Below are 72,089 nucleotides of genomic sequence, written 5' to 3' on the forward strand. Positions count from 1 at the left end.
ATCATTGGGGACATAGGCGCCGACTCCATGGATGCTCCGGGGCTGGAGCACCCACGGAAAAAAATTGGTGGGTGCTCAGCACCCACTAGCAGCTCCCTGCCCTGCCCCCCCGCTCCAGCTTACTTCCGCATCTGCCTCTTCTGTGAGTGCACCTCTGCGTCCTGCTTCTCCCCCCTCCCTCCCAGCACTTGCACCGTGAAACAGCTGATTTGTGGGGCAGGGAGGGAGAGGGGAAGAGGGGGAACGTGGCATACTGGGGGAAGAGGCGGGGCCGGGGCAGGGATTTGGGGAAGGGATCCAATAGGGGCAGGGAGGGGGTGGAGTTAGGTCGGGGACTTTGGGGATGGGGTTGGAATGGGAGCGGGGCCAAGGGTGGGGAAAGGGTGGAGTCGGGGCAGGGCCAGAGGTAGGGAAAGAGGTGGGGGGGCGCGGGCACCCATCAGCGCTGGAGAAAGTTGGCGCCTATGCTTGGGGCCACTGGATGAATGAAGTGCTAAAGGAGCACTCAAGGAAGACAACACTATTGGGGAGAAGCTAAATGAATTCTTTGCATCAGTCTTCACTGCAGAGGATATAAAGTCAATTCCCACACCTGAGCCATTCTTTTTAGGTGACAGATCTAAGGAGCTATCCCAGATTGAGATATCAATAGAGGAGGTTTTGGAACAAATTGATAAATTAAACAGTAATAAATCACTAGGACCAGATGGTATTCACCCAAGAGCTGAAGGAACTCAAATGTGAAATTGCAGAACTACTAACTATGATACGTAACCTATCGCTTAAATCAGCCTCAGTACCAGAGAACTGGCAGACAGCTAATGTAATGCCAGGGCTGTCCCTAAGGGGGTGGAGGGCCTGGGACAAATCAGCCTGTATGGGCCCCTCTTACCATTTTTTATACAGGTGAAATCTGGCATGGGGAGGGGACACCAGTGCTGGGGGGCAAGGGATGATGGAGAGTCACAGGGTGGCACCTGTGTTGGGGTGAGGGGGCCCCCCAGGCATCCCTAACCTCAGCCTCCCGGGTTGGCCTAGCACCCCCTGCATGACTGAAGTGTGGGGGCCCCCAAAGCATGGGTCCCAGAGCAGTCGCCCCAATTTGCCATGCCCAAGGGATGGCTCTGTGTAATGCCAATTTTTAAAAAAGGCTCCAGAGGTGATCCCAGCCATTATAGGCCATAAGCCTAACTTCAGTAACAGGCAAATAGGTTAAAACTGTAGTAAAGAACAGAATAATCAGTCATATAGAAGAACATGACATGACAAGTGTCAACACGGTTTTCGAAAAGGGAAATCATGCTTCACCAATCTTAGAATTAGAATACTTTGAGGCTGTCAACAGACATGTGGACAAGTGTGTGCCAGTAAATATAGTGTACTTGAAATTCTAGAAGCTTTGACAAGGTCCCTCACCAAATGCTCTTAAGCAAAGTAGGCAGTCATGGGATAAGAGAGAACATCTGCTCATGGATCAGTAACTGGTTAAATGATAGGAAACAAAGTGAAGGAATAAATGGTCTGTTGTCACAGTGGAGAGAGGTAAACAGCAGGGTCCCCCAAGGATCTGTACTGGGATGAGCACTGTTTAACATATTCATAAATGATCTGGAAAAAGTGGTAAACAGTGAGGTGAGAACATTTGCAGATGATACAAAATTACTCAAGATAGTTAAGTCTAAAGCTGACTGTGATGAGTTACAAAGGGGTCTCACAAAACGGCATGGCTGGGCAACAAAATGGCAGATGAAATTCAATGCTGATAAATGCAAAGTAAAACACATTGGAAAACATAATCCCAACTCTACATATAAAATGATGGGGTCTAAATTAGTTGTTATCACTCAAGAAAGACATCTTGAGTGATAACATTCTATCATTGTGGATAGTTCTATGAAAATATCTGTTCAATGTGCAGCAGCAGTCAAAGAAGCTAATAGAATGTTAGGAACCATTAGGAAAGGGATAAGTAATAAGACAGAAAATATCATAATGCCATTATATAAATCTATTCATGTACTTCTGGTGGCTCTGTCTCAAAAAAGATATATTAGAATTGGAAAAAGGACAGAGAAGGACAACAAAAATGTTTAGTGGTACGGGACAGCTTCCATATGAGAGGAGATTAAAAAAGACTGGCACTATTTAGCTTAGAAAAGAGGTGACAAAGGGGGATGGTATAGAGGTCTATAAAATCATGAATGGTGTGGAATGAGGAAGTATTATTTACTCCTTCTCATAACACAAGGACCGGGGGTCTCCCAGTGAAATTAATAAGCAGTAGGTTTAAAACAAACGTAAGGAAGTACTTCTTCACACAGCACACAGTCAACCTGTAGAACTCATTGCCAGGGTGTGTTGTGAAGGCCAAAAGTATAAATGGGTTAAAAAAAGAATGAGATAAGTTCAGGGAGGATAGGTCCATCAATGACTATTAGCTAAGATAGTCAGAGATGCTAACCCATGCTCTGGGTGTGTCTAAATCTCTGAGTGCCAGCAGCTGGGACTGGACAACAGGGGATGAGTTACTCGATAATTGCCCTGTTCTGTTCATTCTCTCTGATGCATCTGGCACTGGCCATTGTCAGAAGATACGATACTGGGCTGGATAGACCATTAGTCTGACCTAGTATGGCTGTTCTTATGGCTCTCTTACTCACATAATTATCAGGACTGTGCTTTACAGACCTTTATGTCTGAGCCTATAATCCCTCATTTTTTTCCTTTCTGGGTGTTACTTTGAGCATGTCATTGACATACACATTCCTCACATGGTCTTTCATCCTCATCCATTTCAACATTTGCATTTCTATGGAACTGATCATTTGCTCATGATTTTTCTTCATTGCCCAACAGTCAGCACCAGACAGTAAAATTGGATGGAGTTCTGTTTTATAGACTTCCCCTTTTAATCTTACTGGTAGCTTTCTGTCACATACTGCACCACTTATCTTTCACCATTTGAGCCAGACATTTATTATGCTAGCTCTAGTTTCAAAACTTGGGTACTTGAAACTTTGTGGTTTTGGTATTGTCTGCACATCTATTTTCAAGAACAATTCTTCAGTGTTCACATTATTGAAATTACGGTACATACCAGATAGTCTGTTTCTCTCTACTTATTTTGAGGCCATGACACTCCAATTTACTTGTCTATTTATCAAGATCCTCTTATAGACTACCTTTTCCCTCACTGCATAGAATATCATCTGCAAACAACATGCACCAAGGTGCCGCCTTCTGTATGTTCCTTGTGAGGGTATCCAGGATGAGGATAAACAAGAAGGGCCCAGTGCTGATCTCTGATGCACTCCCACCTTTACCTATAGTTCATCTGTTTCACCTATACAAGTTCTAATTATTGACATTGCACCTATATACATGGCTTGAAGAAGCCACACATGAAGTCCTGGTACCATTTTCTCCTTCATCCATCACAAGATGACTTTCCTTAAAGGTCTTTTCCAGAACAATGGACACTATGTGAATAATTTTCTTTTCTCTTTAAGTTTTTCCACTAGCTGCTGCAGTGCAAACATGTCATGCAGTGCACTAGCTGCTGCAGTGCAAACATTGTCAATCTCTGCAGTAGTATGACACACAAATGCATTTGAATATAATTATTTCATAGGCAATGACTTCCTGTATAAAATCCCAATATGTTTTTATGCTTGGAGGTGCCTGGCTTTTTCCAGTAACCATCTAACTAGAATTACTCTCATGTTTTTATAACATTCGATAATTTTGTTCTCATTGTACTGAAGGGGTGACACACTTAGGCCTGATCTACACTACAGCTACCGGTTGATCTAAGCTACGCAATTTGAGTTATGGATAGCATTGAGATAACTTAGATCTACTTACCTCAGGGTCCACGCTACACTATGTCAATGGGAGATACTCTCCCACCGACATTGCTTCTGCCTCTCATTGAGGTGGAGTACAGATATCAATGGGCTAGCACTCGCCCATCGATTGAGCGTGTCTTCACTAGAACAGGTAAATCAATGCTGCTGCATTGATTGCAGCAGCACAGATCTAGCTCCATAGTTAAGACAAGTCCACATAGGAGTGCTAGTAAGATACCTGTCATTACTGCATGGCCTTGGTCACATGACATGGGTCAGGATTACAAAATGTTATACTCCTGTCATATGGCAGGGTTCAACAGTAGCTGACTCCAATGACTGTTGTAACAGGTGTCCTCCTTAGGGAGATCAACAGATGGGGTCCCTGACTAGTGACGGCTATGCCCTAGCCAATTCAGAATAAACCAATTTAGAAAGAGGAAGGAAGGCATTCTAGCTAACTAGCAATCACATGCCCAAGCGACTTTCTTAAAAAGGCATTCCAAAAAATTCCTAAACTATTTTACTTGTTTTGTTTTGCAAGTGGCTTCACTTTCCACTATTACTCATAGGTCCATTATATGTAGGAGCGATTATGTCACTACTGCTAATATCGCTCACCCATTCAATTGAGTATCGCTGGTAACTATCAAAACATAAATGAATTTTTCTTCAATATTGATCAGGTCAGTACTGTTCCCTTTTATAACACATTCTGATTTTGTATTCTATAGTAGGAAACACAAGATAAAAGCACTGAGGACTATAGTGATCAGAAAAGAGAAGCCTTGGCTAACATTTTGATGATGTATTTATTTTGCAATTACATGAAGCCTTGTAGGTAAAATCCTCTCTTCCCTCCAGACCCTGTCAGTATCTCAATAGTTAAAAGCACACCCATTAGGAGGAGCAAACTTCTAATACAAACACAGCAGCAACTGTAACTTGCTCTGTCAAAGTTTTCTTCTACTCACTGGCTTTATCGAGGTGAGTACCAATATTGTTTACTCAGTTAATAATCATAAATGACAATGTTTTATCTTTTGTTTACAGTTCAATAGTTAGGAAAATATCTCTGCAATGTTTTCTCTTACAGCGTCTCACCTCTGGGTTAATTTTCTCTTTATTATCCAGCCAAATAGCTGTGTGATGCTTTCCACTTTGATGCATAATAAATACTTTGGTTTAGAATATTGATCTGGAACAGGCACCTCAGAGACATTTGGTTAGAAATAAAATTCACATCTGAGAAACAACAGCATTGCTTTGACTTCAAATATGTTTTAGAACAGGATTAATCGATACATTATTTAAAAACACAGAGCTGTGCATTCAACATCAGAGACATAGAAAATAGACAGTTGGGTGTTGATCATATATTTAAGATTCACTAAGACATATATGATGCCTCTTGGTTAGTATCATGAGAGCAGCGGTGAGGGTATGGTTTCAAAATGTGAATACAGCATGCCATTTGCTGACTTGAAAATAACTTCACCAATCCCTTCTTATCAGTCTTATCGTAAAAGAGCATTTAATGACCTAAAACCAGTGTCCTGTTTACGAACATCTTCCCCAAAATCATCTAGAAAGAATTCACTGGACTATTGACAATATTCTGAAATCTTCTTACTACTGCTGTGTTAACACATTGCATCATGCCTTTGCAGACATAGGGATATTTGTAACTCATTTGTTGAGGCAGGCTATGGCATGCCAGACAAGCGACATACAGTCCTGGAAATAAGATATAAAATGTAACGTCACCTTGGATACTTTATATGTATTATTTCTCATATTGCCGAGATATTGCCTATCCTCTGTTAAGCAAAGTAAGAATATTTTCTTTCCAAGTATCCAGAGGGTAAGAAACATTTATAGAATACAAAACAGATTTATCATTTTAAAGTGAACACGAGCAATTATTTTAAATTTAGACCAAGATGTTAAGAAATATTAGCTCACTATGGGCCAAATTTTACTCTCATTTACAGGATTGTAAAAGCTGAATAACTCAATTTGCCTCAATGGAGTATTTCCAGATTTACTCCTCTCAAATGATTTCACTAGAGTTTCTTTGAATTTACACCACTCTGAGAGCAGGATTTGGCATTCACTGAAGTTAGTTTAGCATGTAAGTCTAAGTCCTTACTTATTTCACTAAGTAGGGAAAAAAGGCCCTAACAACTGTGACAACCAATATCACTTCACATGGGAGGCAAAATAACTATGTCGGAGGCAGCTTCCTTTATTCTTTGCAAAATACTTCTCTGGACACAAAATGAAATCAAGTTAAGCTTTGGTCTGTAGGTAATATCATTTATACTTTTAATACATACACTGAAAAATAAAATAACCTTCAATATGTTTGTGTCCGGAGTCAGATGTATACAGGCAGGTGAAATTGAAAACAAATGCACATGAAACTTTTTCTAACACCAATACAGGCTCAGTTGGAGTTGTGGGTCAAAATTCAGCTTAGTGCTTATTTCTAATTCGTGTATTAGATAAAAAACAAAGTGACGAGATACTGTAGCTTTTTCTGTCTCCTCCACCCAAAAAACTTTCCATTGCTTCTGGCTGACAAAATGAAAGATGGGACATGGCATATATATACCTATACCTTTGTGTCAGTCAGAGGATTGATGTAATCCAATGTCATTTGTCCTGCCCTATTATTCAAACTGTCATTCATAATTCATGGTGATTAAAGGGGGAAAGATGCTCATATGGCTAAAACAGAGAACTGGGAATTGGGAGATTTAAATTTCATTCTTGACTCTGTCACTGATCTGTGACCTTGGGCAAATCACTTAATCTTTTTGTGTCTCAGTTTCACAATATGCACAACAGGTGTAATAATATATCTCTACCTTGCAAGGTGTTGAGTATTACTTAAAGATTGTAAAGCACTTTGAGATCCTTGTATTAAAGGCACTGTTGAATAGCAAAGTATTACTATTATTAGAGGAACAACGTAGGGTGAGTAATATCTTTTATTGGACCAAAATATATTACCTACCCTACCTTGTCTCTCTCATATCCTGGGATCGACACAGCTACAACAACACTGCAAACTATTATTATCAGAATTCTGAGCCAGATTCTATGGAAAACCAATGAGAGGGAGCTAAGAGAGAGAAAAGTTCTATTAAATTACCTTTGCCATTTCCCCAAGATCATTACGTCTGTGTGTGCATGTGTGTGTGTACTTGCTTTCCAGTTGAATGGGCAGGGAATACAATCCCGAGATCTGTAAAGTGCCTAGAGGATCCACTTGAGACGAAGGCCATGCATATTGAAGTCTGTGAAACTGCACCAGCCACAGGGCCCTGTTTCCCTCTCTCTTCCCAGGACGCTGCACTGCCAGGGACAGTTCTGCCCACTGCTGATCCCACCACTTCAAGAGGGGGTTTACAGTGAAATGTTAATGCTCTCAGGAACAGACCAGATTCAGCAGTCAGTGAAGCTGCACTGGTCAATACCAGTTGGCTGCAAGTGGAGACAAGGACAAGCAGGGGCTTGCATTCATTGAGCTAATCATGGTTGAGACCTGGTTTAAGTGTACTGAAAACCCTGTAGCCCAGACCTTCCTCACTAACCCTACTGTTAGTGCCATATACATGTTAAACAAAAAGGGAGACAAGATGGAGCTCTCCATAACTCCACACAAGAGAACCTTCAGGACAGAAGAACAATGCCTGCAGCCTGAAGCACTGACTCTACTGCCTGAATCTGTCCACAATATAAATAACCTGTATGCCAGAGGGTCTGGATTCTTAATGTCTCTGGTCAGTAATATAAGTTTTGTGACTTTGCATGGAATTTCTCATTTTATTAAAACTAACGAAGTAAATACAAATAGCTGCATGTAATAGCATCAAAGGTTTGATACAAATGCCACAGGAAGTATAACAAACAAACAAACAAAAAAGCCCACGATATTCTTCCATTGCTAACCCAACCAATTGTTCCAGGTACTGCAAGTATATCTAAAATCTCAGTGATTTCACATACATAATATTGCAGCTGTAGAATAAAGATATGAGTTTCTTTGATATGTTACATTACTTTGGCCATACTTTAAATGATGATTTGTATTTATTTTAAACTAGTTGTATGATAAAGCTAGGGCTAGATTCTATTCCCCTTATTCCTGCTAGTCCCTTACTCCATGGATAACCCCACTGAAGTGAACAGGACTACTTGGAATAAGGTACTAGTCAATTTGAGTAAGGGTGGTAGAATTTGACTGCTAGAGACTAGCTTAACAAACCATAGAATATAGATCTATTCTGTTCAAAGAGTCAGATTTCAGTGAAGTCTGTGATACCATGAGAAGAAATATGGGTTTAGTGGAAAGCAACATAACCATACAAGAGTATACCCCAAATGCTGGTTCTTTGATCTCTAATTTCCATACTCATTTACAGCATTTCCTGTTAATTTAAACAGTATCATGAACCACAAATTGCAGCAAGGCTAAAACTAAAACAGGAAATGCTCAAGCAGACCTTTGGACTCAAAAGTGACTTATTATAATACTGTATAATCTGACAAAGGATGTCTTTTGGTATCTTTCATTTGCTTTTAAAATGAATTCACTGCTCATGAAAGGAGTGACAGTGCTGAAAACTATTTGGCCACAGAAAAGACATGCTGGGCCTAATTCCCCACTGTCTCACTGCTTGTATAGGCACTTGCACTTGTGAAAAGAGCTACCAAATGAGAATGGCAGCATTCTACAGCCATTCTGCCCAAGGTTTGCACTGTTGTAAATGGCTGTACACGTTGCAAAACATACTACTCCATACCTTGGCATTATGTCTCAGCACTGACTCAAAGAGTGCAAATTTAAAGGTGATGTGCAAAAGAAAAAAGTTGGTCATATGTTCTCTTTTGCTTCTTATAAACAAACCCTGCAAGGTTTGGTTTTTATTTTTTTTCTGCTTGTTAAAAATAAGAGATCTTGTCTAGCCTGGAAGCCAGTAGTGACTGGAGCATTTGTGAAATAATGATATCTTTTATACCTTTGTCCCTTGTGAGAACTCATAATACACATCTTCTGATACACTCTTCTCCTCTCTCCCCTTTCCCGGGTCCTGCAGTAACACTAGGAAGGGCAAAATCTAACTTATTTCCAAAGTTATTTTTAAAAAAGCAGACTATATATATATTATATATAAAAAGAAATGGCACAAACTCACATTTTAAAGTTCTTTACAGGCTATTTTTAAAGTATAATTCATTCTGAAAAGTCCCTCTGTAAAAATAGAATTTGAGGGTCCATATTTATCGTTCCTAACTAATTTTGACACCAAATATTTTCAGTTTATAAGTAAAAAACATTTATTTTAAGTGCTAGTCATATACCCTCTCTCCCCCACACTCCCGGGATCCAAAAGTCCAGACGTTTTTCTTTCCTTCTTATCCTCAGTAACAAAAGTATTGCAGGCCAAATGATGCCTTCAGCTACAGGAGAAAAATGTAGTAAAACTATTCTGTCTTCAGTGCACGAGCATACTTGACTGTCATTAGGATTTAGCTCACAATTTGTTGATGATAGACAAGAAGAAACAGAATCCAAGTCTCTCTCTCAACTATATTTTTGGCTCTGTAGGGCCAATGGAGTGAAAAGTAGTAAAATATATTTGTGGTCACTGAAGTGTGCAGAATGCAGATATGACTCTACATATAAACAAGAAGCAGATCAATTGAGTAAGAAATTGCCATTTTTACATACGGACTTTTCAGCGTAGAACCACATCTAAAGGACACAAGGGTGAATTCTTAATGCCCTTTCAACCTTCATCCTTTCTGCTGAGACTACAAAAAGGAGCTAAATTATTGCATGACGTGGTGGCAATTTTCTAGTGTGGACATCTGCCACTAGGAACTATACTGAGACCAGGAGCTCATTTCATATAGTCCAACATATAGATTTCAACCATTACTTCCCTTGGCCAGATTTGAACCAGTGTTCCAGAGGTGAAAAGTTCTGTATGCTATCACCTGAGACATCCAACCCTCCAAAATAGCGTACCCTTAAACAATTACACTAACTCTTGCTAAAAAAAAAGTATAGTATGTTTATTATTTAGTTGCTAGAGAACTAGCAGTTAGACAAGGTAAACATTTACATGAACTAGTAGTATCCCCAGATTTATATTAACAGTATAGCTATTAATCATGGCTCCATTCAAGTAAATGGGAAAATCTGGCATTGGCTTCAGTTGAGACAGGACTCTACCCATTGTCTCTTCTCTTCTCTTCATGTTCTTACGCTGGGCTCATGTGTGTATCTGTTTTTGATATGTGCTTTGTAAGAAACACAGACAGACAATTAGTGCTTTCCAAATGTAACATGAGAAAACTGCAAGGAAAATATGTTCTATATGTTCTAAAATAGGTTCTAAAAGGAAATCATCAATACTGAAAAAGGGGTTTTAAATAAATACATGTGTACTTGACAATGTCATTTCAGTAACGATGATTTCTTGTTACACGTGGCAAAATTAGAGTGTGACAAAACATGATCTGGAATTCTTTGTTATTGGATGTATTAAATAACAGCACAACTTCTGAATGCCCTATTATGTATATAATTTCTTCCAACATATTTTTTCATATGAACAGAGAACCTGAAACATAAAAAGCTATGTATTTAGACACCTGATCTCTGCAAATCTGTAATGTTTTCCAGAGGTGGCAAGAGCTAACTCTGAGAATTCAACAGGGAAAGTAGAAGTGAACAATATGAAGAACATTCCAACAGTTGACCAGGGTGCCTAGTAGATACAGTAAGTGTCCTTCCATAATTTATACTCTTCCTCCTTCCCTTTCTTTTTGTGAAATTTCAGTTTGAAAAATAGGAAGGTCAACTGAAAAGGGAACAGGCATACATAGAGCATATTACATCTAAGCTTACTAACAACTGTGAAATGAGACAGTTTAATGAGACATTGGGCCGTATCCCACTTAATTTACTCATTTCAGTAGTGCCACTGAAATCAGTGAGACTACTTTCATTTAATAGGGCAGAGAAGACCAGGATTGACTAATTGTTCCTGAAACATCAGTAGAATGTATGGGCTAAGTGGTATATTGGTGAGTTTGGACCCCTTTAATACGGTGCTGTGACTTGGTGGTAGCATAAATATCACCTAATTGCAGCCACTCTTATGTTAACTAATTTTTTTTTATATTGCAACAGTTAAATAGTTATGTAAAACATGCATAATTGCAGAGGCAAAAGTTTTGTTAAGGTTGTCATATTCTAAAAATGTGAATAGAGGATTGTGATTTTAAAAACTCATTAATGCTCAAACATGAATAGGCAGTAGGTCTGAAACAAACAAAAGCAAGAACTTCTTCACACAACGTACAGTCAACCTTTGGAACTCATTGCTAGGGGATGTTGTGAAGGCTAAAACTGTAACCAGGTTAAAAAAAGAACTAGATAAATTCATGGAGGTTAGGTCCATCAATAACTATTAGCTAATATGGACAGAGATGCAACTCCATATTCTGGGTGTCCCTAGCCTCTGACTGCCAGAAGCTGGGAGTGGATGATGGGATGGATCACTCGGAGATTGTCTGCTCTGTTCATTCCCTGCCACTGTCGGAAGTCAGGATGCTGAGCTAGATGGACCATTGGTTTTGACCCAGTATGGCCATTCTTATGTAATTCAAGGTTAAGATTCCTGTACCATCCTCATCTTTGTGCTCTCGTCCCCAACTATATTTTCATTTTGCAATCATAGATTACAACAGCATGGGTCTTTGATGATGTGACCCACGCGCATCCGTTTATCAGGTACAGCTGGGGAACTATTCCCAGTTTTGCAAAGATTTACTCTGCACTGAGAGGTGAGCCTGTTGCCCACATGTGAAGGGAGCGCACAATGCAGGTTAATCTCTTGCCTACATTTGGAGTTTAGGGTCTCTGATCAGTTCTGGAAGGGTGAATGGGGTACATGGGATTTCCAGATGACATCTGGATAGTGGATGGGAACAGAATACAGGTTTCAGAGTAGCAGCCGAGTTAGTCTGTATCCGCAAAAAGAACAGGAGTACTTGTGGCACCTTACAGACTAACAAATTTATTTGAGCCTAAGCTTTCGTGGGCTATAGCCCACTTCATTGGACACATAGAATGGAACATATAGTGAGGCGATATATATACATAAAGAGAACATGAAAAGGTGGGAGTTGCCCAACCAACTCTAAGGCCTGGTCTACACTAGGACTTTAATTCGAATTTATCAGCGTTAATTCGAACTAACCGCTCAACCGTCCACACCAGGAAGCCATTTAATTCGAACTAGAGGGCTCTTTAGTTCGAATTTGGTACTCCACCCCGGCAGGTGGAGTAACGCTAAATTCGCACTTGCTAGCTCGAATTAGGCTTGGTGTGGATGCTAATCGAACTTAGCAGCTCCGGGAGCTATCCCACAGTGCACCACTCTGTTGACGCTCTGGACAGCAGTCCGAGCTTGGATTCTCTGGCCAGCCACACAGGAAATGACCCGCGAAAATTTGAATTCATTTTCCTGTCTGGGCGGTTTGAATCTGACGTTCTGGTTGCACATCGTTGAGAGCAACTCATCACCTGCAACGATGCAGAGCTCTCCAGCAGAGGAGTCCGGGCAATCCCAGACTAGAAAGAGGTCCCCAGCATGGACTGACCGGGAAGTCCAGGATCTGATCGCTGTGTGGGGCGAGGAGTCTGTGCTCTCGGAGCTGCGCTCCAACAAGCGGAACGCCGAAGACCTTCGAGAAGGTCTCTAAAGCCATGAAAGACAAAGGATACAGCCGGGATGCGATGCAGTGCGCGTGAAAGTGAAGGACCTAAGACAAGGGTATCAAAAAGTCAGAGCGGCAACGGACGCTCGGAGCCCAGCCCCAGACATGCCGCTTCTACGAGGCACTGCATGCCATTCTAGGTGGGTCTGCCACCAGTGCCCCACCAGTGACGGTGGACTCCGAGGACGGAATAGTGTACCGGGACAGTTCCCCCTCCCTGTTCGCCGATGGGGAAGATGAGGAAGGGTCTTTTGAGGACGGCGCAGGCGACATCGAACCCACTCCCGCTTTCCCTGACAGCCAGGATCTCTTCATCACCCTCACAGAGATCCCCTACCAACCGTCCGCCCGTTAACCGGACTCAGAATCAGGGAAGGATCAGGCGGTAAGTGCTACAAACAGGGAAACATTTATTTTTTTAAGAAACAGGGATATATATAAAAAATAGAAATACTATATAAAAATTTTTAAATATGAAACTATACAAACAGCAGGTCTACACAGATAGGAATGGAGCAATAGTCCTCTGGGGACAGTTCAAAAAAGCTCTCAGAGAGCAGCTGGAAAAGCCTCAGCAAGAGGTTTCTTGGGAGAGGTGCTTTATTGGGTGCTCCGTTGAAGCACACTCTTCCGCGCCAGGCCATCCTCAGGTACAGGGGGACCATCGCCTCGCCGAGCATGGCAGCGTATGGTCCTGGTCTGTGCAGGGCTTCTGTTAGCATCCGCTCTCTCTGTGTGCGCCTGACACGCCTCAGGGTGATGTCGTTGTGGAAGTGCTGCATCTAATTAGTGGAATTAGTGTACTGTTACTATTGTGCATGGTAGACTTTTACTTTGCATAAGAATGACCCTCGCTTAACAGAGTTTTACTTTGCATAAGAATGACCCTCGCTTAACAGAGTTTTACTTTGCATAAGAATGACCCTCGCTTAACAGCCACGTGTTGCAGGCCACAGAGGAAAAGCATACAGGGGTCTTTCCCGTTCACTGGCGGGAGGTGCCGCATAACGCTCATCTTTTCTGCTTTGCACATTGCCTCCAGCAGGAGAGCACAGCTAAGCACTAACTGATAAGCACTCTGTACTGTAAGGCTTACCAGGACTTTGTGCAAGAGGGATGCAGCTGTCTCTCCTCGCATGCGCTATCCAGTGCAATCGCGCCGCCAATGAGAGCGTATTCCGAAATCTCGGACTAGTTCCGAGATCTCCTGAGACTTGGTTCCCTGTTTGGTCTTCTTAACTGAAACTGACTAGACTGTGTTTACTGTTGGCAAACATGTATTTGTTCAAGGAAATCACCTACTTTTTCGCATCACACAGCTTCGGCTCCTTCCCGGACTGCCCCGCCATCCCCCTCGCAGAGGCTGGCTCAGATTAGACGCCGAAAGAAAAAGACAAGGGACGACATGTTCCAGGAACTGATGGCCAGCTCCAGAGCGGAGGCGGCAGAGCAGAGACAGTCGAGGGAGAGCCTGTGTCAGCAGCATCGCACACACATGGAACGGGAGGATAGGTGGCGGCAGGAAGACCAGCAGGCGACTCAAACGCTGCTTGGTCTAATGAGGGAGCAAACGGACATGCTCCGGCGCCTTGTAGATGTTCTGCAAGACCGCAGTCAGGAGGAGAGAGCCCCCCTGCAGTGCATCTGCAACCGCCCTCCAACGCCAAGAAGTCCTGTCCCCCCCTCACCCAAAGTGACAAGACGGAGGGGCGGTAGGGGCCGTGAGAACTGTCCCTGCACCGCAGCACACCGATAATGTTCGAGACAACTGTCGTGCTGTAAATTTGTACAAGCTCTTTCCTTAAAGCATCAACCAGTCCCAACTCCAATTCAAACCCCCCACTGTGTACTACATTATTAAAAGCGGTTTTGTGTTACTGACTGTTTCCGTCACGTTTCTGGTGTCAGAAGACTTTCTGTTGTTCTGTAGGGGGGGGGGTTGTAATTTCACTGCATAGCCCACAGTGCCATGCTACAGACTTGGCTGCAGGGTCAACTGCAGGGCACACACAGACTGCAGTCACTAGGCACCAGGGACAGTCTGTGTGGTGTATGCTGCCCCGGGTCTTTCCTTGATGTGTATGCTTGTGCAGGGTCCTGGTGCCTGACATCCCAGAATGTAAAGGCAGGCTTCCCTTCACATGCACTTGGACCGTAGTCACGATCCTCCCCGGTGCCCTGAGCCCCAAAAAGAGACCTCATCCAGGGGCAGATACTCACCCTTCCCCCTCACCCCTTCCAATGCCCAAACCCACAGCCGTCATGTTAACCCCTATCCAAAGACGGCACCCCTCGCCCCTTCCTGCAAACCCACCCATCAGTGCACACCTTAACCAGCACAGAATGCTTCCATGTTTCAACGAAGAAAGAGAAATGCAAAGTCAACGAAAGATTTATTATTAATTACTAAAACATGTCCTTAGTTTTAAAACGTCCTTCGGAAGTGGGGGAAACTTGGTTTATGATCAGGCTCTCTTAAAATCAAGTGGACAGTCACAGGTTACCCTGCTCTGCGAGGAAACTCGCTTTCAAAGCCTCCCTGATGCATATCGCTTCCCGCTGGGATATTCTCTCAGCACGGGTGTCTGGCTGATCGTAAACAGCAGCCAGGCGATTTGCCTCAACCTCCCAAGCGGCCAAAAAGGTCTCGCCCTTGCTCTCACAGAGATTGTGGAGCACACAGCAAGCAGCAATAACTACGGGGATATTCTTTCGCTGATGTCCGAGCGAGTCAGTAAGGTCCGCCATCTCCCTTGAGACGTCCGAAGCACACTCCACCACCATTCTGCACTTGCTCAGCCGGTAGTTGAAGAGTTCCTTTTCACTGTCCAAGGCGCCTGTATAGGGCTTCATGAGCCAGGGCATTAGTGGGTAGGCCGGGTCCCGAGGATCACTGTAGGCATCTGCACATCCCCAACCGTTATTTTGTGGTCCGGGAAGAAAGTGCCTGCCTGGGCGTCTAAACAGACCAGAGTTCCTGAACACACGCTGCGTCATGAACCTTGCCCGCCCACCCGACGCGTTGATGTTGGTAAAACGTCCCCTATGGTCCACCACAGCTTGCAGCACCATTGAAAAGTAGCCCTTTCGGTTAATGTACTCGCTGGCCTGGTGGGCTGGTGCCAGGATAGGGATGTGAGTCCCATCTATAGCCCCACCGCAGTTTGGGAATCCCATCGCGCGGCCATCTATGATGACCTGGACATTTCCGAGAGTCACTACCTTTGAGAGCAGTTGCTCAACGATTGCGTGGGCTACTTGAATCACAGCAATCCCCACGGTAGATTTGCCCACGCCAAAGTGGTTCGCTACTGACCGGTAGCTGTCTGGCGTGGCAAGTTTCCAGAGGGCTATGGCCACTCGCTTCTGCACACTCAGGGCTGCTCGCATCCTTGTGTCCTGGCGCTTCAGGGCAGGGGACAGCAAGTCACACAGTTCAAGGAAAGTGCCCTTACGCATCCTGAAGTTTCGCAGCCACTCTGTGTCATCCCAGACCTGCAGCACTATGCGGTCCCACCAGTCTGTGCTTGTTTCCCGGGCCCAGAATCGCCGTTCCACACCATGAACTTGACCCATTGCCACCATGATCTCCACTGCCCGGCGTACCCTGCTTTCTGAGAGGTCTGCGCCACTCTCCTCACCGTGCTGCGGAGCCTCCTCGCCCGGTTTCTCAGCATCTGACTGTGGAAGAGGTGGACGATAACGTCGAGGAGTTGACAACGGCCATAAGTGCAGCGATGATCGCAGCGGGCTCCATGCTCGCAGTGCTGTGGCGTCCGCGCTGTAACCGACCAGACAAGGGCACGAACAGATTTCCCGCCGGCGCTTTCAAGGAAGACAGGGAGGGCGGGATTGACGGTTCAATGACGACACATTTTTCCCCAGCATGCATTGGGGAAATCCCTAATTCAATGGGCAGCGGGAGTGCGGGAACTGTGGATAGCTTCCCACAGTGCACCGCTTCCAAAGTCGAAGCTGGCCCCGTGAATGTGGACTCAGAAGTTCGAATTTGTGTATTTAGTATGGATACACAAATTCAACTTATTAAGGTCGAATCCACAAATTCGACTTAAGTAGATTCGAAATAGTCCTGTAGTGTAGACAAGCCCTAAGAGGCTAATTCATTAAGATGAACTGTTGTCAGCAGGAGAAAAAAAAATTTGTAGGGATAATCCAGATAGCCCATTTAAGACAGTTTGACAAGATACTTAACATGGGGGAAATAGATTCAATGTGTGTAATGGCTCAGCCATTCCCAGTCTCTATTTAAGCCTAAATTGATAGTATCTAGTTTGCATATCATTTCAAGTTCAGCAGTTGCTCGTTAGAGTCTGTTTTTGAAGCTTTTCTGTTGCAAAATTGCCACCTTTAAATCTGTTGTTGAATGGCCAGAGAGGTTGAAGTGTTCTCCTACTGGCTTTTGAATGTTATGATTCCTGATGTCAGATTTGTGTCCATTTATTCTTTTGCATAGAAACTGTCCAATTTGGCCAATGTACCTGGCAGAGGGGCATTGCTGGCACATGATGGCATATATCACATTGGTAGATGTGCAGGTGAATGAGCCCCTGATGGTGTGGCTGATGTGATTAGGTCCTATGATGGTGTCACTTGAATAGATATGTGGACAGAGTTGGCATCGGGCTTTGTTGCAAGGATAGGTTCCTGGATTAGTGTTTTTGTTCTGTGGTGTGTGGTTACTGGTGAGTATTTGCTTCAGGTTGGGTGGCTGTCTGTAAGCGAGGACAGGTCTGTCTCCCAAGATCTGTGAGAGTGAGGGATCATCTTTCAGGATAGGTTGTAGATCTTTGATGATGTGCTGGAGAGGTTTTAGTTGGGGGCTGAAGGTAACGGCTAGTGGCGTTCTGTTATTTTCTTTGTTGGGCCTGTCTTGTGGTAGGTGACTTCTGGGTACTCTTCTGGCTCTGTCAATATGTTTTTTTCACTTCAGCAGGTGAGTATTGTAGTTTTAAGAATACTTGATAGAGATCTTGTAGGTGTTTGTCTCTGTCTGAGGGATTGGAGCAAATGCAGTTGTATCTTAGAGGTTGTCTGTAGACAACGGATCGTGCGGTGTGTCCTGGATGGAAGCTGTAAGCATGTAGGTAAGTATAGTGCTCAGTAGGTTTCCGGTATAAGGTGGTGTTTATGTGACCATCACTTATCAGCACAGTAGTGTCAAGGAAATGGACCGCTTGTGTGGATTGGTCTAGGCTGAGGTTGATGGTGGGGTGGACATTGTTGAAATCATGGTGGAATTCCTCAAGGGCTTCTTTTCCATGGGTCCAGATAATGAAGATGTCATCAATGTAGCACACGTAGAGTAGGGACATTAGGGGATGAGAGCTAAGGAAGCGTTGTTCTAAGTCAGCCATAAAAATGTTGGCATACCGTGGGGCCATGCGGGTACCTATAGCAGTGCCACTGACTTGAAGGTATATGTTGTCCCCAAATGTGAAATAGTTGTGGGTGAGGACAAAGTCGCAAAGTTCAGCCACCAGGTTTGCCATGACATTATCAAGGATACTGTTCCTGATGGCTTGTAGTCCATCTTTGTGTGGAATGTTGGTGCAGAGAGCTTGTACATCCATAGTGGCCAGGATGGTGTTTTCTGGAAGATCACCGATGGATTGTAGTTTCCTCAGGAAGTCAGTGGTGTCTTGAAGATAGCTGGGAATGCTGTAGCGTAAGGCCTGAGGAGAGAGTCCACATAGCCAGACAGTCCTGCCGTTAGGGTGCCAATGCCTGAGATGATGGGGTGTCCAGGATTTCCAGGTTTATGGATCTTGGGTAGCAAATAGAATACCCCTGGTCGGGGTTCTAGGCATGTGTCTGTATGGATCTGTTCCTGTGCTCTTTCAGGGAGTTTCTTGAGCAGATAGTGTAGTTTCTTTTGGTAATCCTCAGTGGGATCAGAGGATAATGACCTGTAGAATGTGGTGTTAGAGAACTGCCTAGCAGCCTCTTGTTCATATTCCAACTTATTCATGATGACGACAGCACCTCCTTTGTCAGCCTTTTGATTATGATGTCAGAGTTATTCCTGAGGCTGTTGATGGCGTTGTATTCAGCATGGCTGAGGTTATGGGGCAAGTGATGCTGCTTTTCCACAATTTCAGCCCGTGCATGTCGACGGAAGCAATCTGTGTAGAAGTGCAGTCTGTTGTTTCGACCTTCAGGAGGAGTCCATGCAGAATCCTTCTTTTTGTAGCGCTTGTAGGAAGGACTCTGTGGGTTAGTATGTTGTTCAGAGGTGTGTTGGAAATATTCTTTGAGTCGGAGACGTTGAAAGTAGGATTCTAGGTCCCTGCAGAACTGTATCATGTTCGTGGGTCTGGAGGGGCAAAAGGAGAGGCCCCGGGATAGGACAGACTCTCCTGCCAGGCTAAGAGTATAGCTGGAAAGATTAACAATATTGTTGGGTGGGTTAAGGGAACTACTGTTGTGGTTCCTTGTGGCATGTAGCAGTTTAGATAGTTTAGTGTCCTTTTTCCTTTGTAGAGCAGCAAAGTTTGTGTTGTAAATGGCTTGTCTAGTTTTTGTAAAGTCTATCCATGAGGAAGATTGTGAAAAGTAAGAGATAAGGTATCACAGTGCACATACAAAATTTCAGGTGGGATGGGGGTATGTGTGAGAAAGGTCGGTCCAGGGATCAAAATTGGATTTATAAAGTGAATTATAGTATAGCTTGGAGCATGAAGGGAGATACCACCACAAGGCAGCAGTAAAACATGCATGCTCTTTTTTTTTGATGTTTACTTTTTCAATTTCATGAGATTTTATCATGAGTCTCACAATATTTGGTGTTTTTTCAAAGCCTTAGCTCCCACAGTCCTGTGATTACATGAGAATCTCAGTTTTCATTAAAAAAAAAGAGAGAGTAAATTTCTAGCCTTCATTGTTGTATGTGAAAAAAGCTTGAAAACATGAAACATACAGGCTCAAATGCCAGAAGAATCCAAATTAAAAAAATCCAAATGTGTTATTTTTAAAATCTCATGATTTTTAATCGAATCTCATGGTTGTCTGATGTCTGGTTGATGAACTATAGGAGCTGGCAATCTCTTAGTTTCAACAAACACAATATAAATAACAATAAAGCACATAATACACAGTGGACTTTCTGTGACACTGGCAAAAGAATCGCAGAAAGAGTCACTTTCTTCTATCAAAGAGCAAGGAACTATATTGGAAATAAGGAAACCAGTGTTCCTTCTAAGGCCTTGTCCACACACAAAAGTTGTACTGTTTTAACTATACTGGTGTAGTTAAAGTGGTGCAACACTGTAGATGAAATTATAATAGTATAAATGTGCCTATATCAGTGTGGGCTTGGCTACACTTGAAAGTTGCAGCGCTGGGAGTTACAGCGCTGGTCATGCAGCTGTGTAGGGACAGCGCTGGTATGTGGCCACACTGACAGCTACCAGTGCTGCAGTGTGGCCACATTTGCAGCATTTGCAGCGCTGTTGGGAGCAGTGCATTATGGGCAGCTATCCCAGCGTTCAAGTGGCAGCAACGTGCTTTTCAAAAGAGGGGGGTGGGGTGGTGTGTAGTGTGACAGGGAGCGGGGGAGAGAGAGAGAGTGGATTTTTGGAGCCAACACTGTATGTTAGCTTCCTGACTTGCAAAATCAGAAAATGTTCCCGAGCCCTTAATCTTAACTCTTAACTGCAAACAGCCTGCATCCAACAGACTCCCGTTCTCCCCTCTGCCCCCGCTGTTCCTCGTCAAGCAAACACTCAACCCCTGTGACTGAGACAGGCAGGGGGTTTTCTCATTTGATTGTTCACAGTCAGGTACAGATTGATCACAGCAAACAGGAGCTGTGTTTGTTTTTTAGATAAGCAGCTCCCTGTGCTCCGGAGCGCCGCGGAGCTCCGAGTTCACAACAAAACAAAGAGAGGCTGCATAACAAAACAAAGAGAGTAATTTAGTGAAAAGCATTCTGGGATATCTCCTAATACCCTGGAGGCCAATAACAGCGCTGGTGTGTGGCCACACTTGTCAAGCAGCACTGGATCACCAGCACTGCACTCGTTATACCCCAAGCAGACCAGGTGTACAGCCAGCGCTGCAGCCAAGGAGTTGCAGCGCTGGATGTGCCTTGCAGGTGTGGACAGTTACTAATTGCAGCGCTGGAAAGCCTCCACCAGCGCTGCAACTTTCAAGTGTAGCCAAGCCCTGTAGGTAATAAGCTATCCAAGTATAAGGGCTAGTCTACACTGGCAACATTAAAGTGCTGCTGCTGCAGCAGTGCTTTAATGTGGTTTGTGTGGTCACAGCGCAGCGCTGGGAGCGCTCCCACACCTCTGAAAAAACCACCTCCATGAGGGGCGTAGCCACCAGTACTGGGAGCATGGCTCCCAGCCTGTCTCTCAGCGCTGGTGCACTGTCTATACTGGTGCTTTACAGTGCTGAAACGTGCTATGCTCAGGGGCTGTTTTTTCACATCCTTGAACGAGAAAGTTGCAGCGCTGTAAAGTGCCAATGTAGACAAGCCCTTAGATACCTTTATATTGGTATAACTGCACACACACTATGAGGGGTTGTACCAGTGTAACTATTTTGGTAAAAATTCTCATCTCTGACTTAAATAGTAATACCAGTACAAACATTGTGGGTAGGCCGCGCCTAAGGCTTTGTCTAGGCTAGGTCTTAAAGGTATGTTAGCTAACATGTGCTAACTAATGTGTTCTAAGTCCAGTGTAGACAAGGTAGTGCATACTTTAATGTTGTTAAGCTTGTTTTAAAGCCTAAATTCCCCTTGATTTTAACTCAACCAGCTCAGTATGTATTAAAATACACACTGCCTTGTCTATCCTAGTTTTGTAACATGTTAGATAATAGGTGTTAGCTAATATGTCCATAACATAATATGACCTTTAAGTAGCCTAAAACTATTCTCTCTGCTTCATTGCAAAGCTTCCTCTTCGAACCTTGCCAGCCTCTCCTGCCTGGCTCCTGCTTACCGATTTGAAGAAACAGTACCAATACCTCACAGTAAGTAGAAAGAAAGGATTGGATATCCCTTATTTAGAAAGAAGGGTCCTTAAGGTACAGGGACAAAAATAATAATAAGATAAAATCATATTTACCTTTAGAACACTGAATATTAACTAAAATACATGGTGGGTGGTTCTCAAGTTTTAGTAAGCAATGATTTGAATGAAGAAAAAGTCTTTATTTTTGTGATTCTTTGACACAAAAGCCACACATGATCAATCTGTGTTGGTGAAAAAAATTCCAGTTCTTTAGAATAACTTTTTAATAGAGAATATTTCCATAAATGTGACTCATTTATCCAGTAGAGATGGAAACATTTGAGATTCAAGGACAATAGAAACAAGGATTGTAAAATAGAAAAATAGAAATGTATTAATATTAAATGTATAGCTTATTGTTTCTCAAGAAGTCAATATACAGATGGTGGAATATAATACGAGAGATTACATCTGAGGGCTATTATATTATAAATTAGACACTGAAATATCAACTGTCATGAGGTGTGTTGGAGTCCAAATAGCTCAAATAATCAACAAAAGAGACCGAGTAGCAGTTGGTTGTCTGGAAGAGATCAAAGAGACCAGGTGAATGAGATCTTTTATTGGATTAATTTCTGTTGGTGAGAGAGACAAGCTTTCAACAGAGCTTTTCTTCAGGTCTTTGAGTAAGCTTGAAAGCTTCTCTCTCTCACTAACAGAAGTTGGTCCAATAAAAGATATTACCTCCGGGTATCTCTAATATTCTGGGACCAATATGGCTACAACAACACTGAATGCATGGAAGAAGTCAAGTTAGATGTAATCACAATTTAGGAGGGTATTGTTTTACTAGTGCTTAAAGTGCACCTCAATCATTTTTTTGGGGGTAGGGGGAATGTCTACATTGTCTTGATTAGGCATAAAGGTGTTTCTTTTAAAATAAAAGAGAATAACTCCTGTCTCTCAACTTCAGAATACCCCCCCTCTCAATTTCAGCTGATATCAACCCACTGCAAGTTGCATACTTTGATGGAAAATATTTAGGCACAGTGGACATAAAAGTTTATTTTAAATTAACAGAATTTGCTTGGGAAAACTGTATTCTGCACATTTTTATTTACATAAATAGTGACAGAAACTCGCAGAAATGTATCAACTTTTTTTATTCAGTGAGGAGCAATTATCATTGATTAAAGGATATACTGTAATTAGTCCAATAGCCTTACAGTCCTAAACTTCAACAACATATGCAGACATAAATAGCAAATTTTACTTAATTTTGTGCTTTGAGTGCCTGATCTGAAGCCTACTTAAAGTTAACAGAAAGACTCTCATTGACTTCAATGTGTTTTGGATCAGGCCCTTAACTCTTTGTTTATGAGGGGCTGTTTTTGTTTTTAGAATATAGAGCAGAAACATTGACAGCAGATTCTGTTTTGAGAACACTTCAGGGACAAAGAAAGATAGGCATGTCCTTTGAAAGTTAAATGAACTATGACAATGTGTCACTGAATGAGAAAAACAGGCAAATTTGAACCAAGATTGACAATGAACTGGAAAATGGAATTGTTAGCGCCTGTGCTCATTATAGAGCTGGGATTGAGGCAGTCCAATTAGTGCTTATGCATGAGACCAATAAACTCATAGTCCAGATAAACAGCAGTGGCCCCAGTAATAAAAGATGTTTTGTTCATGTTTAGGAGATTGTGTGGTGCATTTGTGAAACAGTAGGTAATTGTGTTTTCCCTCAGTTTTTCAGCATCAAATATTAACCTTATTTATTTTTGTAAAGACTTGCTCCACTTGGCCTCAATCATTGTTCTGAAGTGAAAAATAACATCTGCAATAAAATAACAATTTGCAGAAACCAATTTTAAGTCAATAAATCTAGATTGGTTCTTGTTCGCAATACAAAGAGTTTTAGGAATTCTCTCTGATCATCACTGAACTAGTATCCTTCAGTGTCTAATGGTGAGAGGTTTTAATGAACAATGCCTGCGACCACAATGTACATGAGTAAACCTATTAAAGGTATTCAACATATGTTGACTGAGAACAGATGAGAGCCTTCTGGAGAGAGAATTCCTTGCTTTCCTGAAGGTTTCTGTGCAAGTTAAACTTTTTTCTAGCTATAAGCAGGAAGAAAATACAGTTATAATGGGGCTTGAATAATAAACATTTTTATTTATGTTGTGATAATGCCTCAGAATCCCCATCAGGGATCACGTCCCCATTGTCTAGGCACTGTACAAACAACCAGATAATTTCAGATAAAGAGAGGGAGAAGGAGGCAGGAAAGTTGCAGGGCGGAGGAGAGGTAGAGAAGGCAGCTGCCAAAATATTTCAGAGTGTTCCATTTATTTTTATGTGTGTGTTCCAGCACTTTGCCATCTGTAGGAGAGGGTAGGAAGTTTGGCTCTCATCGTAGAAGGAGTCCCCGAACAACCGGAGGATAGCTTAGTACTGATTCTGTCACTTGTCTTTCCCATTCTCCTTAATGTAGCAATTGGGTAAGGAAAGGAAAAGAGTTGGAGAGGGGGCAGGAAAAGAGAGAAACAGGGGCTGGGGAGGAGAATGGTTGCTATATCAGAGACCGGAGGCCAAAGGAGTGGAATCAGGAAGAAAAGCAAAAGACTAGGAGAAGGGACTGGTGAAGAGGGAGAGAGACACAATACTAGAGGCTTGAGGATGAAAATGGAAGGGAGGCACAAAAGACTAGGGGAGACCCAGTCCCAGATATATCACTTGCAAGCGGCAACACTTCTTCGAATAATGTACAAACTGGATATCCTTCTACTTCATTGTACCTGCCGGGGGTAATTGGGGAGGGGGCACTTGCAGCCTGATGGCAGATCTGGTCTCACAATACTCAGTCACTTCCACTAACATTTTAAACAAAAATCAGTTCCACTTTTTCGTAGGTACTTGACACTTCCATGGATGATTTGTTGAGTTTAATATAATTAATTCTCTTTACCATACTGATATCTAAGTTAAACGCAGTATAACAACTAGCCTTCACACTTTCAAGAGTCATCAATAATGTCAAGTATCAGAGGGGTAGCCGTGTTAGTCTGGATCTGTAAAAGCAACAAAGAATCCTGTGGCACCTTATAGACTAACAGACGTTTTGCATCATGAGCTTTCGTGGGTGAATACCCACTTCTTCGGATGCAATAATGTCATCCTTCTGACCTGCTGAGTGATTATAATTCTTCCACCTACTCCTTTGGAAAAATGACAATTTTGTACCACAGTAGATAGTAATAAACATGGGCCTTATTCTTTTCTTAGACACATGGTATCTGAGTTCTCTTGGTTAATCTAAGTGAGAAAGACACTTCCATCATGGTTTTTGTTTAAATTACCTTCTCCTATTAAACTGACGCGGAGCTATAAGTCTGTGGGTGATAGAAGAAGAAGAAATCATAGAACCAGAGTGTCAGAAAGGAGCAGAGCTATAGGAAAAACAGGATGAATCTGGCTAGAGCTAGCTGCACAAAGATACAAATATTCTGTGAAAACTTTTTTAAACAAAACCACTTTAGTTTTGTGTGACATTTTTCATTTGTCAACAAAGAACAGAATCAATTTTTTGGAGAAGTTTCATTTTGCTGTGAAAAAACACTCACTTTTTAACTTCTTTCCAATGAGAAAAAGGCAGAAGGGAACAAAAAAGTCAGGGAAAGTGGTGAAAAAACTACTCACTATATGTTCAGTACCGAATTGGCACACAATTCAGGAAGTCCCAGCACTAAGAAGCTTTAATTATAATAATAATTATTATTGCACTATTTAAATTGTGATGACCCCTAGACGTCCCCAGAAGACAGTTTTAGATCCCAAAATGTTACATTCTAAGTAAAACAGATGGTGAGTACACAGGATATGCAGGGAAACTGAAACAGAGAATAAGTAGGATGCTTTTGTTTTAAAAATATTCTAATATTATTATTATATTAAGTCAATTCTTGTGTCTTCATGGAAGAAATGAGTCTTTCAGAGGGGTTTGAATGAAGAGAGGAAAGTGTTTTGGCAGAATGGAAATCAAGAAAAGGCTGAGTATTGGAAAGTGCTTCCTGACCTGACAGTGAGATCTACCAATCTGTAGAATAGTTTCCCCAGGTACGCGCCTCATCCTTGAAGGCATTTAAATGCTGACTTATTTTTGTCCTGATTATAGTTTTATCTTTGTCCATATCTGTTGTGAACACAAAGTTAAAAAAGAAACCCCAAATAAAAGCCATTTCTTTGACACAATATATGTCCTTGCTGTGAATATTGGTTTTTAAAAAAAAAATCTCTTCTTGTTTTTGTTTTCAGGGAAACCATTGCATTAGCCCCAGCGAAAACAGCAGACCATGTACAATCTGTGGATTAAATGGATAGAAATTACAATGCTGCTTATTATGGTTGATGGCCAACTGCTCAAGCAGGCAAAGGCCCCACTGCTACTCCACAAACCTTTCATTGTTGTTTGGAATGCACCTACGGAACAGTGCAGACTGCGGTACAAGGTGGACCTAGATCTCAGTGTTTTTGACATTGCATCAAACACCAATGAAACTTTGAGTGGATCCAATGTGACAATCTTTTATCACACTCATTTGGGGCATTACCCCTATTACTTAGACAATGGGATTCCTGTCAATGGAGGGGTGCCACAGAATGAGAGTCTGATAAAACACCTTAACAAAGCTAAGTCTGACATTGACCATTCCATTCCCCTGAAGAAATTCCAAGGACTTGCAGTCATTGACTGGGAAAACTGGAGACCCCAGTGGGACAGGAACTGGGGTAATAAAACCATTTATAGAAATAAGTCTCTCGAACTGGTTAGGAGACGCCATCCTCAGTGGTCAGAGGACAAAATTAGAAAAGTTGCTAAGGAAGAATTTGAAAATGCTGGCAAGAGTTTTATGAACAACACTATCCTTCTGGCTGAGCACATGAGACCAAATGGTCTATGGGGTTATTATCTTTACCCAGACTGCTACAATTACGATTACAAAGAACATCCAAAAGTATACACAGGTAGATGCCCAGACATTGAATCTTCCCGCAATGATCTCCTGCTTTGGCTGTGGAAAGAAAGTACCGCTCTTTATCCATCCATCTATCTGGATTATATATTGAAGTCAAGTCCAAATGCTCTGAAGTTCGTTCACTATCGGGTTAAGGAAGCAATACGTATTGCCTCAGTTGCTAGAAAAGATTATGTTTTGCCTGTTTTTGTTTACTCCAGACCATTTTATGCCTATACTTTACATGTTTTGACCGAGGTAAGCAGACATATATAGAAATCTAAAGATTAGCCATACAATCTCTTGGAAAAAGCACTTCCTAGGAGTTTCTCCTTGCATAATAACAGTTATAGATGCATTTGTGTTTCATACATAGAACTATCCTGGTAAAGAAAGACACCAGAGTCATGGTACAAAACACTAGAGCTTCCAATAGTGATCCTGCTGTGGTTTGGTCTATTACTGTAGAATAATATTGTATTCTTTTTATGAGAGTAATTTAGAAGAAAGTACAAAGCAATTGTTTCCTTAAGTAATTAAATATTTCAAATTACCATATTTTCTTATAAATAATGTTCTCTGATTGGTTTATCAAAATGGTCTGACAGTCAATCAAGCAAAGCGCTACCAAAGTCGCACAACAACATTTTTACAGATTTTGGAACGATTATAAGACACACGGCCAATTTTTGAGAAAATTTAAGGCTCTTAGGTGCTCCTTATAGTGCGGAAAATACGGTAATTCTTCAGCGTGAGAAATGGAGTTGACAAATCTCAGTGAAGTTTGAAATCCATTAATATTAAGGGAAGATAAACGCTCATGAGAATATTTGTTTTCTTCCCAAAATGGAAGCTCACTTGGTACAGAAATGAACTAGACATATCAACTAGGTAAGCCCAAGTTTAGCTTGGCATTCCTAGCTCCTGCATGAGAAAACTTGCACAGAGGCAGAATGTGACAGTAGGCTTCCTAGAGGCTTCCTAGAGGAAGGATGAGTGTGTTCTCCCGGCCATATTGTTTTCTGAAAGTACAGTATGTCTGATCATGCACAGTAACCGAGTATCTGGTTTTTGGCTTTTTAAATCTACTGTATTACAAAAATACAATTTCTGTGTCATATGACACCCCTTCAGCCAATGATAATTGAAGGAAATATTTTAAAAAATACAATAAATATATGCAGGTTACAAAATAGGGGGTTGAGGTATATGCACAGACATTAAGATTTCTGATAACCATGGTAATCATAAACCTTGTTTTGGCTCATGTCTATGCAACTGCTCAGAGCATGTAATTCCTGAATGGCTTCCTAAATAGCCTTTTGCTATAGGCTGTCCTACCCTGGGCATGGAATGATTTGGTTTGGTCCATACCTGAGGTGTTGAGCTAGTTGGAGGGCAGGGAGCTCCCTCCTGACAGGATTAATAGCCCTCTTTGGATATTGATGCCCCTCCCCCTCCTCTACCCCCCAGCCCACTCCTGGGTCATGGAGAGCTGTGGTGTTCCCCATACAAAAATGGCATCGTGGTTGGTGGCTTGGAGTGATGGTGGCTCAATATCAGGGCTGTGTCCATCTACTCTCGCTTCCCATGGGTGTGTGTGCATATTCATTCCCACAGGTCCCAGAGTGCTCCCATCTGACTGGTCCAGTTTGCAGCTATGAGTGGGGGATTCCTGCTGGAGCTGTGCAGACCCAGTCAGTCTCTCTGGCTGCTTAGTGAGGAAACACAAGGTATACAGCCACCTTTTCAGAAACTTTCACTAACTTTGTGTGCCTCAGCTTGTTAATTCTCAGCTGGAGACTTCTCTATGAGACATCAGAGTTTCAGAGATGCTGAGGATTCTCTTCCATGGAAACTGCCTCTCCTCAGCACCTCTGACAATCAGGCACCAAGGCGTGAAATCCTGGCCCTGCTGAAGCCAATGAGAGTTTTGCTATTGACTTCAGCAGAGTTAGGTTTCAGTGGTAGCCGTGTTAGTCTGTATCAAAAACAAAACAAAACAAGGAGTCCTTGTGGCACTTTAGAGACTAACAAATGTATTTGGGCATAAGCTTTCATGGGCTAGAACCCACTTCATCAGATGCATGAAGTGAAAAAGACAGGAGCAGGTATAAATACATGAAAGGATGGGGTTGCTTTACCAAGTGTGAAGTCAGTCTAACGAGATAAATCAATTAACAGCAGGATACCAAGGGAGAAGAAATAACTTTTGAAGTAGTAAGAGAGAGGCTCATTACAGACAGTTGACAAGAAGGTGTGAGTAACAGTAGGGAGAAATTAGTACTGGGGAAATTAAGTTTAGGTTTTAGGTTAGGCCTAATCTGATGGCATCTAGTTTGCAGATTAATTCCAGTTCTGCAGCTTCATGTTGGAGTCTGTTTTTGAAGTTTTTTTGTTGAAGAATTGCCACTTTGAGGTCTGTTATTGAGTGACCACAGAGATTGAAATGTTCTCCTACTGGTTTTTGAATGTTATGATTCTTGATGTCAGATTTGTGTCCATTTATTCTTTTGCATAGAGACTGTCCGGTTTGGCCAATGTACCTGGCAGAGGGGCATTGCTGGCACATGTCATATATCACATTGGTAGATGTGCAGGTGAACAAGCCCCGGATGGTGTGGCTGATGTGGTTAGCCTATGATGGTGTCCCTTGAATAGATATGTGGACAGAGTTGGCACCGGGGTTTGTAGTAGGGTTTGGTTCCTGGGTTGGTTTGTGGTTGCTGGTGAGTATTTGCTTCAGGTTGGGGGGCTGTCTATAAGCGAGGACTGACCTGTCAACTGTCTGTAATGGGCCACTCTCTTACCACTTCAAAAGTTATTTCTCCTCCCTTGGTATGCTGCTGTTAATTGATTTATCTCATTAGACTGACTTAACACTTGGTAAAGCAACCCACATTCTTTCATGTATTTATACCTACTCCTGTATCATACATCTGATGAAGTGGGTTATCACCCAGGAAAGCTTATGCCCAAATAAATTTGTTAGTTTCTAAGGTGCCACAAGGACGCCTCATTTTTTTCCAGCAGAGTTGTTAAGATTTCACCCAAGGTCTTTTCACCTGAGAACTCAAAATAGAGGCACACAAAGTTACTGAATACTTTGGCAAGCATTGGCTCTAATAGGTATATTCATCATAAACACACATAGATCTGGGGATTAAAATAAAAATACCATTAACACTAGCTAAACATCTTACAATATGAAATCTAGCACAATTATATATTATGCAAACCTTCGAACATATGAGGCTGTACAAAGTTAATTATTTACCTTGAACCAGCTTCAACATTCAATAATAGTAACTTAAAATGATATTGCTCATAAGTTACCCTTTTATCCACTGGGCTGTATTTTAGTTGCATATCACCTTCTTTTCAGACCTGGATGTTTCAGAGATCTTTTCTAAAACATTCAGCACCTGTGTGCACAGCCCATTCACAGCAGGGGGAATACACCATGAGGAATGTTCAAATATGTATTTTGTAGTGAAAACAAAATATATGTCTTCAAAGACTGATCATGGGTACCAGGCTTGTAGCTTCTCCAGACTACATATTTGGCAGCATGAGCTCTATGAGTGGAGCTTGGGGACCGGCAGGCTTTTTATAGATAGAGCACCGGAAAGACCTCCAATGATCAGGAAAACAATGCTCATGGCTTTAATGTTTTAAATCTATTGTTTCATAGCCCTGATGTCCTCAAATGATTTTATATCAGCTCTTGTGAAACATAGTTGGACACTGATATCTACTGTAATCTCACACTCTGCACTGCTCCAGTAGCAGACAGGACATCCAACTGTAGCTCAGGGAGTCAGAGAATCCTTCCCCGCATCCTGGGGAACGTTTCACTTCTTTTCTGGAGCACTTTACACCTTGCTATGACCCCCATCAGCTACTCTGGGCAGCAAATGTAGGAGGAACAGAAACAAATCTACTCTCACTCCCCATTCCCCATTGCTAACAATGCAGAGTAGCTCCCTGCTATAGTCATAATGTGAGCAAGGCTGAGCAAGGAGGGTAATAAGGACTTTACTCCCCCTTATACGCTACCGTGGCTGAGCAAGAGTGGGACAATCTAGCTGTATGGAACTTTAGCTTTTGTTTGGTTGCTGACACAATAAGATGTTGTGCACAAGCCCTAACATGTCCAGTGCTAAAGATACAGCAAGCACCACAATGAAAAAAGTTAAGTTGAAGCAACAGTTGTGGGAACCACCAGAAAGAGCTGCAGGTATAAGAGCCCCACGAAAGACAAAAATCCAGAGGCCAGGAACGTCCCTGCAGTTGTGTCCCCCATGCCTCATTTCTCTTTACAAATAATTTGCCAACAGAGCCTAACTTCTATGAATGGCTCTCTTATCGCTAAGTATTCACCACATAATTTATGCAAATGAGTCTCTATATTGATGCTCTAGGGTGTTCAGAAACTGTCTCCCTAGACTACTTGCTATTAATAATGTGTGATCAGTGATTGAAGTTACATGGCATTGTTTCTGCTCCCTGACTGGAAGAACAAATCTTTTCATAAAGCAGAATGACAAATAAATGATGAATAATGAATAACAGCGACTCTTGTTCATGTAGAAATACCTGTGTCCTCATGTCACGGTGTATATTTATACAAAGGCCATTCCCCATGAACAAAGCCACCTTTGCACAAATATTCTCCCATGCAGAATAAGATGGAATATGTCTAGATTGAAACAAAGAGCCATTCAGAATATGAAGTAAAGATCACAAACATTTTTTGTTGTATGCGACCAGCTCCAGTTGCAACACCAGTTTCCTTTCATGTTGATAAATTTGAACAGTTTTGTGCTCTTCCTTCCATTTTTCAAAACAAAATGAAATCACTCAGATAATCAGCCTGTGGAAGGAGCTCTGGTGAGAGAGGAGTTCCCTTTTTGTATATATGGAGTGAGGATTCTACTCTCCCCCAGGGGGCTAGTCCAGAACACCAGCACAGGAGCAGAATCTTGAGGGTCTTTGGTTGCTGGAAACAGCATCCAAAACTTGGAACAGGATCTTGAGCATCAGCAGAGAAAGGAGGAAACCAGGGTATCGTAGGGAAATATTGCAGGGCCGCCCAGAGGATTCAGGGGGCGAATTTCTGCCAAAGACCTGGCACTTTGGCAGTGGGTCCTGAAGCGGAAGGACCCCCCACCGCGGGTCTTCGGGGCACTTCGGCGGTGGGTCCCAGAGTGGAAGGACCCCCTGCCGCCGAATTGCCACCAAAGACCTGGAGCAGAAGAAGCTTCAGGGGCCTGGGCCCCGCAAGAGTTTTCCGGGGCCTCTGGAGCGAGTGAAGGACCCCGCTCCAGGGGCCCCGAAAAACTCTCATGGGGGCCACTGCAGGGTCTGGGGCAAATTGCCCCACCTGCCTCCCCTCTGGGCAGCCCTGAAATATGGGTATGCTAAGCAGCTGTTGAGTCACAGAGGGGATGTTGAGCAGCTTGGAGGTGAGGGAAGATAAACAAGCATATTATAAAACGGAGCTCTTAAAATAGTGTAAGTCCCTCTCTTTCCTCCATATGGCTCCTCTAGGGGTGGAGATGGAGAGAGCAAGGAGAAGAGCAGCTAACTACCTAGCCCATCTACTTATCTATGTACTTATGTGGCTACTGTTACCATAGGATCTGAGCACCTCACATTATTTTAATGTATTGGCCTCACAGCACCCCTATGAGGAAAGGAAGTGCTATTATCTGAAGCACAGAGAGGCTAAGTGACTTGCCTAATATCACATTGGAAGTCTGCGGTAGAGTAGGTAATTAAACCCTGGGGCTCCTGACACTGAGGCCAATGAGCTCACCACCGGACCATACTTCCTTAAAAGTCCATATTTTCTATTCTTCTTCGAGTGCTATCCCTGTGGGTGTTCCACTTTAGGTGTCAGAGCAGCCCTGCAGGACACTGCTACTGAAAATCTCTGATTGACAGTGCAGGGACGTACTGACACCTAAAGTGGAGCACTCACAGTGACATCTTGAAGAACCTCAGTAACTGCTCAAGGTGAATAACCCTCTCTGTTCAGTTTTTGGTCCATTCAAACAGGGGCAGCTCTAGGCATTTTACCGCCCCAATCACTGCAGGCAGGCTGCCTTTGGTGGCGTGCCTGCAGGAGGTCCACCAAAGCCACGGGACCAGAGGACCCTCCACAGGCAAGCCAACGAAGGCAGCCTGCCTGCTGCCCTCGTGGCGGCCAGCAGAGAGCCCCCTGCGGCTTGCCGCCCCAAGCACGCGCTTGGCGTGCTGGGGCCTGGAGCCGCCTCTGCATTCAAATGTGTTTGATGTATTGATCCCTTATTTTGTCTGACTGAGAAGAGATCAACAAGTGGTTAATGAGAGCTGAACTGTGTGTCATGCTAGTTCACTGTGCCACCATGTAGTTGGTTTAAAACAGTCATGGTCGAGGATTTGTGTTTTTATAATCTTCGTGAAGTATTTTGCAGAAGAAAAGGGCTAGGGATCATTCATTACCAAGAGTTTTAGATATATCACAAAGTCACTCAACTTTTCAAAGTTTGATTTTTGAGACAAACATTTTTTTTTACTGCTAAACTAAATCCAGTAAAAAATACACCACCATTTTCAACATGAAAGTAACACCAGTGGCATACTTTACTCTCTTCTTCTGGAGAAAGCACTGAACTATATGTTTTTAGCGATAATAAAGTGCTCTAAAGAACTCCTTGGATGATCAGCAGCACCACGAACTGCAGGTGAGCCCAATAACATGGTATAGTACTGTGAAACCTACACGATGGGCCAGTAGGCAAACCCTGTTGTTTAAAATATCTCCATGATTTCCAATATTATTTTATCTGACCTTTAGTTAAAGGTCACCTCCACCACTCACTTGTCCAAGGAATCCTCCTCGTATGCTTCTTCAATGATTCAGCACAATCTCCTTTTCCTCAACCACTGATTTGTGTCTTCACATTCTTGAACAAGCAGCATTTCAGGACAGGAAAGTCCTTACTTATAAACTGCTTGGTGCATTTAGAGAGTTGTGTGTGATTTTTAAAAAAATAACATTAATAATAATAACGGAGTCATCCAGTTTCATCTATCTGTAGTTCTAACACACCTACTGCCATCACATGATCATCCCCAGAGCCCTTGGATGATTTCACAGTGATGCAGACAAGATAAGGAAACCTTATCAATATACTATCGAGCACCAACGAGTTTATAAAATTTGCTGGTTCTTTATATGATGTTTGTATTTCTCTTTGCAAAGGCTGCACAGTCAGTGTCCCCAGCCTCAGGGGATGGGAGGAAAAGCACTGACATTCCCAAATGAAAGCCACTTGCTACCGATCTAGGGGAAGGGGAAGAAAGGTAGTTGCTCTGGGTCTGTTTGTTTATTTTCCTCCCTTCTCTGCTAAATGTAGCAGTTTACTGAATGGGCCCTTTCACCACAGCATCTTTTTACATTGGGAGGGCTCCCCAGCCTCTCTTTTTCTGGTATTATGAAGTGCTCACACACATTGCTGAAGTGACACTAAGGAGGCTTGGTCTGAACACAGTTTTTGAATTGGTATAATTACATCGTGATTTTTAACCAAAATAGTTACATCAGTACAACCCAAGCATGGACTAAGTTATGCCAATACATAAGAACAGCCATACTGGACCAGACCAGTAGTCCATCTAGCCAATATCCCGTCTTCCAACAGTAGCCAATGTCAGGTGCTTCAGAAGGAATCACTAGAACAGGCAATCATGAAGTATAAAAGTGCTTATATTGATATGTATCAGAGGGGTAGCCGTGTTAGTCTGGATCTGTAAAAAGCAACAACGAGTCCTGTGGCACCTTAAAGACTAACAGATGTATTGGAGCATAAGCTTTCGTGGGTGAATACCCGCTTCGTCAGATGAAAGCTTATGCTCCAGTACATCTGTTAGTCTTTAAGGTGCCACAGGACTCTTTGTTGCTATATACTGATACAGTTTATTTCCCTTCCTGTACAGTTCTACCTGGTGTATGCACTGTTATTACTGGTGTAATTGTGCCTGCCAATCTCTATACCAGTATAGTTAAATTGGTACAACTTGTGTGTATGGACAAGGCCTTAGAACTGCAAATACTCATGGAGTGACTAAATGACAAACCATCATATTTATAATCCCTTACAAAAGAGATACTAGAGTATTCTACACGAATTGTCCAAGGCACTACAGTTCACAAGAATGTCACTGTCTTTCTGCTCCTCCCGTCTGTCTGGGGGAATCATTCTGAATATACTACAACACACTGTAACATCGATAGGAAAGTACATTTATTTGTGTGAATAGGCAAAACATTTTTTAAAAATTATTTTAAGTCCTTCCCCTCTTTCCACCCCACCCCTTTGCAGTTTCTGCAATGTTCAAAATCCTTCAGTGAGTCCCTGGATCTATTGTCCTTATTATCTATTATTTGTATTGTGGTAGCACGTAGAAGCCCCAGACATGGGCTAGGACCCCATTGTGCTAGAAGCTGTACAAGCATAGAACAAAAGAGTCCCTGCCCCAAGAAGTAGAGAGCTCATTATGGGCCTCTTTGAATATAAAGATTCTACAGAATCTACAGAATATAAAGAATCAACATCACCCCTGGAAAAAAGTAGTGCTTAAATGTTAGTGTGTCCGCTGCAGTATCTGGTGCTATGGGTTCTGATGCTTTTCCAATGTCCAGTTTTGACACTTTCCTCTTTCAGACTGACCTGGTGAACACTATTGGAGAGAGTGCTGCTTTGGGGGCAGCAGGGGTTGTCCTTTGGGGAAGCATGCAGTATGCCAGCTCAAAGGTAGGTGGGGTGGATTTACAAATGTTTACGAGTTAAGTGCTATGTCCTTGATAAGAGCCTCTCTCCCCACGCATGCTCATTTCTACCATTTTACATCCTTACCATGAAGCTCTCCCTCACCCATCATTGTCATCTTTTGGCTGAAGATGACTGCTTGGGAGTCCTGTCATCTTGTTAACAATATACTTAAATTAGCCATTGCTTCCTAGGAACCACATCCAGGGACCAAACATGGATGACATCCATAGAAGTGGATAGCACTAATACCAAGATAATAAGATACAGTTTGAAACACTGAAATGAGAATGTAAAAAGTCTATTTAACAGTGTTCTACTTGCATAATCTGTACATTACCAAACACAAGGCTATGTATTTGGCAGAGGATGAGGTGGGGAACATTTTTCAAAGACCAAATGTTGAGCTTTGTCCTAAATGTTATAACAGAGTCATTAGTGGAATATAATCTCAACCTAAGAAAAGTCCTGCTCCTCCTCACAAGGCCCTGGGACTCACCTAAAGAAGTCTTACAGCCCCCACTCCTGGAATTATCAAAGGTGACAGAAGGTTGCATTGTCTATCTTTGCAAAGCACCTAATAGGCCAACTCCCTTGCCTCACTCTTAGAAAGGCTGCAGGTGGAGAAGGCAAGTTGACCTTTGATAGGGCACTAGCAATACAGGAAGACGCAACCTCTTTCAGTGTCTGACCCTGCTACTACCAAAGTCAATGGCAAAACTCTCATTGACTGCAGTGGTGTGGGATGAACTCCCAAACAAGTTCAGTGGCTTAACGTGGAGCTGAAGAATCCAAAAGCTATTTTTCCACATTGCACACCAACCAGTGAAAATTGTCTAGTAGCTACTAAGTTAAAGGGTTATGGTGATCAGTGTAGAAATCCCTAGTGCTAAAGCAATGTGTCAATACATGTTTTAAATCCCTTTTATTTTAAATCGTCCCTTTTCAACAATCACTAGAAAACCTTATTTTTAATAAAACATTCAATATGTTGCTACCAGGCACCCAAAACAAAAAGCAAGATTATAATAAAGAGCAATATCTTACTGGCCTTCCCATGAATGCAGATTAAGCCAGGGGCTAATCATATGAGTAAGGCCTGCAGGATTTATCTCAGTATATCACTTTAGCCAGCAGTGCTTCCATGTTAATATTCTACCAAAAATATGGAAACTTGGACATAACTCTGGTTACTGATTAACATGTCACACTCTTGTTTTCCTACAGGAGAGCTGTTCAGTTGTGAAAAAATACATAGATGGCCCCTTAGGACATTATGTCATTAATGTGACCTCAGCAGCCAAACTCTGCAGTAAAGTTCTGTGTAAGAAAAATGGGAGATGCATCCGTAAAATCAGTGACTCTTCTGCTAATCTGCACTTGTCGCCCAATAGTTTTGAGATTGGGGTCCACCATTCTGAAAAAGGCCCAAGATTCTTTGTGACTGGAAAACCTAGACCAGAAGACATAAAGGCCATGAAGCAGAGCTTCACATGTCAGTGTTACCAAGGCTGGACTGGGATATTTTGTGAACTGCCTGACCAAAGTCTACTTGAACAATGGGCTCACACTCTGTTTAATAGATCAACAAATAAAATGCTCAACTTTCTTTTATTTGGATCCACGCAGGTTTTTCTGCTTCTCATTATACACTAATGTTTCTTACAAGGAAGCAAGAAACGTTGCAGTTGAGACTTCAGATCTCCTTGCTTAGCAAGTTTCTATTCAGATGGGAAATGATGTTGCAGACTGTTGCTTTATCTTCATTATTCTCCATTTAAATACTAATCCTACTGGTCAAGGCAGCATTTTTGCACAAAGTGTTAAGGAGATTTCGAATGCATCTCCCTCTGACTGGCCCCACTCATACTGTTCTATCTCATTCCGTAATCAGTCAAAACTCTACTAATCCACTGGGAGTTTTGCTCGAGTGAGAACTGAGTAAAGCTGGGTAAAGACTTCAGGATTTGTCCCTAGACAAGTAGAAAAAAAAGGATGTAAAGGACCATTTATTTCAAAGGCTGGATGATTTAGAACACATTCATTCTGAGGATCTTCCCAATGACCGGGATCTAGTTTGTACTCCTCTTGTGTTTAAACACCATGAAAGTCAAATGAAGTTTTGGGCACACAATAATGTAGCATCAGGACTCAAACTGGTTTCAGCTTGTGGATGTCACTGCTTGTATAGCAGCTTCTACATAAAGATTTGAAAGTCACAGGGAATTCTCCATAAAAACACACATTAAATATTTGGAATATGAACAGATATACTCAGTTATATTTCGGCTCACATGTTAATTCAGTGAGTATCAACACTTTCCATGATAGTTTTGTCCTGTCGATTCGCAAGCTACTGTTTGACTAAAGACTGGGCCTGTCTGCAGTTTCTGATAATCCAGTTCAACCTTTGTTAGTCATTAAAAAAATCACCTCTAAAATCCATTCAGGTCTGGCGTTCTCAGTCTTTGAGAGAGGTGCTGGCATTGGCATTCCTGGCAAGGGCAAGCGCCACATGCTCCTTTCCTTCCTCCCTCCTGCTATTTGGAAGGAAACAGTCCCACTCTTTCCTCCTCCTCACTGCTGTGAGGTGGGGTGGGATGCTCCACTCTCTCCTTCCTTGCAGCCAGGGAGGGTTGTGTGCTCCTCACTGCCTCTTGGGCACTGAATTCTCTACTTTCCACCCTGCTTAATCCACGTATAGCTGGTAGAGCACTCCTGTGACTGATGCTCCACTTGCCCTGCCCATCACCAGACTGAGTTAGTGGGATTCATCAAGAGCAGAAAATGGGGAGTAGCCACCACAGAGACCCTCTGGGAACACACCATCCCCTCTTTCAGGAAGAAGGGAGAAAATGGAGCATCCCACCTCCCACAAGCTCTGCCCTGCCTCACATGTTGAGGACCCTAATCCAAGTGCTAGGGTCAGCACTTTGTAGCCTGATCCTCTTTTAAGTAGGGCTAGTGGAAAGACTGACTGAATAATTACTGGTGAATATAGTATCCAAGAAATGGCCCATTGTACTAGTCTTGTTTTTCAACTGAAACTATATTTTAAAACATTAATTTAAAATAAGGCACTGGCCCATTTTCTCACAGGAATGCATATATTTTTCCAAAAATACTACCTTATATACAGTAGGGTTTTTTTTTAAGTCATAAATAAGTGACTAGATCAAACGAGTGACAAAACCAAGAAAAAATCTCTCTCTCTCTATCTGAACCGAGTTGCTAGGTATAATATAAAAGTTGTTTTCTCTTGAAACTTGCAAATGATGGGTTGTGTAGAGTACTCGCCTAGAGCAGTGTGCACTGAAATAATGAGAGACCTGTGCTTGGATTTAAGAGAATATGGTATACAATCTTTTACCCTGAGGAATCTGAGAGCTTATACTGATTATTCATGGCCAGATTTTGCAATTCTTACTCACAATGAGTAGCATCATATTTCAAGAGTTGTTCCATTAAAATCAGTGAGACTACTCTCAGGGGAAGGTGCTACTCAACACAAGTAAGGGTGGCAGAATTTGGCCCTCAGCTAGAGGCCATTCTTGATACTGGACTATAGTCTTACTCAAGTAAAGCAAGTTACTTAAGACATTAATCTGCATATAGCACAATAAAATTCTTCTGTATATTTTGTGTTGTTTGTACATCCTTAATTTATCCCCAACCATTACTATAAAATAGGAGTCAGATTCCCAGCCAATGCTCAGATTTGCACCAGTTAAAACTCTAGCTCATAACAGAATTGTAATGGATATTTTAAGGTTGCAATGACCAGTTTAAACCAAGACACGTAAGTGGGACTGATTTCAGTTAAATAGAGCTCTAGTACAAGCCTTAGTATTCTGAGTCACCGCTGTAATGATATGTTGTGCTGAAATGCAACAATAAAGGTTCGCTACTCAACTTTTACTTTGTATCAGGTAACTGGAATGGCTGACAGCAAATCTGAAGGTAAAAAAATCTTTTTTTGGGGGGGGTATTTGTAATTGAAAGGAAAACTTTTAGTACTGTGCCTAGAAGTCATTACATTTTTAAATGTTCGTGTATACTGTTCTTTAGTTCTTTTCATGTTCAGTGTTTGTTGAAGTTAAAGGAGAAAAGTGAAGCATACACTCAATCCAGCTCATTTTAACACACACATTTGAAACAACAAGCTTAATTTTATTAAATATGTGTCATAAGTAACAGGTTTGCTTTTGGATTTGACGTTTCGGGATTGTAGAAGAGTAACCTAATTTGTTTTCATAAGCCACACTAGGGGGGTGTTAAGTGTCACTTAAATTGTAGTGTTTATTTTTAGCTTATTTCATGTTTTATACTGTAAAGTATTTCTTCTATTTATACAGATTTTTAAGAATAAAATACTTAATATACTTAACAATATACATAATTGATTTGGTAACATAAATGAAACTAAGTGAAATTAACATAAGCTCTTCCATGAAAAGAGTGCTGGTACTTTTTGTAACGTTTTATATACAACAGTATGAACGTAGACGGCCAAATCCCAGAGTTTTAATCCAGGCAAAAATTCCCATTTAAGTCAATGGGCCATATCCTCAGTTGGTGTAAACTGGCATAGTGCCACTGAAGTCCTTGGAGGTACGTTAACTAACATCAGCTGAAGATCTGTCCCAAAGCCCTGTTTCTGCTCTGATTTACCATTTTGACAGCACTGTAGCTCATTGATTTCATTGAAGCTACATCTGGTTTATATCCGGTTTAGTGAGAGCAGAGTTAGACTCAATGGAAGGTTTGCCTGGGACTAGGTAAAAGCCTTTAGGGTTTGTCCCATATACTGCTATGAAGTATTGTGAGCCAAATTCTCCTAGCAGACTTCAGCTGTGTTCTCTGGTTGTCAGCAGCAGAATTTAGCCTGGGATTTTTACTTCTTTAATATCACCAGTGGAACTGAACATATAACTGAGTGTGATTTTACAGATGTGAATTTTATATTTTGATTAGTAATCTTAGAGTACTTCCTGGTGTAAGAAGAAGGATTTTATAATTATGACTCAGTTAGAAAGTGGTTTTCTTTAAGGCAGCAGTTCTCAACATGTGGCCCAGCTCAGCAGTGTGTTAAAGGCTGCAGGCTCCCAGCTACGTGGTGGGATCTGGGTCCAGTGGGGTCTGGGTCAGGGTCTTGGCTGTCCCCCGTCCCTGAATAGGGTGACCAGACTTCCTGATTTTATCAGGATTGTCCCAATATTTGCTTGTTTGTCCTGCGTCCCGACCGATGTTCGGTCGGGACACTGGACAAACAAACAATTTTGCCCTCCGCTCCGGCACACAGGCAGAGCCTGGAGGGGCTCTCGCCTCCCCCCGCCCCGACTCCGCCCCCTCCTTCCCCCATTGGATCCCTCCCCAAATTCCCGCCACCAGCCCCGCTCCCTCACTGCCTCATTGGATCCCAAGCCTGGCCTGGGGAGGAGACGCTCCTGTGCAGCAGCCTGGGCACACGGGCCATGGCTGGGAGATGATCACATAGTGCGAGGTGAACGTGTGAACCGACGACCACGTAGCGGCCCTACAAATGTCTTGGATGGGGACGTGGGCCACGAAGGCAGCCAATGAGGCCAGTGCCCTGGTGGAGTGTGCCCTCACAATGGGATGCCCGCCAGATCATAACAGGACCGGATGCACGAAGTGATCCAATTGGAAAGCTGCTGGGTGGAAATTGGCTGGCCCCTTGCGCGCTCAGCCAAGGCGACAAACAGTTGCGAGAACTTTCTGAATGGCTTAGTCCGCTCAAGGTAGAAAGCCAGAGCCTGCCGCATGTCGAGCATGTGGAGGCGGAGTTCCTCAGTGGATGCGTGAGGCTTGGGGCAGAGGACTGGTAGAAAAATGTCCTGACCCATGTGGTAGGCGGAGACCACCTTCAGGAGGAACATGAGGTGTGGGCAGAGCTGGACTTTGTCCTTATGAAAGACCATGTATGGCGGTTCGGAGGTCAGGGCCCTGAGCTCTGAGACTCACCTGGCCGATGTGATAGCAACCAGGAAGGCCACTTTTCACGAGAGGTAAGACCAGGAGCACGTGGCTAGTGGTTCAAATGGGGGCCCCGTGAGACAAGCCAACACCAGGTTTAGGTCCCACTGTGGAACTGAGGATCTAGAATATGAGAAAAGATGGTCTAGACCTTTAAAGAACCGGCCAGTCATAGCATGGGAAAACACAGTGTGTCCTTGCACCGGTGGATGGAAGCCTGATATGGCTTCCAGGTGCACCTTGACAGACCAGGGTGCCAGGCCCTGGGCCCTCAGGTGGAGAAGGTAATCAGGGATAAGCTGGATTGGGGCAGTCACTGGGGAGACATCCTGGTCTGCTGCCCACCTAGAAAACCGGAACCACTTCACCAAATAAGCCCAGAGAGTGGAGGGCTGTCTATTTTCGAGGAGGACGTGCTGAACTTGCTCTGAGCACATCCTTTCCTCTCCACCTAACCATTGAGCAGCCATGCTGTAAGGTGAAGAGCTTCTAGGTTGGGATGGAGCAGGCGGCCCTCGTCCTGAGAGAGCAAGTCTAGGTGGCGTGGCAATGGCCATGGTGGAGCTACCATCAGGCCTGTGAAGGTCCTGTACCAATACTGCCTGGGCGACACCGGGGCAATCAGGAGGACTCGGGCCTTGTCTGACTTTATCTTCTCCAGGACTCTGATGATTACAGCTCAGTGGTTTGAGCATTGGCCTGCTAAAAACAGCATTGTGAGTTCAATCCTTGAGGGGGCCATTTAGGGTACTGGGATAAAAATCTGTCTGGGGATTGGTCCTGCTTTGAGCAGGGGGTTGGACTAGATGACCTCCTGAGGTCCCTTCCAACCCTAATCTTCTATGATTCTAAGGCAGAGAGAAGCCAGCCTGACCAGAACAGGAGAAAGGCATCGGAGATAGCGCCCCTCCCCAGGTCCCACCTGAAGCAGAACCGGGGGCATTGCCAGTTCTGCCGAGTCACAAATAGGTCCATCTGGGGAGTTCCCCACCTTCGGAAGAGCTGGTGGGCCACTTCCAGGTGGAGGGACCACTCGTATTGCGAGGAGAAGTCCCTGTTCAAGCGATCCGCCCTCTTGTTGTGGGTGCCTGGTAAGTGGAAGGTCTTCAGGTAGATGTCGGGGGTTATACAGAAGTCCAACAGCCTGAGGGCTTCGCGGCAGAGGATCAGGCCCTGCCTTGCCTGTTGATATAGAACATCGAGTCCGTGTTGTCCATGAGGACCCTGATTACCTTGCCCTCCAGGTGCGAGCGGAAGGCCATACATGCCAGCAGCACCACTCTGAACTTCTTGACATTTATGTGTAGGGTCAGGTCCTGAGCTAACCACAAGCCTTGGATCTGAAAGCTCTCCACATTGGCCCCCCAATCCAGGTCCAACGCATCGGATACCAGTTCCAGTGACAGGGCCCTGTCCCTGAATGGGACTTCTTGGAGCATGTTGTTCGGGGTGGACCACCATTGTAGGCAGGAGCATCCGGCATGGTGAGGACCTTGTCCATCCTGTCCATGGCCTGGGAGAAATTCGAGGCCAACCAGAGCTGGAGAGGCCTCATCCTGAGCCTGGCGTGACGGATCACATATGTGCACACTAACATATGACCCAAGAGCTGCAGGCAAACCCTGGCTGTTGTCATCAGGAATCTTGTGACCAAGTTGATGAGACCTTTCAGGGTCTTGAACAGTTCTGGGGACGAGCTACAGCAAAGCTGGAGCAGAGCAGTTTTGACACATCTTCATTGGAGGCAAGAAGGAACTGAGGGCGGGAGGAGCATGCAGCTCCCCCTTATGCCGTGCCAGGCAGGTACCACTCCAGGAGTTGCGGGTGTGTGTGTGTGTTCCCCCCTATGGGTATTCCTGGGGGGAAAACTTCCAGCACCGGTGCATATGGCAAGCATGCACATCTATTGTGGAATATACATGAGCAATCACTTGAAGAACCACCACTGCTTTAATGGGCTCTACTACTAATGTAACAGATCTTAGCAAGAGCCACACACTAGGACTGTGAAGGGAATCTAAACTTTTGTGCTCTGGATTCCATGGGCTGTGTTAAGCTTCTGGAGCCCAAATGGAATCCAGCCACCTCCCCAATCTCTGGCTCACTAGGCGCACTCTCAGGTGCAGATCTTCTATCTGGCACCCCGCTCCAAGTATTGGAACCCACTGACCAACTGCCTAGCCCCTCTGGACGCAGTGCAGGCCCCTGACTCCTCAATACTTAAACACACCCCTCTCCCAGAACTCCATCCAACATGTCTGAAGCTTTTGGATTGCAGTTAAATTCTCTCAGGGGCATGCAGTAATTGTGAAGCAGGCAACACACACACACTTTGTTCAATCAACCTTGCGCTCTTTATATTCAATCACGTAAAGCAGTGGTTCTCAAAGCCAGTCCGCTGCTTGTTCAGGGAAAGTCCCTGGCAGGCCAGGCCGGTTTGTTTACCTGCCACATCTGCAGGTTCGGCCGATCATGGCTCCCACTGGCTGCGGTTCACCGCTCCAGGCCAATGAGGGCTGCGCGAAGCTGAAGGATGTGCTGGCCGCCCTTCCCGCAGCCCCCATTGGCCTGGAGCAGTGAACTGTGGCCAATGGGAGCCACGATTGGCCAAACCTGCAGACTCAGCAGGTAAACAAACTGGACCGGCCCACCAGGGGCTTTCCCTGAACAAACAGCACACCAGCTTTGAGAACCACTGATGTAAAAGCACAGGAGAGTACAGATCACACAAAACAATGGAACATCATAAATGCAGTGTCCTTCACTAGCTTACCCTTCCATTGGGTCACCCGCTTCTTTTGTTCTCCTCCTGATAACTTTCCATTACTTCCAACCCTGCTGCCTTCAGACAAGAAGAGGGAGTGTCTTCTCCTGGATACAGCAAACCCATTGTCTCAAGGTGTTTTACTTTGAATAGACAATCACTGAGTGTTGATCACTCATAGTTGTCTCTTGCCTGGCAGAGACCTGATACAACCCTGCTAACTCATTGTGGTTCCACATACATATAGGCTTTCCATGACACAATAACTTCATGGAATTATTTTCATAAAATTATCCACAATTCAGAAGTGGGACAGACAGAACCTCCAGTTTATCACAACTATAACAACCCTAATACGTCCATAAGAGGTCACAGAGCATTAGGAGTATTATTGTACTTTTTCATTGAAAGCTGTGACCATAATGGCCTATAATGTGGCATTCAGCCACTGCCATTGCCCCCTACTTGGCAGTGAGGAGCTTGGCCGTGGCCTGGTGCACAGCGGGACTATATAGCTCATATCACCCTGTAGGTGCAGCCAGCCAACTCCAATAGAAGAGGCTGGTATAGAGGGAGGTGAAGCCATCACCCCCTCTTCTTCCTTCTCTCCTCTTTTGAGCTGTTAAGTGAGGGGTTACTGAACTTCAAGTGCAGGGACCACAATTGTGATAGGCATCTATTGAACTTTTCTGCTTGTCAGAGTCTGGCTGTTAAAGGGTGGGAAGGATGGGTTTTTTGGCCATAAGCATCTACACGTTCTTTTATTTCCAACTGACATTAAATTAATGTGAGTCTTGATAGGGTTTGAGGCCCAGACCCTCAAAGGTATTTAGAGACTTACCTCTCATTGAAATATAGGGGATTAAAACTAACTTACTAAAAAGTAAACCTTCTTTGAAGTTTAAAGATGTTTGGTTAATGTTTTTGCCCTGTTATGCATGCCTCTGTCTTTGCTGTTACTGGTAGGACCAGATGCAGACATACCACATAAATAGCCTTTCTTGCAAAAACCCAGCCACCTGGAGGATATAGGGGCATATCACCTCACCATTTTTTATTGGTTCATTGATGTCCGACAATGTGGTTGCAATCTGCCAGTATTTGTTCTGTATGGTTGCACTGCTACTTTCTTGCCATACTTATGATCAAGCCAGAACCCAGGTACTAGTGTACAAATAATAAACAGGAAGTAGTGAGATCTCACAAGCCAGTCACATTACAGCTTTTAGCCAAGCCTGTTTACAACACCATAATTGTTATGGCGGGAATCACCAGATGGTGCTGTTGTACATAGTCTTACAAATTATTTTTCTTAGCATATGCACACTGTTAAGTCTTTGAAGAAATGCTTCATTGTTGTTAGTGGTATGGTGTAGTATTTTGGGGGGAGTTCTGGAAAGCAGCAGGGCAATTTCCTCTTTGTTTAATCTTGCTAACTAAATTCCTTAGGCACAATTTCTCCCTGGGATCTGGGCACTGGTGTTTTGGGTGAGATTTCTGAAAAAGGGAATTTTCTGCTGCCCATCTGTGACCACTTCTGTTCCAGGACTGGTGTCTATAGTGTGTAATAAACAAGTTTCACAATGAATATACACAGACTACATCACTGATTTCTCTTCCAACAGGAAGCTTATCTGCAAGGCCCTGACATCTACTACCCCACAGCAAAGGGCTAGCGATACCATCACAACTACATGTTCAGATTACACATTTGCTCTCCTGGTACACTTGAATTTTAGCTAGTTGAAATCACTCAAATTGTAAAATTCAGAAAAATGTTTTGTATATTTCCTCCTCCTTTCTTTTTGACTAGCTGTAGCTCTGGCACCTAAGCAACAAAAATGTTTGTTATCCAGTCTTCTGTTCCATTGCTGATGGGTTTTTCTTCAAGCACTAAACAGTTCTAGGCCTAGTCCTGCATTTCTTGTGCCCCCATAACTGAAGAAAAGATAAACAAAATAATCACCCACAAACAGGAAGGCGTAGAACAGAAGTAATACAAACTGGAGACCCAGTATCTTCCATCCAAAACATTCATTGAGGTCAACAGAGTGATCCCAGGAATGAATTTGTCCCACTATGTTTTTTTCCAGTGCTGTAAACTGTCTCTTTTCCATGTCTGGAGGTGACTTACCCCAAAGCCATGAAGTTTGAATTATTAGGGTTGTTTGTGTGGTAAGCATGAAAAGTAAATTCATTTTAGCCAGCTGATTTGATAATGGGGGGTTGTGTGCTTTGCTCAAGCTATGAATGTAAAGTAAGTAGTGGAGCTGTGAGGTGGTTTAAAAATGGTCAGGCAAGTCCCTTTTTAAAGTTCAAGTTTAATGGGCTAGATATTAGAGTGGCTTGTTTGAATTTAACAGTATAACTATTTTTACATTTTACCCACTTTTTCCTCATTGCTGAGGTGTGTAGATATTAAGGGGAGGAAAATAGGAATAATATGGTTAGAGAACATAAGGAGATCTAAAAGAAAACAAAAATGAGAATAAAATGGAATGAATGCTCAGATCAGTTATGAGTCATGACACTGTACATGCAAGTAAGTGTGTCTGTGAGAAATTTTTATTTAATAATCCCTAGTAAAAAGAAGTTTAGCGCTCATTAAATATAAACTATATTTCAAATAAGCATATTAAAAATGCACTTTTTTTCCTGAGAAGTATGATAGTTTACTCTGTAAACTAGAATTACATCATAAAACTTTGATTAATGAGACATTTATAGAGTATTTTGCCTGCCTGAACTCTGATATACTTAGCATGCAGTGGCTGCCAGAACATATTCTTGTTTACGTAACAGGAAAAGTAGTTTCCTGTCAATCTGTGCCAGGCTCAGACAGTGGGAGTATTTGCAAACACAGATTATTCTAAAAATAATTTGGAAATGATAGTTCTGTGCACTTTGAAGGATGACACAGGCTGGAAGCAAAAAGTTTTCTCAAAGGCAAAAATCCAGGCCTCTCAAAAAACCCCATGTCCGAATTTGTTTAATATGATTAAAGCAAGTGGGTTGTTTTTGTGGAAATACGTAGTACACTAAATAATAATAAGAATGTACTTGTAGTTAAACTTCACCATGTTCTCTAATTGCAATAGGTCAGTTCGTCTCTGGTTTAATACCACTGAATTTATCTCAATGTCTTTGTTTTCTGATTCAGTGAATATACTGTTTAAGTGGTAATAAAAGAACAATGGAATTTATTTTCTCTCTTTCTTTTTTAATTGGATGTACAAGAAGCAAGACAGTTGACACAGGAGTGATGCTTTTTTTTTTTTTTTTTAATTCCTCAGGAGTACAGCTACAGGCAGCTATATAATCTTATATGGCATTTATGGTTTGTGCTCAGACTCAGATTTTATGTAATATGTAACTTCATTTGCAGAGGAGGCTAAAAGCACCTAAAAATTGAAAAATAAGCAGAAACTGTGTTCCAAATGACAATATTTCAGTGTTCTCTACTTTGAGTTACTCTCTCTGTTTTAACAAACATTATTAAAAGTGATCTCTTTAGAAAATTAATATTTTTTCTCTATGGCAATATGTCTTCATACTGGCAGTCTGTTACATGATAGAGATTCATAGATATTTGAGCAATTTTTTTCCTTATAAAATGAACTTTTCTGTTCTTAATTTGAGGTTAAGTGAAACAACAGAATTACCTTGCAGTACTCTAACATTTGTTTAAAGGAACACACCAAGCTATCCCTTCCTGTCCTCCCCTTGATAGCCAAATAGTTTAATCTGTGTGAACAACTTTTAGAATTGAATAAAATAAGATTCCATGTTAACAACAATCCTCTCAGTCAAACAGATGACAGATTATTAACAGAAATTCTTTTAGGGGCCTCCTTCAGAGGTTGGCTTTTTTAGGCCTGAACATTAAAATATCTTATTCTCTCTCTCTCTGTGCTTGCTTTATTTGTTCTTTATTTGCCAGTCAGTAAATGAGAAAGTCATCTCAGATTTCCCTTATATAGAGCCAGGTTCTGCCATGCTTACTCATGTTGGGTAGTACCTTACTGTGACGTTCCCCTCTGGTATTGTCTGGACTGGTGATCTGCTAAATCACTCCACTCCTTAACTCTGAGAGCCAGCCTTATCCTGCTCTGCTGTGAGAATCCCCACTCCTGGGCTGTTCACACACAGTCTCTGGCATGTAAGCTGCTCCCAGCTACTTGCAACCAAATGACACTAGCCAATATCTCCGGTCCCAGACAAACTCTCAGAACCTCTGTCTTGCAGTGTCCAGTTATGCCCGCTGGACGCTGCAAGCTTATATGACTTCACCAATTTAACAAATAAATTGATATGTACCAGGCTTGTTATCCCAAGGGGAGTCTCTGATACGCTTCAAACCAAATGCACCGCTTCAGATAGAATAAACAAACAAATTTATTAACTACAAAGATAGATTTTAAGTGATAGGCAAAACGTCAGAGTGGTTACCAAAATAAAATAAAATATAAGCACACAGTCTAAACTCTCAACCCTATTAGACTGGGCAACAAATAGACTAAGCAGCTTTATCACCCTACTGGATGTTGAAGTCCTTAACATACAGGTTTGTTCCTTAAACCTGGGCCAATCCCCTGTGTTGGAGTTTTGTCTTCTTCTCAGTGTCTTGGTTGCTTGCAGCATAGGTGGGGGCAGGCAAAGGGACCAGTACATGGCCACTCTGCCTGTTTTATACCCTCAGTCCATGTGCGTGGGGAGCACAAGTCCAGGCATGTCTGGGGGGCATAGCTGAGTCTCTCCAAGGTATTAAAATACTCATTTGATTTTTTTCCTAATCATATTTAATAGAAAACACTCTCAGGTCGCAATTATCAGAATATGAGCGCCTACTGCAGTTCTGTAATGATTTCTCTGCTCTTCAAGGGGCAAAGCCTCAGGGATTAAAATTAGTGCAGCATTCCTGATTTAAATGGAGCTACACATATTTACACCAGCTGAGGATCTGGCTTCCAGTGTTCACATATGCTTTATCTATTCACCCTCAGATCATTTCCTTCCTCTTACACTTTTTTATTCTTAGCACCATACGGTTCCTTTCTTTCACCAAGCTCTTAGAGGCTGGCCAGCAACAGTCCCCAATTCCTTATGTTTATACTCAAGTACTTTGAAGAGACATGGACAGAAAGAATGCACAGCAGATGTGCAACAACTGAGATAGCTTGATAGATTTGCTCAACCCCCCCCTCCACCCAAGCCTCATAGTAAGAACAAATTCCATACACTAGGCTTACAGAGGTTTACATGATTTCAGGTTCAAAATAATTACCATAATCCCCTCGGCTGACAAAGGAGAATTGTTACATTTCTCTCAACAACAATATTTAGTGCTAATCCAACATGCAGCAGGTGGGAGAAAACCTGAAAGTTGCATTTTTTTCAGTCTGTTGGAGTAGGAAGAAAGGAATGCTGGGTTTGGATGCAAGCTATAATCTCATGTGGGAGTGCATTCTGAATTACTCAAAGCTTTCAGACCTCATTCTGTTCTAATGATGGTGCAAATCAGGAATAAGTCTAGTGGAGTCAATGACTTAGCCCCTGTAGAAAACTGGTGTAAGTGAGAGGAGAATCAGCCTGTTACTATTAAACAGTGATAAACTTCTGTTTAATTTCTGCTAAAGACCATATTAGGAACAACAAGAGTTGCTTACATGATTTTCATTTGGGATTCACCACATAACTAGGAACAGGAACACAAACAAAGGGGAAAACTGTTTTTAGGGCAAACAATTCAACATAGTTCAAAATGCTGTAAGTAATAATGGTGGGAGAGCAAAATGCACAGAAATCCATTTGTATTTGCTCTTGCCTTCTGGTAGTTGCAGTGCTGTAAGGAAAGGAAGACGTGGAAGGTGTGTTACAATTAGAGCTGTGACTCCAGAACATATAGACACACCCAGGTTTTGATCTAGCTAGCTCAAATAACAATAGCAGTGAACTTGTGCTGGCCTGAGCTAGCTGCCCGAGTACATAGCCAGGTTGGGCTTGTACAGCCTGTCCTGGCACCCATGGTATTGCAGCTTCGCTGCTATGGTTATTCAAGCTAGCTACATCAAAACTAGTCTGTTACACAGGCTGCTATCACACCTCTCATTTGCAGCGTAGATGCAAACATACCTCGAGAGCCTAATTCACCATTGCCTTGCACCCTATGTACTCAGTTAAATCTGTGTCCATGCTACAAATCAGAACAATGGGCCCTGATTCTGGACTGCATTTAACCCGGTTATGCTGCTTCTGTAGCAGAAGGGGCCAGAATGTAACTGGATCTACCCTCTGGGAATTTCTCCAGCATTAAGAGCATAATGATGGCATAATGTAATAGGGCTAATGTAAAAGCAATGCATTGTCATAAGAACATAGAATGGCCATACTGGGTCAGACCAATGGTCCATCTAGCCTAGTATCCTGACTTCTGATAGTGGACTTCTGATTCTCTCTCTCAATCTGCTCCAAACCCTCTTAGCCTCCCGGGGTTCCCTATACCACTAGGCTCTGTGCCACACAATGGGTGTTCAGCCCCTAAGCAACTGCCCCTCAGATCCTGCTTTAAATCCTGTGGAGGAGGCAAGATTCACCCTAGCTGCATGACAAACTCAATAAAACCAGCATCAGGCCCTCATATTTCTGAGCATGTCATTTTTAATTTGCAGATAAAAGTTTGATGAAAGAATAATTTTTAATTATAATTTAAATTTGGGGGGTTATTTTATTTTTACACATTTGGTATGTGATTTTTTAAATGTGTACCTTTATGAATAAAATGATGTTAATTGGCCAATTAGCATTCACTGTCTCAAGAACCATGAGCCAATGTCATCTCACTACGACTACGCCCATTATGAAAAAATCGCTGTTATTGATTCATCAACTGCAGTTTTCCTAATCCCTTGATGTGAATAAAGTAAAATCACTGAAACAGAATTTTGTTACAGGATAAATGGTGAAGTTTGAAAATAAATCCCGCAACTATAGATTAATTTGGGGGCTTTTATAATCTAATCCATGCCTAGACTTCTTTGCCATCATTTATTTAGCAGCAGGATACTCAGATCTTGTGACACTAATGTCCTCTTTATCACAAATGCTTAACTTTTTTTTCAGGTCAGTTCTTGCTTAGTTGTAGCTATCACAGTTTTAGTGAGTACAGGAGACACATTTATTCTCTCTTCTCTTTTGGAAATTGCTGCTCTTTGTGCCTGCTGATTGACACTGGACAGAATGGACTGCCTCTGTAGTCACTTTGTTCACAGACCTGCCATGGAATGGTTTAAGATTCAGGTCCTAATTGGGTAAATTCTTTCTAGTGTCCAGCAGTAATAAGCAGACACAATGGGCAGAAATACCCAGTGGAGAAGAAGAAACAAAGGTTCTTGTGTGCTCAGTAACTCTGCAGCAGTTTATTACTATTTATTGACTCCAAAAGTGTGAGTAAGAGATAAGAATGGCAGCAGAGTAGGACTTTGGCACCTAACTTTAGTAGTCAGTTTGCAAATGAACAGCTTCAGACTCTGGGCCCACCTGGAGGCTGGATGTTTACGTGTAAGTGTGATGAGGGGGAGAATCAAAAATGAGTAAACTTGTTTATGCATTCATGCAGTAACACAAAATATTAACTACATGTATATTACATCCAGCCTCCAGATGGGCCAATCAGCTGGCACAAAAAGCAACAATTTCCAAAAGAGAAGAAACAGTAAAAGTATGCTTCTGCTTATATCCCTTTATGACAAGTTTCAGCCCCGGGGTGATGTTTACAGCTGATCAGCTCACACTGTTACAGTGCAATGCTAGCCCTATTTCCCCAATATTCAATAAGATATTCATTTTCACTGAGTATGAATTGTTGTACTGTCTTCTTGACTATACTGACTTCCCTAAGCAGCAATCCAAGGTATTCTGATGAAGAAAAATAATACCGAACTCAGCAGATCCTATACTTAATTACACCGACTTCACCCAGACCCAGAATGCAAGTGCTAATCAGTGACAAGTGGCAGTTTTGAAAATTGCCGCTTCAGCTTCATGGCAAAACTCAAGTATGTTGAAAAACAAACCATGTTTCAATTTAATGTGTAAGTGGGCTGGCTTAGGTTAGCTATTCACCTATGTAAAGTCAAGATATATGTAAGCTGTTCTTGCGAGAACCTGATGTACCTTCGTTCATATTATATTAGAAAGCATACACCATGGAGTTTTGTGCATGATGACACCTAGTGGCAAAAATCAATGGTTAGGATGAATTACATGGAGTATACACCCAAATCATCTTCAGTGACACATTTTCAAGCTGGAGTTTCAAAGGTCCAGGAAGGAGAGGAATAGTGAAGTGATATGGCTCTGCCAATGGCGGCTTAACGCTAAACTACACAGGACACCTGAATATTGACAGGAGGGAACAATCCTGTATGTGCAAGGAGATAGAGTGGCTGCCTCTAATAGGACATTCCCATTGCTAACTTCTGTGATTTTCTCTGAATTGTCAGAATATTGTGTGAATACAGCACAGCTGTTCCACGTGCAGGATGGCCTATGCTTCCAGAAGGAAGGATGGTTGAGTAATTAGGGTGCTAGCCAGTGGCATGGGAGACCTGTGTTCAATAGCCTGTTCTACCACAGGCTTCCTGTGAGACCTTGGACAAGTCACTTAGGTCAGTCCATGGGAGTTAGGTGCTTAATACCTTTCGGGCTCTGGGCCATAGTCTCTCTGTGGGAGATCTCAGAAGCACAAATGGAACTTATGTGCCCAATTGCCACTGATTTTCAATAGGAGTCGGCTGCCTAACTGCCTACTCTGGTCTTGAAAATCTGTCCCTCTGTGAAATGGGTATAGTAGCAGTTCCCTACTCACAGATGTGTAGTGATGATAAATACATTAAAGATTATGGAACGCTCAAATATTACAGTGATAGGGATCATATAAACAGACAAACACATAGGTCAGGTATGTGCCTAGTTTGCCTAAGTGGCACTATGACCCCATGTGGTGATGCCACTCCCTCAGATTTGGCCTGGCCCGCCCTTCCTCATGATAAAAGTGTGGCCAGGCTGAATTTGAGGGAGTGGCATTGTGCACAGAGTTGCAGTGTTGCTTAGGTTTGGCCCGGCTGCCCCATGCAAGCTGAAATGCCATTTACTCTCCTTTGGTGCGGCTGGGCCAAATCTGAGTGGGCAGCACTTCTCCTTCTCGCCATTGCTGTGAGGCCAGCTTCTGCACCCTGAATGCCCCACAGGGGCCTGCCTGGCCTCATCCTGCTTCCAGTATACCCTCTGCTCTGTCCACAGGAGTCACTCAGTGACAGCCTCAAGACCTGCTACAAGTATGGGGGACTGCAGACTGCCCCCACAGGAGCCAGCAGAAGAGGGGTGGCAGAGATCCCTGCATAGGGTGACCAGAGAGCAACTGAGAAAAAACTGGACAGGGGATGGGGGGTAATATGCGCCTATATAAGAAAAAGTCCCAAAAAACATGACTAACCCTTTAAAAATGGGACATCTGGTAACTCTATCCCTGCAGGTGCAGACACAACAGGGTTAACAGGGCAGTGTCCATCCATCCAGTCACTATAGGACAGTGTTAAATAAGCTACATCTGTGCAGTGGAAACCAGACGTGCTTGGGTTTTAGATCACTATTGTATCTGTGCTTGCCAGGACAAGGTTAATATAAATGCATCCATACTGTGGGATTATCTAGTTTAGCTGGCCAGTAGAGGAGCTCAGAATTGTATGTTTGCCTAGGGCCCAGTGATGGGTTAATCTGGACCAGTAGAATTTAGCATGCTTGGGTTTCTGTTCTGAGATCAAGAAAGGACAACCTGAATGCTTGTTGAGCAATAAAACCAATTATAATTTCTAGTTTATGATAGTGTTGGGCACTTTCCAAACAGTCAAGAAGAAATGATGGTTCCTGCCTGAAGCAGATCCCAGTCTGAGGAGAGAGAGAGATAGGTAAACAGAGATTAGGGGAAGGGGAACAAGAGATAGGGACTTTTTAATACAAATCAATTAGATTCACTGTAGGCAGCATTGCAGAAGTGGGTCTTTAAGAGGGACTTATATGTGGATGGAGGCAATTAAGCAAGAAGCTGACAAACAGGTGGATGAGTATGGGAACATCTGCAGAGCAGAGGAGGTGGAAGCAACACAAATTAAGTAGGGAGGGGCAGAGCTATAGAGCTTTGAAGGGAGCAACAAGAAGCTGAACTTTGATATGATAGTGCATGGACAGCCGCTTATGGAGGTCTCATGTTATGCAAAGGCACCAAGTATGGGCAGAAGAAAATGAGAGAGGATACAGTGTAGTGAGATTACTTGAATGGACCCCAGGATAAGCAGTGGCTGGGGTTATTGTCTTCAAAACTGAAAATAACTTCATTACTCATTCTTTCCTACTGTTAAAAATAATTACAAACATCCTCACTTTGCCCACAATTCTTCACAGTAACCATGTAAGAATGCAAAATATTTATGACAAGATTACTGTGTCAGGCACAGAAGAAATTAAATTAACATTAAAGTGCATGGGCCAAACTCTGTTCTCGACTTTACTCTTGCAGCCCCATTAAAGTTAAATCAACCCAAGCTAAAGTGAAGAGGGTTGCATAGAGTAGCGGAGAGCAGAATTTGGCCCTAAATCCACTTGTCTGGGGATTGCCCTTCTCCAAAGGAAAAAAATGTTTGAAAGGGAGATGAATGTGGGTAATTTGGATTGTAAATATTTAAGGGCAGGGACAGGGAGACAACTCTTGGTTCCAGTGAAGTAATGGCAAAAGTATTAATTTCAATTAGATCAGAATTTGGCTCAGTGGGGCAGATTTACAGCTGCTATAAATTGCCATAGTAACATTGACTTCCACAATGCTACACTGATTTATATCAGCTGAGAATCTGACCCATTGTTTTTAGTTTGTCTGTAAAGTATCATATACAGTTTGGCTCTCAAGTACTACAGTTGCAAATGCCTTAGAAATACCTCAACACATTTCTAATACTGTGTAAAGAACAAATAATGCCCCATCTCTTATGTTTTGCAGACAATATTGAACTAGGAGATCTCTACAGTAGCCTCTTACATCATGAGAATACTGTTTGAAAGTGGGATACTATTACATATTATCCAATTGGTTCAGCTCACGGTGTGGCTACAGATTACATTTATTTGGAGTTTCACATTTGCAATGAAACCAGCCCAACCACTAGTTTTCCAGAGAAAACCTTTTATAGCTGCCTGGAATGCACCCACAGATCAATGCTCACTGAAATATAACATAACTCTGAACCTGAAAATGTTCCATGTGATTGGAAGCCCACTGGCCAGAGCAAGAGGGCAGAATGTGACTATATTTTATGTGAATAGACTGGGATACTACCCATGGTACACATCGCAGGAAATCCCTGTAAATGGTGGCCTACCTCAAAACTTCAGCTTGCAAACTCATCTGGAAAAAGCTGGCCAAGACATTCAATATTATATTCCTGCTGAGGACTTTAAAGGATTAGCTGTCATAGACTGGGAATACTGGAGGCCTCAGTGGGCACGCAACTGGAACACAAAAGATATTTACAGGCAAAAGTCACGGAAGCTCATTTCTGAAACGCAAGGCAATATTTCAGCAAATGACATTGAAAATTTGGCCAAACTCTCCTTTGAAGAAAGTGCTAAGGCTTTCATGAAGGAGACAATTGAGCTAGGGATTAAAAGAAGACCAATGGGGCTCTGGGGATACTATTTATACCCTGATTGCCACAATTATAATTTTCATGACCAGGACTACACTGGTTCCTGCCCAGACAGTGAAGTTTTGAGGAACAATGAACTTTCCTGGCTCTGGGATAGCAGTGCAGCTCTGTATCCTTCCATTGGCATCAAGAAAACCCTTGGAAACAGTGAAAACATATTACGTTTCTCACAATTTAGAGTGACTGAGTCCATGAGGATCTCCTCCATGACATCTCATGATTATGCTCTGCCTGTGTTTGTCTATACTAGACTAAGTTACCGAGATGATCCTTTATTATTTCTTTCTAAGGTAAGCCAATGTTAGGAGTTATGGAGGCTGCTTTAACAGATCTAACCATCATTATTGCAGAGATGCTTTGTATGTTTGTAAAGGCTTGTACACCTCTACCCCGATATAACGCGGCCCAATATAACATGAATTAGGATATAACGTGGTAAAGCAGTGCTCCGGGGGGTGGGGCTGCGCACTCTGGTGGATTAAAGCAAGTTCAATATAATGCGGTTTCACCTATAACGCGATAAGATTTTATGCCTCCCGAGGACAGCGTTATATCGGGGTAGAGGGGTATATGGGTCTACTCTGCTGATTAATGTTTAAATGGCTACATGTTTTAAAACAGCCAAAGCTCAGCAGTAAACATTCAATCTGGAAGACACTTTAAAAAAAATCTGCAGTGCAGATAAAATATATTACCTCAGTCACCTTGTATCTCTAACATTTTTGTAATATATATATTTTTCTCCAGTTCAGCGCTGTGCTATATTCCTGTCTGGATATGACAAAGCTAGAGAATTTTTACAGATTTTACTTAGCTGGAATGCAAATGGTTAATAAATTAACACAAAATGCTTTTCTTCTGCAAAGCACTATACATCTATTAACTAATTCTCACAGCTGTTAGGTAGGTATTATTCACCTTTTACAGGAGAGAAACTGAGGAGGAGATATTAAGCAACTTGCCCAGTACCACATAGGTAGTCTATATGGGAGCTGGGTTTCAAACTTGGGAGTTGCTGCCCCAGGCCCCAACCCTGTGAAGACTTAGTCAAGTGCCTATCTTTAAGCATGTGAGCAGTCCCATTGAAGCCAGTAGGACTACATCCTTAAAGTGAAACGTGTGTATGTGTTTGCAGGATCAGGGCCTTAGATGAAACCATCCTTCTCTTTTAGATACAGAGATCCTCTCAGAAAAAGATAATATTCTTCTCTTTAATAACAAAGAATCTTCTTGTAACAGCTCTGGCTGAACTCCACATTATCAACAGCCACCAGGTTGCTGTTTTAGACCCAAACCTTGGCTCCCACGGGTTTTTATGCTTACTAAGTCTGAGCAGTATCCAGACACTGCCTGTATGTCACACTGTCCCAGTGCATGTCACTCACCATGCTGGCACTTCCTGCTGGCTGTCTTGGGGATTAGCTCAATGCTGACACCATCATCAGCAGTCTGCACACCATCATCCAATCTCCGCCATCAGCCTGCAGCCCCTCTCGCAGCCTCAGGAATTGCAGCATCCTCTTCTGTGTCACTGTCTGTGATTCCCCCCGTCCGGGGGAGTTTAACTTCTAGTCCAGCCACTTCCCCAGTGTCTAGGGTAGGGGAGCTAGACCCTCCCACTACTCTAGGTCCTGACACTGTAGATGGCAGCCAGGTGTTGCCTCCCTTCCAACTCCTCAGTATATTTCCCTTCCCCACGGCCCCAGCACCTGCTTTGCCTTTACCTTTACCTAAGGGCCTCAGCATGCCAGTCAGGAGCTTCCTCTCACTCCCCTATTCCTTCCCAGCACTTTTCTGTCCAGGGTGCTACCTTCCTTCTACCTGCAAGGCATCCACTCCTCCCTCCATGAACTTCCAGGAGTAATTGACCCCACTCTGCCCTGTAGCTCTTTTTATATGGGCCTGCTGGGCCTTGATTGGCTGCTTCTCACAGCCCCTCTTCTATTGGCTGTTTCTTGCACAACCTCCCTAGGGTTCTATCAACCCCCTACAGGCTAGCGTGAATCCAACACCCCATCACACAAGCCTTTCAGAAAGACAAGGTGGGTGAGATAATATCTTTCATTTGACCATCTTCTGTTGGTGAGAGAGACAAGCTTTTCTTCAGGTCTGGGAAATGTACCCCCCATGTCACAGCTAAATAGTTTAGCAAATCTATTTGATCTTGTTTTTAGCTGAGACACTCTGAGTACCTCTTCCAGACCTGAAGAAGAGCTCTGTGTAGCTTGAAAGCTTGTCTCTCTTGCTAACAGAAGTTGGCCCAATAAAAGATATGCCTCACCTACCTTGTCTCTCTAATATCCTGGGGACGACATGGCTACAACTACACTTCATAAAGCCTTTCAGGCATATTCCCAAGGAACGCAGTCCAAGGCTTGTACACCTTCTTGGGATGTGGGACCAATATGGCCCTCCTGAGTCTCCCCAGTAGCTCACATGATGTCTCCAGAGCTTTACCCTCATGGGTACACTGGGTCCCTTTGGGGATGTTGACAGTTAAAGCAAGTAACACACAGACTTTGCAAAGGAACTTCTGAAACATACATCTTACTAATAGGTAAGCACAAGAGATATATAGGTCTGTAGAAAAATAATAAACACCTGCCTATAAGACTCCCCCTCAGTTTCCTTACCATTCCTTTCTAAAGTGCTTTGAGATCTATTGATGAAAAGTGCTATATGAGAACTAGGTCAGAATCTTTCAGGGAACCCAGGATCTGCCTTCACCCCCACTCCTTCTGCCCAGTCTTGCCTTCTGGTTTTGGTCTCCTCTTGTAGCGAGTCTCCCTCTAAACAGAAGCTACTAATATCTTAACTCTTCATGTACTTCCCCTGCAATTTTTCATTCTCCATCCAATCCTCAATGTATTGTGGCCTTCAACATCCCCAATGTTTGTTACAGCCTATAGGAGTCATTAACAAGTCAATAGCCTTTGGCTGGTAGTCTCCATTGTTCTACTAGGGCCAGGCTATTCAATTGTTAATGGATCTTAATGTCTGTTCCATTTAGGGATAGATCCCCAGGTGCAGCATTCCCTCCCTTCTACACCAGAGGGATGATGTAAGGATACAGTGGAAGACACTGATGAGGTTATAAACATAAAATCAGAATGGAATTTATAAATTCACAGATTCCCAAATTGTCATACTTTCTCTTTCATTTAAGTTATACAATGCCAGTCTTCTCCCTCCTTGAATTTGCTGTCCATTCATGGTAACTGCTAATTTTATATGAAGGCCTGAATGAAAAAAAGCGAGGATAATGCATGACCTTGGACTTGGAATTACATCTTTCTAAATCTGACAAAGACTTTAATTGATTGGTGTACAGAAGTGGCTGCTTCTCCCTAGTTTTCAGCCAAGATTTATTAGCTGAACTCTTTAAGGAGTTTTCATGTTAAAAAAAAAAAACCTCAGGACTTTTAGTAAATGTACTACTCAATGTAATAAATAAATACTATACTATTGCCAATGTAAATGAAAATAAAATTATTTTTCCTGGTTTGATTGTTCACTTGAAAAATTCAGTAATTCCCCATCACCATGCCAGCAAATAGTGTACATTTGCAAGGATCTATTTAATGATATTCATTAATTATCTTTGTATCCAGAAAATTAAGCCTTGTGGGCAAACAATTTCTCAAAATGAATCTTCTTTAAATTTTGTTTAATATATATCTACATAGACAAGTGAGGAAAGAAGATAGACTTTCTGTTTCTGATGGCAGGAGAGCAGTGTAAAGTGTTTCTCTTGACATTCCACCCAAGAAATATTCCCTAGATGAGCCTGATCCTGCAGTCCTAATGGGTTGAAGCAAAACCTTGGATCCAAACATCCCAAACATCCCTAGATGTTCCAGATCTGAGTTACAATTTTACATCATAAGTCCACCCCTATTTCAACAGCAATTTAGATCTTTACAGAAATTATAGACCAGATTTATTGAAGTCCATAAAGCTATGTCTATTTACACCCACAGAGGAGCTGGCAGTTTGTGAGCTAGCACTGTGACACATACTACAAAATGAGAGGTGACTGAAATAAAAAGTATGCACAGTGTTTTCAATAAAATATCAAGAAGATTCCATTTTTGTCTGGACTAGAAATCCATATAGTCCTGTGAGTTTTGTATAACACTGACCTTGCTTTACATTTTGTTTAACACTAACACTTGCCTGGCTTTAATAACCACAAACTGTGAAAGCAACAAATTACTGACAGTGATGTCTTTATTGTTTTCACTGTAGCAAGATCTTATTAGCACTATTGGAGAGAGTGCTGCCTTGGGAGCTTCAGGAATTGTTATTTGGGGAGATATGAATTTAACGTCATCAGAGGTAAGTCAGTGCCATAATGCTAATTCAAATGTACTAGCACAGCATATATCTTCATTCCATTATATGAACAACATTTTCCAAATACATCAATTCCTTTGAGTTCTGAACTCCAGGGTGTGATAGCTCATAAAGTCACCTTAGCCACCTAATCAAGATCATGATGGAATGGTGGGGATCCGGGTGCGGGTGGCTCGTTGAGGTGGTCCAGGGGCAGGGGAGTGGGGCTCATAAGGGCAGGCGGTTTCTGGGTGTGGGGGGGTAAGGCTCAGAGAGAGGGTCTGGGTATGAGGGGGTCTGGGTCCACAGGAGTTGGACAGATGCAGGAGAAGCTCCCTGTAAATGGGATACAGATGGGTGCAGAAGCATGGGGAGTGAGGGGAGTTTACAGAGCTTCCTACAGCCAGGGGAGAAATTTGGGGGTGAGTCTGACACAGCCCCGAATGCCATGCAGGAGAAGAGGACTAACAGCTGAGCCCGGCACAGGATAGGAGCCACCAGCCAGGTCTTCACCAGTCCCGCAGTGATTTACCTCTCGCAGGCTGCCCTGTGCACCCGAAACATACTGTTGGGGAGGGTCGCATGACCGCTCTTGTGGCATCCTTTTGCTTCCTCATCAAAAAGTCATTTTTCTGTGGGAAGCAAAGAAATCTGTGCATGTGCAGTGGCACAGAATTCCCCCAGGAGTAAAGTACATATGCTCAATTGTCAGTAATGAAATCAATTTCTGAAGCCAGTTATTTGAACACAGCTGTGGCTCCAATCAAATTCAAAGATCTTAATGAGACACTATCAGGTTATTTTTTAAAACAATCTCTTAGTGTATATATCTAGTACTATTTTAGACAGTCAACATAATTTCAATTTTAATAATCCAATTCTAGCTCCAATTGTAAAGCTTTTTGTTTACATTTTACATATTTCTCAAGTTGAACAAAGAATACAGACTAGTGAGTTTCTCTTCAGCTAAATTGTTCTCTCTGCTATTTACAGGGCAACTGTACAAAGGTGAAACAATTTGTTGCTTCTGAATTAGGGATCTACATCATCAATGTGACCAAAGCAGCAGAGGTGTGCAGCAAGCATCTTTGTCAGGATAACGGGCGATGTATACGAAGAAAATGGAAAGCCCTGGATTATCTTCATTTGAATCCTAAACATTTCAAAATAGAAGCTTCAGAGGACCAAGAATTTACAGTGAGAGGAGAAGCATCAAGTACTGACCTGGAAGTAATGTCACAGAAATTCATCTGTCACTGTTATCAGGGCTACGAAGGAGCTGATTGCCGGAAAGTTCAGACTTCAGATAAGCAACCTGGAAGTTCTGCAGATTTCCTCTTACCCAGAACATTAGTAATTATAAGTCTGCTTTCTTTGCCTATCTTCTGAGTCTTACCTTGTGAATAATCATACTGAATAGGGTCTTTCTAGACTCCATAGGTTCAGAGGAACAACTTTGATAAGAGAGAGATTATGGCAATACTCCATTGTCTTTTAAAAATCAAATGAGATAGTGTAGCAATGAAAACACTATAGAGTGCTACCTAAATCAATCAACACAGAATTGGGCACCTTTTTACTGTTGTACCTGAAAGGCTGCTTGTGGGTGTTTTCAACCTCACAACATGTTTCAGTAACATACACATAACCAAACTTCATAACTTCACATACGATGATAGCACATACAATCCAACGAGATATTAATGTCGAGCAAATCATGACTTTTAGAATGATACCTTACAAGGCATACTTTGCACAAAACATATCCTAATTATAGGACAGTGGTGAATATTGGGGTGCCAGGGTGTCACAGGTGGTTTATGTGCACAGTAAAGTGTGTATCTCATCCTCTCTCTAGTGGCTGGTTCACACCAAGGATATCAGCTTACTCTTGTTACCAGTTCTTCCATTAGTTTAGGTGTTGGACGTCTGTGGGTCAGTGCATGCTCTACCCCTCCCACCTGAAAAATCTCACAATCACTTCCATGGGAGTCCCAGTGGGTTCTGAGGAGGAGGTAATGCCATTGAGGTGGCACTCCCCCTTTCCATGAGTGAGGGGAAAACCCTCCTATGCTTGGTCCCTTCTCTCTGTACAAATTGAAGGAATGCCATGGCCCATTATTACGTCTATTTCTGAGGTGCTGACCTCTGTAGTATCTGGGAGTACTACAGAACTTTATAAGAACATCACTTTTCTCCAAGGAAAAAAAAGCTCTCCTTCCTTTCCCCACAGATTAAAGTCATTTACTTAGAGGAATGAAATCCAAATGGGCCAATTTCCTAGAACATGCAGACATTAGTTACTGTTGGCACAGGACATTGAAGATGGAAAGTGCGATACAAAGAAGCAATATTATTACTAATAAGTCCTATTACAAGGGCTATGAAAATACACACATGTTGTTTTGTTCCTGAGTTCATGCCTATGTCGTAATTCCAGGGGCTCTGCCTGGTGTGCTACCCTCAAGGAGGAGGCTGTGAGGCCACACAATACCATTAGCTGGGATAGTCACACATATTATAGGAAAACATCCTGTTTTCCACCAAACTGGCTGACACTCATTAATTTCCCTATTCAACTCACCAGCGCTGATTTTTAAATCTGAAAACAACCAGGCAGGATTTACACATCTGCTCATCACCAGTTTTGCCATGCTCCCCTCATGTCCTAGACTGCTGACAGGACTTTTGAACAACTAGAACAGACACTGTCCCAAACAATTAATCTCAGCTTTTACAGGAGACCTCACATGCTGGAACAGAGCTTTAGCAGTTTTGGCTAATGATGTTCGGATGCCCTTGCAGTGAAGACATAATCAATAACACTTATAGTTGTTTTAGTATGGAGGCAGAGTGCATTAATTCAAGAAAAGTCCAATAAATGAAGATACTCCACTTCTCCCCTAAAGGAGGCACCACAAAGGGCCTGTCTCTATGCCTGTTCCCACAATCCTCAATTCCATGCCTTCGCTTAATCTTGTGTACCTCCCTTTTCTTTTTCATATTTCGTGGTGTTCAGCCAACAACCTTATTGCTGTAATTACAGCTGCTATTTCTACTTGCTCTGAGTTAATATAAAAACATTCCCAGTGGCAGTATGGGATGAGTGACTGCAAACAAGCAATTGTTATTTCAACACACTAGAGGGAGTGCAGGAAGCTGTTAAACATACTCAGTACCTGTTCTAAAGCTGGTGTGGAAGGCTTCATGAACGGCAGACATTCCTGAATCCTGCATGTACCCACATGCCTCCCTTCGTTAGAAACTGGAAGCTCCTGCGCAATCAGTACTAAGTTTTATCAGGAGTACAAAACTGGAAGCCATGCTGAGCACTGGTCAGATCCAGCCCTTCTGGGGGAAGACAGAGCTAAAGACTGAATTTGTGGGTTGGGATCTCAATGCAGTTTCCTGTAGCTCAGAAGAGAAACCCAGAGATCACCACACCTCCCTTCACAGATCCAGTAACCAACCCAAACACCAAGAAATCTGTTATCTCCAGCTAGGCACTCAGATACCACACAACATGGTCTGAGGAGAAAATCCTCCTGTACTTAGAATACATCTTAACACACTTAAAGCTGCCTTCATCAAACAAGATCACTCCACTAGAGAAGTAGATCACATTATGGAACAGGCCATACCCTGCTTCAATAGGAAATAAAATCCCTGATGATTGCACACCCCACCCTGGAATCAATACAGAGCATCATTAAACAATTACAACCCGTACTCTGTGGAGACCACATCCTGAAAGAAATCTTTCCTGAATTCTTTATTCTGGTCTTCAAAGAACCCCACAACTTCTCCAAGCACATCATCAGAAGCAAGCACACCCACAGACCATGACCCAACTACTCAAAGTTGCACCAGACATGACCAGAACACCACATGCAAAACCTGTAGACTTCTTCTCCACTGCTGTGATGATCAACATCCCCCATAATACAACTTTCTAGATCCATGGCTTCTCCACATACCTCTCAGAACACATGGTGTGCCCCATCTAGTGCACTAAATGCCCCAACAACAACTACATGCATGAAACCAAACAATCACTAGGCTCTCGAATGAACTCACACAGAAAAATAACTGAAGACAAAGATACCATATCACCTGTGGGTGAACAATTTTCACAAAGTGATCACGCTATACCTGATCTCTCAGTCCTCATCCTCAGAGGAAACCAGCACAACACCTTCAAAAGACAAGTCGAAGCTTAAATTCATAACTTTGCTAGACACTAAAAATCATGGACTGAATAGACACACTGGATTTATGGCTTATTACAACAATCTATAACCCACTAAATTTCCCTGTCCTCTTCTTTTTTTTCTCCTTTCCTCCCCAATGACTGAAGAGGCGTTTACTGGCCACTTCACCTTGAATGGTCCCTTGAAATATGTTAGCTACTTATGCTAAACAATCTGTTCCATCTTGTATTTAGTTGTGATACTTTGAGTACATTTCCCAGACCTGAAGAAGAGCTCTGTGTAAGCTCAAAAACTTGTCTCTTTCACCAACAGAAGTTGGTCCAACAAAAGATATTACCTCATCCACCTTGTCTAGTTACAGTAATTGTCAGTTTCTCCTTTCTGAAGTTGTGTGGATGATGAAACAATTGGTTATGTAGCACATTTATTTTGTGAAGTATAAATATCTATATTTTAGGGCTAGTTTTATATTCTTCATTTAAAAGGAAAACAACAAATCTCTAGTTAGTTATGTTAGTCTAGCTAAGATGCATTGAAATTGCTGTGCTGTAATGGTTTATCTTTGGAGTGCCAGTTAAAAAAAAGAAATTTGATGCTGCTAATTGTGTGTGTGTGTAACTTTCTTATGGTAAAGACTCTTACCGGATTCCTAAGAAGAGAAAGGAAGTCAATCCTCTTGTAACTTTCACTTTTAGTATTTAGAGTGTTCCTCTAGAAAACCCAGTTGTAGTCTCTTGCAAGGATAGGAATTCATGATCAGTGCAAATACTTTAAGTCAGATAGAGGAGTTATCTGGTAAGTAAGTTGACTTACTCCCCTCTATGTAGGTTACACTTGCACAGCCCTTTATCTGGGAACTTTCCCTCGTAACTTTGCATCATTCTTCATTCCCTTTGTTTCTCAGACTAGGGACCCAGTCTTGCAGAGCACTGAGGTCCCCCTGACAATGTACCCTCAACTTCCACTTAAGTCAAAGAGTGTTTAGCACCTTGCATGAGTCAAAAGGCCCTAGGCTGGCACCACTCTGTTGATTTTGTTTGCTTGAGCAGTATGTAGTATGTGACCAGAGGAGACATACTTGAGCAGTATGTGACCAGAGGAGACACACTTATGTGGAGTACCATGAACAAATAGTAAATGACTGGAAAAAGTTGGATTTCTGCCACCCAGTATAGCCGTAATACCTGTTGGGAACACACAATATTATTGTTTATCTTTAATTGAGCAACATAGCAGCAGCAGATTACATCATAACATCTTGTAACAGTCCAATCATTGCACTGCATTGTGGACATGATATTTCATCCTCTCATTGTCAGAAGGATAGTCGAGGATTAGAGGACAAGTTTGGAGGGAGGAAAGCTGGATTCTATTTCTTAAGCAAGTAATTTCATAGTCTCTATCTCATGTTCTTTGTTTGTAAAAATGGGAGAAGTTAAACTCATTCATGTATGTCAAGAACTTGCGATCATCAACTGGAAAATACCAGAGAAGTGGAAAGTAATGTTGAGACATGGATCAGAAACCTAGAACTAAGACTCATTTATGTATAAGGAAGTAAATGAAATGCTATTAGTGAGATGAGTGCTGTGAGAGCTTGTCTACATGCAGAGCTGCACTGGTTTAATTCAAAAAGTGATTTATATGATTTTAAATTAATAAAGCTAAACCAGCACAAACTCCTTTGTGGACACTTATTTTGATTTAAACCAGGCTTAAATCTGTTCCTAATTGACTTAACCTAAACCAAATCAAGCCACTCTTAAACCAAAATAAGAGTGTCCACACACAGGTTTGCATTAAGCCAGTGCAACTGCATGTTTAGATAAGGATAAGCTATCTCCTGATGAGTTGGAACACTATACATAGGTGCTTAGTTTTGCTAGAACCTATTAATATCTGGGTTATTCACACAGCCACAAGACTGATAAAAGTTATAACTTCCTGCCTCTTCTGCCAGTCTCATTGCTTTCCATGTCCTTCTGCTACAAGACATCACCCACAGAATATTATACAAGGTGCCTGATGAAATGCTGTGAATCCTTAGTAACGATGTGATAAAATAGAAGAGTTACTATTTCTGAAATATCACAGTGATATGGTAACATCATGACTTACTTTGTACTTACAACATGCTAGTCATCTGATGAGCTCAGAGCCTGTGACTAAAGTGGGAAGGTCTATGAACCGCATTTTAAAAATGGAGAAACCATGACACAGAGAATAAGGGCTATATTTTCAAAAGCACACACACGGGATTCTTTGAAACTTATGACCTAAGTAGCTTGCCCAAAACCTCACAGTGGCAGGAATAAAACCCAAGCCCTTGACTCCTAATAACCTGCTCTTATTGTTTTTTGGAAGAAAGAGGGGCTTGGGGGCTTTTTGGACCATAAAATAATAATGCTTAAAAGAGACCTTACAGAGAAGACAGTGTTGTCTAGTGGCTAGAGAACTGGCTTAGGAATCAGGAAACCTAGGTTCTATTACTGGCTATCTCCCTCATCTGCTGTGTGACTTCAGGCTAGCCTCTGTTTCTCCATCTTTAAAAAGATGCTTTTCTTCCTTTGTAAAGTCCTTTGAGATCTGTGGATGAAAATACAAGCATTGTATATCGATAATATAATTTATCATTCTTCAGGTAACTGTATTTTACACACACATTAAACAAGGACGAGAATATTTTAATCTTAAATGTGGAAAGAGAAAGTTTAGGAAAGTAGAAAAACAGAAATGCAAGGAAAATTAAACAGTGATTTGGGGTAACACCATATACTTAAGGGTTAAGCAAAAGACAATTCCACCCTAGATACTGGTGTCAAAACATTCATACTCTCTCTGGTCTTACAGTCTACATGATCATCAACACCATCCACTAGATTATAGCCTTGTGATATGTTTTTTCCTCCTATTCTATTTATATATAGACAATTATGTTATGCACAGTCCTTAGTTCATAAACATTGTTAGAAGTAGTCTTTAAAATATTTTAATTGGTTAAAAAAAACTACACACTCAGAAATAGCAAATAATTTTAAAACATATTTTAATTCCTTTATAGAGAGTACTTAAACTTTGAAAGGATCACCCACTAAATGCTATTCTGGAACAGATCAACTAGCCATTCACAGTTCTATTGCTGTACCTGCCACATTTATTTACATATGCCCAAACTGCTGTCACAATCATTAAAGTGTTGGTAACTGCTTTTAACAGTGTTATTATTGATAATGAGATGACATGTATGAATGAGCTTTATTGTCAAGGTATTCTGTATATCAATTCCCATCACTCTGACATTGCACGTAGTAAAATATTGATTTAACAAACATAATGGGTGATGGAGTATTAAAAGCAATTAAGAAACCCTGCCCCTTACACTCAAGGTGATGTCTTTCTACTGAAATTAGTGGAGAAATTAAATGATAGCAAGATTTGAAAAATCATGTTCTCTTCACGGAGCAATGAAAACAGGAGACAAAGTGATAAGGAAAGAATCTGATGCAAATCTCAGATGCTGAGAAGTAGATAAACTAGATCAGAGAAGAGCCAATGCAAACAATAGGGCCTGTATTGCCTTCTCATCTCATCCAAGCTATGTATGTGATGACAGTAATGGAGAAAAAGGTGCCATTGGTGTGTGTATACTAAGCTAGAACCACTGCTTTTTGTGTTGAATAGAAATATATAAAGCAAAAGAAAAAAAATAAATGTTTCTTGCATACAGAAACACTATCTTATTAGAAGAAGACATTTTATGTGCAGATTCATCACCACACCAGGGGCATTGACCTACGTTCACCGGTGTCCATTTTTACTATCAGCGTGACCAGGACACCACAGAAAATAACTATAACATCACAAAAATAAATCCATGAAGTCTGAGATTTTACGAAAGAGAGAGGAGCATCTTTTATCAAAGCAGAAACGTCTTTGTGAGAATATTCTACCTCCTCCAACATAAGAAAGGTTTGCCCCCTACTTTTCCCCTAATAGAAACTAAGAGTGCTTACCAGCTGGAAGGGAGAAGATGAACCTCATAGCACCTGGATGCAAAATGGTCACTTCAGGGATACAGCACCTTACCCCTGCCAGATAAAAAGAAAAAGCTACCAGAAGAGCATGATGGGAAAGGCTCCTACAACAAGGTGAACCCAAATGAGTGTTTTCAGCAATGCCAAAGAAGATAGATCTGAGGGAAAGATCAGCATTCCACCTCCAATCCAAGAGTGGGATTTTCTAAACCACTGAGTGTTGACTTAACTCACAGAGTTAGGCCAATGCTGAGTGATTCTGACAAGCCTACATCTAATCTTCCGACAGTTGGTATGCTGAGGTGTTGAGAGAGATCCTCATGTGCTTTAAAATAGTTACATCTTTTTGTTTTCTGATACATTTACATAATGAAAAACTAGATGCTTTTGTGGCCATCATTTGCTTGTTAGAGCTGTGTGGGAAATGGAAGTTCTGTTTAGTGGAGAATTTAAAGATCTCTTTCAGCTTCAGAATAAAACCTGAAAATTTTGAGGTTCTTTGCAATAGAAAATTTTTTAAAAAATCAGTTCCGATTGATCAGAGTTTCATTTCAATAAAATCATTTTGATTTTAACTTTAATTTTAACCTAATATAAGCACAGGAAAATTCAAAATGAGCAATTGTTTTGAAAACAAAAGTTAAAACACTTCATTTAAAAAATGTGAGAAGTCCCATTTCAACAACGTTTGAACTCCCTCCCTGCACTTTTTCTCTGAAATGAATTTTCAGTGAATTCAACAGCATTTCATGAAGCATATCAAATTTTAATGGAACTGCATTTTCCACTGGAAAACTATTCTATCGATGTTTTTCTGATCAGCTCTACCTCCTGTGTTTGAAGTAGACTACCAGCTCAACCCCAACATACTTCTCATAAGCTGCAATCCTGCAAGGTGCTGAGTGCCATCACTTGGTCATTTCAATTGGTACTGAGGGTGCGCAACACCTCACAGGAAGTGCTGTAAACCTTGAAGACCCAGGCTGCTAGTAAGTATGCAGGGATGAAAAGGGGAATATTTTTCTAATACCTGTGGGGCAAATTCTGCCACCCATACATTTAATGCTTTACTTCATGAGTAGTCTTGTATGAAATCAACACTACTGGTAATTCATAGAATAAGGTATTTATTAATGGTGGCAGCATCTGGCCTGTAAGGTAGGGTCAAAATTATAACAATAATACCTAGCTCCTAGCTAGTGCTTTAAATCATTACATCTCAAAGCCCCAATCCACAAAGGTACTTGGGCACCTAACTCCCAGATTAAAGTGCCTAAATCCTGTTATTAGGCTCTACTGTGATCCACTAAGCCCCTTCTTAGCTGCTGCCTAGCCCTGTAAGCACCTAACTCACTTGGTGCCTACATTTTTGCAATAAAAGTACCCTAGATACCTATGTTTCTGCTCCTAGGTGTCCAGGCACCTCTCCTGCCTAAGGCTCAGAGCAATCCGGGAACTGTGGGAGGATAGGCAGGCAAACACCTATCTTGCCAAGTAGGTCAAATCTGGGAGTCATGCTCAGAGGTTGCTTAACTGCATTCAAAACAGCTGGGAGTAGCACAGAAGGGAAGGAGCATTAATCATAGAATCATAGAATCTCAGGGTTGGAAGGGACCTCAGGAGGTCATCTAGTCCAACCCCCTGCTCAAAGCAGGACCAAACCCAACTAAATCATCCCAGCCAGGGCTTTGTCAAGCCTGACCTTAAAAACCTCTAAGGAAGGAGATTCCACTACCTCCCTAGGTAACCCATTCCAGTTCTTCACCACCCTACTAGTGAAAACGTTTTTCCTAATATCCAACCTAAACCTCCCCCTCTGCAACTTGAGACCATTACTCCTTGTTCTGTCATCTTCTACCACTGAGAACAGTCTAGATCCATCCTCTTTGGAACCCTCTTTCAGGTAGTTGAAAGCAGCTATCAAATCCCCCCTCATTCTTCTCTTCTGCAGACTAAACAATCCCAGTTCCCTCAGCCTCTCGTCATTCTTCTCTTCTGCAGACTAAACAATCCCAGTTCCCTCAGCCTCTCCTCATAGGTCATGTGCTCCAGCCCCCTAATCATTTTTGTTGCCCTCCACTGGACTCTCTCCAATTTATCCACATCCTTCTTGTAGTGTGGGGCCCAAAACTGGACACAGTACTCCAAATGAGGCCTCACCAGTGCTGAGTAGAGGGGAATGATCACATCCCTCCATCTGCTGGAAATGCCCCTACTTATACAACCCAAAATGCCATTAGCCTTCTTGGCAACAAGGGCACACTGTTGACTCATATTCAGCTTTTCGTCCACCGTAACCCCTAGGTCCTTTTCTGCAGAACTGCTACCCAGCCATTCGGTCCCTAGTCTGTAGCAGTGCATGGGATTCTTCCGTCCTAAGCGCAGGACTCTGCACTTGTCCTTGTTGAACCTCATCATATTTCTTTTGGCCCAATCCTCTAATTTGTCTAGGTCCCTCTGTATCCTATCCCTACCCTCCAGCGTATCAACCACTCCTCCCAGTTTAGTGTCATCTGCAAACTTGCTAAGGGTGCAGTCCACACCATCCTCCAGATCGTTAATGAAGATATTGAACAAAACCGGCCCCAGCACCGACCCTTGGGGCACTCCACTTGATACCGGCTGCCAACTAGACATGGAACCATTGATCACTACCCATTGAGCCCGACCATCTAGCCAGTTTTCCATCCACCTTACCGTCCATTCATCCAGCCCAGACTTCTTTAACTTGCTGGCAAGAATACTGTGGGAGACTGTATCAAAAGCTTTGCTAAAATCCAGAAATAGTACATCCACTGCTTTCCCTCATCCACAGAGCCGGTTATCTCGTCATAGAAGGCAATTAGGTTAGTCAGGCATGACTTGCCCTTGGTGAATCCATGCTGACTGTTCCTGATCACTTTCCTCCTTTAAGTGGTTCAGGATTGATTCCTTGAGGACCTGTTCCATGATTTTTCCAGGGACTGAGGTGAGACTGACTGGCCTGTAGTTCCCTGGATCTTCCTTCTTCCCTTTTTTAAAGATGGGCACTACATTACCTTTTTTCCAGTCATCCGGGACCTCCCCCGATCGCCATGATTTTTCAAAGATAATGGCCAATGGCTCTGCAATCTCATCGGCCAACTCCTTTAGCACCCTCGGATGCAGCGCATCCGGCCCCATGGACTTGTGCTCGTCCAGCTTTCCTAAATAGCCCCGAACTACTTCTTTCTCCACAGAGAGCTGGTCACCTCCTCCCCATACCGCGCTGCAGAGTGCAGCTGTCTGGGAGCTGACCTTGTCTGTGAAGACAGAGGCAAAAAAAGCATTGAGTACACTAGCTTTCTCCACATCCTCTGTCACTAGGTTCCCTCCCTCATTCAGCAAGGGGCCCACACTTTCCTTGACTTTCTTCCTGTTGCTAACATTAGCCCAGTGCCTAGAGCACTCATCTGGGATGTGGAAGAGCACCAGTGTCAGTCCATCCCGCCTTTGCCTGGTAAGAAGCAAGGATCTGAATGGGAATCTGCCAC

At 42.4% G+C, this 72,089-nt stretch overlaps 2 protein-coding genes and 1 long non-coding RNA gene across 3 annotated transcripts in view; 2 read left to right on the forward strand and 1 right to left on the reverse strand.

Moving 5' to 3' along the window:
* The first annotated feature begins 4,782 nt into the window (after window positions 1-4,782).
* Window positions 4,783-37,136, forward strand: LOC120371564 (hyaluronidase-1-like). The gene is made up of 5 exons (XM_039487447.1): window positions 4,783-4,835; window positions 10,552-10,648; window positions 25,961-26,919; window positions 35,376-35,465; window positions 36,708-37,136. The coding sequence occupies exons 3-5, from the start codon at window positions 25,999-26,001 to the stop codon at window positions 37,134-37,136; spliced, it is 1,440 nt and encodes a 479-aa protein (XP_039343381.1). The 5' UTR covers window positions 4,783-4,835; window positions 10,552-10,648; window positions 25,961-25,998.
* An 18,166-nt stretch (window positions 37,137-55,302) lies between these two features.
* On the forward strand, window positions 55,303-61,721 carry LOC120376911 (hyaluronidase-4-like). Its single transcript, XM_039497013.1, has 3 exons — window positions 55,303-56,287; window positions 60,246-60,335; window positions 61,326-61,721. The coding sequence occupies exons 1-3, from the start codon at window positions 55,334-55,336 to the stop codon at window positions 61,719-61,721; spliced, it is 1,440 nt and encodes a 479-aa protein (XP_039352947.1). The 5' UTR covers window positions 55,303-55,333.
* Window positions 61,722-66,802: 5,081 nt separating this feature from the next.
* LOC120374326 overlaps window positions 66,803-72,089 on the reverse strand; it is a 5,792-nt gene continuing 505 nt past the window's right edge. The window contains exons 2-3 of the long non-coding RNA XR_005586009.1: window positions 68,557-68,631; window positions 66,803-67,129 (exon numbers count right to left, since the gene is read on the reverse strand). This is a non-coding gene — a long non-coding RNA (uncharacterized LOC120374326). The remainder of the gene's footprint in view (window positions 67,130-68,556; window positions 68,632-72,089) is intronic.

Source organism: Mauremys reevesii, linkage group 1, assembly GCF_016161935.1.
Source record: "Mauremys reevesii isolate NIE-2019 linkage group 1, ASM1616193v1, whole genome shotgun sequence".
Lineage (NCBI taxonomy): Eukaryota > Metazoa > Chordata > Testudines > Geoemydidae > Mauremys > Mauremys reevesii.

Bases quoted from the DNA above. Each gene is read 5' to 3' on its own strand.
- LOC120371564 (XM_039487447.1), top strand. From the start codon at position 25,999: ATGTACAATCTGTGGATTAAATGGATAGAAATTACAATGCTGCTTATT. The intron at 26,920-35,375 runs GTAAGCAGACAT...TTCCTCTTTCAG, and splicing joins CTTTACATGTTTTGACCGAG to ACTGACCTGGTGAACACTAT. The intron at 35,466-36,707 runs GTAGGTGGGGTG...GTTTTCCTACAG, and splicing joins TGCAGTATGCCAGCTCAAAG to GAGAGCTGTTCAGTTGTGAA.
- LOC120376911 (XM_039497013.1), top strand. From the start codon at position 55,334: ATGAGAATACTGTTTGAAAGTGGGATACTATTACATATTATCCAATTG. The intron at 56,288-60,245 runs GTAAGCCAATGT...TTTTCACTGTAG, and splicing joins CTTTATTATTTCTTTCTAAG to CAAGATCTTATTAGCACTAT. The intron at 60,336-61,325 runs GTAAGTCAGTGC...TGCTATTTACAG, and splicing joins TGAATTTAACGTCATCAGAG to GGCAACTGTACAAAGGTGAA.